The sequence below is a fragment of the Erpetoichthys calabaricus genome, chromosome 16, assembly GCF_900747795.2.
Source record: "Erpetoichthys calabaricus chromosome 16, fErpCal1.3, whole genome shotgun sequence".
Classification (NCBI taxonomy): domain Eukaryota; kingdom Metazoa; phylum Chordata; class Cladistia; order Polypteriformes; family Polypteridae; genus Erpetoichthys; species Erpetoichthys calabaricus.
The window spans coordinates 52,735,938-52,808,026 of NC_041409.2; the positions used below are offsets into that span (position 1 = coordinate 52,735,938).

At 38.2% G+C, this 72,089-nt stretch overlaps 2 protein-coding genes across 5 annotated transcripts in view; one reads left to right on the forward strand and one right to left on the reverse strand.

The window, feature by feature from the left end:
• The window catches only part of pcnx1 (pecanex 1), a 217,382-nt gene extending 214,623 nt beyond the window's left edge, over window positions 1-2,759 (reverse strand). For all 4 annotated transcript variants that reach the window (XM_028822344.2, XM_028822343.2, XM_028822342.2 and 1 more), the window contains exon 1: window positions 2,460-2,759. In XM_028822344.2, coding sequence (XP_028678177.1) covers window positions 2,460-2,612 — 153 coding nt within the window. In that variant the 5' untranslated portion in view covers window positions 2,613-2,759. The remainder of the gene's footprint in view (window positions 1-2,459) is intronic.
• Window positions 2,760-18,584: 15,825 nt separating this feature from the next.
• On the forward strand, window positions 18,585-58,552 carry wdr21 (WD repeat domain 21). The gene is made up of 14 exons (XM_028822345.2): window positions 18,585-18,642; window positions 22,064-22,184; window positions 31,603-31,694; window positions 44,403-44,560; window positions 48,282-48,364; window positions 48,479-48,581; window positions 49,425-49,568; window positions 49,654-49,703; window positions 51,659-51,738; window positions 52,538-52,630; window positions 52,725-52,822; window positions 53,581-53,757; window positions 54,762-54,876; window positions 57,950-58,552. Exons 2-14 carry the CDS (start codon window positions 22,066-22,068, stop codon window positions 58,156-58,158), a joined length of 1,521 nt encoding a protein of 506 aa, XP_028678178.1. The 5' UTR covers window positions 18,585-18,642; window positions 22,064-22,065; the 3' UTR covers window positions 58,159-58,552.
• Window positions 58,553-72,089: the final 13,537 nt, after the last annotated feature.

A 72,089-nucleotide genomic window follows, 5' to 3' on the forward strand; every position in this document is an offset into this window, starting at 1 on the left:
TTTTTCAAGTATACAGGAACAAGGCAAAAAGCAATCAAGGATGGGACAGGAGTCAAACATTGTGACAGTGACTACCTGGGAAAACCTAAACAAATAGAAAGACCCTGAGCACTTTATCACCAGAAAGTGCAAGACCAAGTAAATACTGTTGAGACACCAATCTCTTTCTGCTAAAACTGTGGTCAACACTGGTTGGCTTTTTCAAGAATCTCCATCAAGTCAGAAGTTATTGCCCCGTTTCTTAATGCTACCAAGCCATAAAATGTGGAGTATGTTATTATGCCTATGTAAAGGTTTAGCTTTACATGCTAGCTAATGCTTCTATTCAAGGTGAGCAACGCAAAACTAACACAAAGATCTCTATAAATAAAAATAAATATTCATGACGGCTGTGCACACAATTGTTTAATCATTATCATGATCATCACTGATTTGATGATCATTTTCGGGGGTTTACCCAGGTTCTCTCTCCATGGTCTTGAGCATCTTTTGAAGGGAGACCTTTATTTTCAAATCATCCAACCCCACCTCCATCTACATCGTGTTTGAACACATCTCCTGTATCTCTTCACACAATCCTCCTCAGCCTTTCGATCTACGTGCTTAAACCACCTCCGTCTATTCCCACCACCTCTACACAACTGCAGGTTGGTAGAGAACAGACTCCAGAAGTCATGTTATTAAAGCAGTGGTTTATAAGCCGGCAACATCCAAGTTTGACTGATTATGACCTTATGACTGCATATGTTTAGTTTTCTTCTAGTTTTGACAATGTTTATTTTTCTTAACTTACAGTTCATCTTTTAATCTGTTCTCACTTTTTCCTTGTGCCCTGCTGTTTTCCACTTCTTGAAAGAACACCTTCTCACCCTGGCTAGTAATGCTGTGCCTGCACCTCCATTTGCACTCAGAATGTCATCTAAATAGGAGAACTTCACAACTTTTTCCAAAACAACTCTATTGCTGATTTCTCACTTTCAAAGTACTACAATAGTATTCTGTGGCCCTTTCTATACACAATGCTGACACTCACTGCGTGCAGATTGTCCTTCACACCATTTCATCTTTATTGCACCCACTTCTGACAACTATTGGACTGAGTTTCTCCCAAAACCTTTAACGCACTTAAAACCTTTAACACGCTTAAAACCATGTAGCCACCTCTTCCATGCATCTCCTTTGTCTCTTCAAAATTTACATGAACACTTTTTAGCTAGCTTTCCATCCCCTTTACACTTTTTTGCCATCACGTACATTAGCTCCCATGCCAAACCTTCATGTCCTTCCCAGATGACCACCTCCATTGCAATCACAAAAGACGAACAGCACTTAACAAACACCTAATACGGCCTCACCATCACCTTGAAACTTTTGCTGTCCCCTTCTGCTTGTTCTTATTGTCATTTGTGCTTCCTCATACACTGACATCACTGTAGACACTAACATTCATCCATCTGTTCTCCAAATCCCACTGTATCTTGAGCATGGTTGCAGGGAGGCTGCATTCTATCCCTTGAAGCACAGGGTGCAAGATAGGAACAATAGCTAAAGCTGCCCCACAACCCAGCCTTGGATAAGTGGGTTTGGAAAATGGTTGAATGGACTAATCATTCATTCATTCACACATAACTTTCCTAATTTATTTATTTTTTATTATTTTACACTTGTAATATAATGCATACTAATACTGTCATAACATAATTTTTATTGACAGTTATAAACTAATGTATTATTGTTATCATTTTATATTCTACTAATTACACAGTCATAAATAGAGTTTAGCAGCAATGTACTATACATTGTACTTCGTGCATAATTGTATGTGACAAAGTTTGATTTTTCTGGACTTAACTGCTAAAGATGACTTTGGGGCTTTCCAGCACTGCACTCATCTTCTTCATCACAGATCACTATTAATTGTTTTGTTACACTGTAACTCACAATGGAAGGACAACTAAGCAACCTCTTGAAATATGAGTCATGTATGGTAATGACTTACCAGAAGTAGGAGGGAATATCGAAGTTCTTATTAAAAAAAGAAAAAATCAGTTAACTAAAATCAAACCTTCTTTATGCACACAACGCAGTGGACAAGCATTTCTGTGACGTTCCCAGTCCTGGACAGTGCCAGGAAATCGCAGGCGACCCCGGGGAGTCTCCAGGACTTGCATGTCATTGCCCGGCCGGGGTGCCCATTGTCTCCAAACACACTCGCGCGCACAGGGTGATCGCTCCACTGCCAAAGTGAACCCAAATCATTCGCAACAATATTTTAAGCGCGGATGCGTCCCTGTCGCCGTCAGGTTTCTGCCAGCACGTATAAGGGACACACGGATGGATGGACGAGAGGACAGACAGCGCCCGGAAGCGGGGTGCCTGCAACGGAACACTGGGGATGTCAACGAAGCGGGCAACAGGAACGAACGGGAGAGTCGAGGCAAAAAGCAACAAGCACTCACCATGAAGAGCGTGAACGGGAAACAAAGCAAGAACAGCCACAGGTACAGGTGTAAGGCGTTGACGAATTTGTTTTGGTGTGGGTCATAGTACCAGCCTCCCGTGACAGACGCCCACACGCCCTGCCTCAGGATCTGCAGAGTTTGAGAACCCATGCTCGACAAGCTCGCACGGGAGAACGGGTGCTACAATTCCTCGTCGTTATGCGCGAACAGAGCTGGCTTCGCGCAGACTGGCCTGCGTATCCCAGGCGCTGCCATCTTGTCTGCCAGGCGCAGCTCCCGAATCCACCGCTAGGGAGGGAGGCGGGGGGGTTGGAGACAGCTGGAGGAATTGCTATCCCGTCACACCTTTCGCGTCGAGGACACAGATGCTCTGTTGGGCCAATAAGAGGATAGCTGGAGAGCCTGCGGGTTAGTTAACGGGTGGACTTGAGATAGCAACTGGAAAGGTTCGCCGTTTAAATTGACGATTTTAAAAACAGCTTTACAATCTGGACACCTCGTTTGTTGCTGAATTTGTCGTAGCCATTGTTGGTGATTATTATTTCAATATGCTTTTAGGTCACAACATGGAGTACTGATTAAAACCTAAACTTGTTTGGGCATCTGACAGCTTATTAAAAACAGAATTTAGCCGTTATGGATAGGGCGAACGACTTAGTCCCCTTATTATTGCCCGTGTCCCCGTTTTATGCCTAGTGTGCCTGGATAGAACAAAATGTTTCATTTTTAGCCAGGATTAACTGTTCCAAACCCAATTAGCACACTCGCTGGATTAACGAGTTCTGTCCCGTTTTGGAACCCTGAATATCCGGTCGACTCAGTAATGGATATTATTCTAACCTTACTGAGGAATGCGCTAAATCACAACGACTCCCCCCAATGATTGAAATGACCATTTTAAGGTGTTTTAAACTTTATTTACGCATAATTTAGCGTTAAAACTTTGTAATTGTCATACAAAGGGAGACCATCTTTTTGCATGGAATCACAGATACTTGGAAGTCATATTGTGGGCATAAGTACGAGAATCACTGTGTCTTTAATGAAGCTTAAACCATTTTAAAACGTGTTTCCTGATATCCTTTTCACTCACACTCTTAAAAAAAACAAACTGACCAATTGACTGTGTTCATTAATTGTAGAACAAATTACATACATTCATCTCATCTTGATGTCTAGCTATGGAAGACGTCGATCTGTTTGATGTTTCCCTCAAGACCAGAAAACAAATTTTTAGGACGTTTTTCGACCTTTAGTTTAGGAAAATACACTCTTGTGATAAACATTATACCAATAGGTGCCTTTAGCAAAAATGATAAGCATGACTTGAAATTGTGTCTGCCCCATCAACCGACCTCAGCGGTTCACCCCCAATGGGATACAAGGGATGAAAGTTACCCATTTTTTTAACTTTTGTGAAACGTTGTATCAGTAGGGTTACCATACACCTGCCAACACAAAGAACGACACCAAAGGTCATAAAGTAGAACAACGCCGTGATAAAGTAGGACAAAGGAGAACACGTCCCGTTCTGTTCACAAAACACAGTGTGAGCTGTGTGTTACAATGAAAACTTTAAAAACAACTAATTTGACAGGTCAAAAAACGACTCATCAGCATTAAAAGTTATAGTATAACTAGTAGGGATATGCGATACCACTGTTTTTGAAATTGATACTGATACAAGATTTTATGTGTCAGATGTTCGATACTGATACCGATACTGAGTATTTTTTAAAAAAGCTAAGGAATTTGTTTTCAAATGATGATAGTGTTTAGAATGGCTAATATTAATGGGCCAGTCTGAATTAAAATGAACTAATATCACAACACAGTATTAAGGTCACCATAACAAATTTATTACAAAATTTATATTGATAGAATGAACATGGCATGTCATTTTCTAACCTGTTTACTCCAGACAAGGGTTATGGGAGGGTGCCGGAGCCTATCCCTTTTGCCATAGGGTACAAAGCAGGAGCAAACTCTGGACAGGGCAAGAGCCCATCACACAGTGAACACACACACACACCAGGAAACTTACACAGCCACAGGGACAACATGCAAACTCCACACAGGAAGGATCTGGGTAGCAAAGAATGAACATACAAATGTAATAACAATAATATTAACTTTTACATTTTCATAAAGATTTGGATATTCACGAATGTACTTAAACTGATCTCCTTAGAACACTAACATTTACAAAAAAAATATATTCCCACATTTGCATTTTCTATTACATTCTGCCCTTCTGTTTTATTGAGAAAGATTTTGTCATATTAGCTTTACATTTAGTTAAGTTTCAAATTTGTATTTAGAAAATATAATGCTGACATTTTTACGCTTAATACTATTTTGCCTCTACGGGTGCAAGGCAGGAACAATCCCTGGACAGGGCAAGAGCCCATCACACAGTGAACACACACACACACCAGGGGCCGGTTTAACATCAGTCCACCTAGCCTGCTTGTCTTTAAACTGTGGGAGGAATCAGGAGCACAAAACAATTTTAACAATACAAAATTAAACAGAAACATTATATTTTATTACACTGGATGATGTTACTAATGCAATTAAAGTACTTTTAAATCCACTAAACTTGTAAAATAATTAATATATTTATTAACATTTACTCAGGCCCTTATTTTTTGGAAAGAAAGACTACTTTTAGAGAAAGTTTTTTTTTTTTTTTTTTTATATTTTTATTTTATTAATTTTCATTGTAATCATTCCATACAAACAGATCCATTTATAACCCAACAAATTTGAAAACAAATCAAACCCCATCCCTGAGAAGGAGAGCTTAGCTAAAGGAAAATTTCTTTAAGCTTTTTAATAAGGCAACATTAGGCAAAAGAAGGGGAGAAGTAAATATCTATATAAATAAGAGATGGAGAAGGGAGTTAAATACAATAATAGTTAATTCTCTTATTCTAAAATAATATTGATTAAATCCTGCCAAGTTTTGAAAAAGTTTTGTACAGATCCTCTAACTGAAAATTTGATTTTTTCCAATTTCAAATAATATAAAACATCAGTTTCCCACTGACTTATAAGAGGAGAATTAGGATTCTTCCAATTTAACAAAATAAGTCTGCGTGCCAAGAGTGTAGTGAATGCAATCACCGTTTGTTTGTCCTTCTCCAATTCAAGTCCATCTGGAAGGACACCAAACACAGCTGTTAGTGGGTTAGGAGGGATTGTGATACTAAGGCTGTCTGAGAGGCACTTAAAAATCTTTGTCCAAAATGATGTTAGTTTGGTGCAGGCCCAGAACATGTGACCCAGTGAGGCAGGAGCTTGGTTGCAGCGCTCGCAGGTCGGATCCTGGCCTGGAAACATTTTGGACAGTTTTAAGCGAGACAGATGAGCTCGATATATAATTTTTAGTTGAATAATTCTATGCTTTGCGCATATAGAACTCGAGTGAATTCTCTGCTTTGCTACCTTCCACTCCTTTTCTGATATATTGATTAAGAGATCTTCTTCCCAATGTCCTCTTGGATCTTTGAAAGGTAGGGACTCTAATAAGATTTTATATATTGCGGAAATAGTGTTTGTTTCCTCGGAATTGAGCAGTATTTTTTCCAGCATTGTGGAGGGTGCAAGGTGGGGGAAATCGGGCAATTTCTGTTTAACAAAATTTCTAATTTGAAGATAGTAAAAGAAATGTGTAGCTGGGAGGTTAAATTTTGAACGTAATTGTTCAAAAGATGTAAATATGTTGTCTATATAAAGATCTCTGAGCATTTTAATCCCAAAACTTTTCCAGGTATTAAAAACTGGATATACTTGCGAAGGTTGAAAGAGGTGGTTCCCTTGCAAAGGTGCCACTGATAAAAGATTTTCCATCTTAAAATGCTTCCTAATTTGGTTCCATATTCTGAGTGAGTAAAGCACAATTGGGTTATTAGTATATTTGCGATAACTTTCATTTATTGGAGAGCAAAGCAGGGAATATAAAGAAGTACTACAGGATTTTACTTCTATTGCAGACCAAGCCTGTGTATGTGCATTTATTTGTGTCCAGGTTTTTATGGCTTGTATGTTTGCTGCCCAGTAATAAAACTGAAAATTAGGTAAAGCCATGCCACCTTCTGCCTGAGGTCTTTGTAGGGTCGCTCTTCGGATACGTGGGTGTTTTGAGTTCCAAATGAATGAGGTTATTATTGAATCTAACTGTTTAAAAAACGATTTATTGATATATATTGAAATGTTTTGAAATAAAAAGAGAAGTTTAGGAAGGATATTCATCTTAACAATGTTAATTCTTCCGGCTAGAGTGAGATGAAGGGTTGACCATCTATGCAAGTCTTGCTTAATTTTTTCCATACAGACGCCAAAATTTTGTTGATAAAGAGCTTTATGTTTACTTGTGATATTTACCCCTAGGTATTTAAACTGATCTGCTATGGTAAAAGGTAGGGTGTCTAATTTAATATTATATGCTTGTGAGTTCACTGGAAAGAGTATACTTTTATTCAGATTAATTCTAAGACCAGATATCTTTTGAAATTCTGTTAGTGCTGTTAAAACAGCAGGGACAGTGTTTTCTGGGTCCGATATATATAAGACCATATCATCTGCATATAGAGAAATTTTCTGTTCCAGTCCTTCTCTGACAATCCCCTTTATCTGATGAGAATTTCGGCAGTGAACCGCCAGTGGTTCAATAGCGATTGCAAACAACAGTGGCGACAAGGGACATCCTTGTCTGGTACCACGTTCTAGTTTAAAGTAGTCTGAGCAAATTTTATTAATACAAACTGAAGCTTCTGGACTGGTATACAGTAGTTTAATCCAAGCACAAATATTCGGGCCAAACCCAAATTTCTCCAATGCAGTGAAAAGGTAATTCCATTCGATCATGTCAAATGCCTTTTCTGCGTCTAATGATAGTAATATCTCTGGGGTGTTTGATTTTGCTGGTGAATATATAACATTAAACAAGCGTCGGAGATTTGAAGATAGATGTCGGCCTTTAATAAATCCAGTTTGATCTTGTGATATTACCGAGGGCAGCACTTTCTCCATCCTTCTAGCTAGGATTTTTGAGAGTATCTTAACATCATTATTCAGGAGTGAAATTGGTCTATATGATGCACATTGTAACAAGTCCTTATTTTGTTTAGGAAAGACGGTGATTAATGCTTGTCGAAATGTTTGAGGTAGTATTTGGTGGTCTTTAGCTTCTGTAAATGTTACCAATAAGAGTGGAGCTAGCTGAGTGGAGAATTTCTTATAAAACTCTACGGGGTAACCATCAGGGCCTGATGATTTCCCGCTTTGTAGTGACTTTATAGCGTCTAGTAATTCTGTTAGCGTTAGAGGTTTATCTAGTTCCTCAGCACTTAAAGCATCTATTTGTGGTATTTGTGAATTATCCAGAAATGCATTAGATTGCGTGTTGTCTTCTTTGGGCTCAGTGGAATATAAAGACTTATAGTAATCTCTAAATGTGTGCATTATTTTATTATGGTCGATGATTTCTTCTCCATTCTTGTTGGTGATTACTGGTATTGCATTGTGAACTTCTTGTTTATGAATTTGTTGAGCTAAAAGCTTATTAGCTTTTTCTCCGTGTTCATAGTAATGCTGTCTAGACTTATAAATAAGTTGTTCAGTTTCTTTAGTTGTTAAGATGTTAAGTTCTGTATGCAAGGCCTGCCTTTTCCTGTGAAGAGCTTCACTTGGACGCCTGGCTTGTTCTTCATCTATTCTAGTAATTTCATTTCTTAGCTCTGACACTTTCTTGGTTTCTAATTTATTTCTATGGGAAAGATATGAAATAATCTGGCCTCTTAGGAAGGCCTTTAGAGTTTCCCAGAGTGTTCCTGCAGAAACCTCTGTAGACATGTTTGTCTCTAGGAAGAAGCTGATTTGTTTGGATATAAATTCTGTGCAGTTCTCGTCTGCCAATAAAAGAGGGTTAAGACGCCATCTGCGAGGTGAGTACGAGGGGCTTATTGATTTTAGCTCCAAGACTAGAGGGGCATGGTCAGAGATAACAATTGTGTCATATTTGCATAATTTAATTGTAGGCAGGAAATTATTATCTATAAAAAAATAATCAATTCTTGAGTAGCTATAATGCACTGGTGAGTAGAACGAATATGTTCTTGAGTTTGGGTTAAGAAACCTCCAGGGGTCTGATAAGTTGTGATCCTTTAAAAACTGTGTAATTATCTTTGCAGTATTAGATGTCGTCCCCCCTGTCACAGGAGTCCTATCTAAGAGTGGATTTAAAACACAATTAAAGTCCCCAGCCATTATAATTTTATGAGTGTTCACACTGGGAATGGATGCAAATAGATTTTGCATGAATTCCTTATCATCAACATTGGGTGCATAAACATTTATCAAAATCATTTTACTGTTGGGAGTTGGTTTGGTCCGTTTATAGGAGATGGACGTCTGAAGCAGAGCTCCGCTAGCAGCGGCTTTATTTTCCCACGTATTTCATATTATTTAGAGGTATCCTGTATTTAACCCGACCAAGGAACTTCCACTACAATATACAAGCATGAGTAACAAGAAGAAAAGTCAGAAAGAACCAGAAAAGAAACTTAAAGCTGCATCGAAGTCCGGACAGACTTCCGGCCTGAGTGCAGGTGTAAGGTATGGCATCACGGAGACTGACCTGGAACAGGCAGAAGAGTGCGCAGAATTCCTGGGGCCCCGCTCCATTGTATCGTCTCCAGTCGAGAGTGAAAATGGGAGCGAAGGCGCAAGTGATACAGGTCGCGAGGGATCGCCGATTACTGAGGATCATTCGAGACTAGAAAGGGCTCTGCAGGACGTGCTCTCATCTACTCATCGCGAGCCTGTAACAGGAGCTGCATTTTCACTTGCGGAGCACGAAAGCAGAAGCGAACTGTCCGAACTGAAAGAGATGATCGCTACACAGATAGCTACACAGATAGCTACACAGAAAGAGATGAACACTACACTGGCCACTGCCATGGTTACGGCCATGAATGAGCTTAAGAAAGATAACACAAATGATCTTAAGAAGGTGGCCACTGAGCTCAAGAAGGATAACAAAGATAAGGAAACGCGTCTATTTGAACGTTTCGACGTGAACTTTAAAGGCATGTTGGAGAAATTAGTGGAACACATTGAAGAAACTAACTCCAAACTGAAAAGGCTTGATGATCATATTAATGACGTTTCAGACCAGCTGGAAGACGTTAAGCAGGGACTCACGGCTCGAGTGGAAACAGCGGAACAAATGGCATCTAACGCCGATGAAAAAGCCACAGCTGCGAACTCGGAATACAAAAAACTTGGAGACAGACTTGCAGCCCTGGAGGATGGGTGCAGAAGAAATAATATAAGAATTGAGGGTATACCTGAGAAACGAGAAAGCTCAAGCCCAGTGAAATTTGCAGTAGAATTACTGTCTAAAATAATTGGAGATGACTTTAAACTCGACAATGAGATAGCCACGGCTTATCGCACAAAGATACCAAGCGCCTTTAAATCTAGGTCTTTTATTGTCCGCTTCGAACGACTAAGATGTAAGCTTGATGTGATGGCACTTCTCAGACACAAGCAAGAGATTATATTCGAAAATAATCTTATTCGTATTTTTCCCGACTTCTCACCATCAACAGCTGCAAAACGCAGATCCTACAACGACATTAAAAGGATGCTACGGGAAGCCGATATCAAATACAGCCTCTTGTATCCTGCCAAACTGAAAGTGGAAGTTCAAGACGGACATTATATTTTCTTCAGCAAAGAAGAAGCTGAAAAAGAATTAAAGAAGCTGTTTCCGACACTTTTTTTGAAAGTTAATTAAAATTAAAGAGCCGTATTCTATCAAGGCACGGGAAAGACCGATGATCTGATCGCTGGATCCATGTTTAAAGAGACTGGTATTATAATTATACATCTCTTATTCTCTTTTTTTTAAATTTTTTTTATATCTGGACTTTATATGTTATATGTTTATGTTTTAATCAGAGTTATTGAGCTATAGACGTGAGTGTGAAAATGTGGAAGTGATTAAAGTAGGATTCGTTTTATTTATTTATTTTTTTATTTCTTTTCCTTTTTTTTTTTTTTTTTTTTATTTTATTTTATTTTTTTTTTAATTTATTTATTTATTTATTTTTTTTATTTTACTATACCTTAAAGTAGACTGTTTAACTTCATACCCTTGGTTTAATGCTTGTTCTACTATTTATACAATTACCATTATACTATTACAGTATGAATTACCAGGTTTATCCTGGACTAGTTTTTAAAATCACTCCCAGGGTTGTTTTTTTTTTTTTTTTTTTTTTTTTTTTTTTTTTTTTTAACCTTAATATCTTAACTTAAAAGCGCTGAAGATTATTTCAAGATTAAATATTGTTAATGAGAACATTTTCGGCAGATAGTATTAAGGATTTAACTGTAAAAGATATCTCTGTTTTAATTCTGTAACGCCGCTGCAGGGTGGGGTTTGTTTTGTTTTGGACGTGCTCTGTCTCTTCGTATGTCAGAGGACTGGAACATCGCGAAGTGGGGTCTAGCCTCATGTGGGGAGGCAAAATGGGGGGGGTGGGGGGATAAAGGGGGGAGAGAAGGAGAGCAGGTTATATCTAATCTATTCTTATAATCCTTATAATTATAAATATCAATGCAGCAACAGGCTAACATGCAACAACTCCTGGGGAATCTTGAAACTAAGATTAAAACTGCCATATTACCAATTAAAACTATAAAATGACATTAAAAACTCCGAATCAATGTCTCCATGATGGGACAGTTAACTTTGTGAGCTGGAATGTTAAAGGCCTGAATCACGAATTAAAGAGAAAGAAAGTATGCTCTCACCTAACAGGCTTAAACGCTAAAATAGTATTTTTACAGGAGACCCACTTACTAACCAAGGATCAGTTCAGATTACAAAAAGACTGGACTGGCCAAATGTTCCATTCTAGCTTTATAAAGAAAACTAGAGGGGTGGGAATTCTCATACATAGAACAGTTCCTTTTGTAGCATCAGAGGTAGTGTCGGACCCTGAAGGGAGATATGTGATGGTCATGGGCAACTTATATAACAGTAAAATGATTTTGATAAATGTTTATGCACCCAATGTTGATGATAAGGAATTCATGCAAAATCTATTTGCATCCATTCCCAGTGTGAACACTCATAAAATTATAATGGCTGGGGACTTTAATTGTGTTTTAAATCTACTTTTAGAGAAAGTTTTAATCTTCAAATTAGGCACAGTACGTAATTTTCCATAGTGTTAACACTATTTAACATTCTTATTTATGTATATTCGTTGAACTGTACTCTTCGTTTTAGTTAGCAGAAAAACAAAACGGACACAACTCGTGGCAACATGCTCCGACAGTTATGCTTCACTATTATGAGTCCTCCATTATGTTAACAACATGCTTTATGTTTCATAAGTATTAATGAGTGATAAACGGTAAAATATTTTACTCAACTATACTTCAGTAAATTCCCTTCTACATAATCCTGCTAGCAGTAGAGTTACCTGAATAACGTCTCGTGCATCTTTGAAAACTTCCTGCACCCTTCCATATCTGGCATTGATTGCAGCTAAATCGCCAGGCTTCAGACTTGCATCGCTTTGATGTTTTACAAACGTCTTTCTGCTGAACAGCATGTGTGCGTTTTAACTGTTTAAATGGGTTGATTGTTTTGCCACTATACTGTTTTTTCTTCTCACAAATATTGCATCAGGGTGCTGTATTCTTTTTCTATCTCTAAAAAGTAGCAGCATACAACTAAGCTCTCGGTCTGCCATTGGCGTACAGTCTGCGCTTGAGCAAGGGCCGTGGGTTTAGGGCGCTACGTGACAACGTGTCTGCTCATTTCAGTACGTGAGCACGGAATGTGTGTTAATACAGTAATAATCGATATTTTTGAATGGTACTCGATACCAAATGAGTACAGCTTAAATACCGATTACTGTGCTATCGATATTCCCATCCCTAATAACTAGGCAGTTTCATATTTTTCAGACGAGGCGACTTTTCGCAGCAGTCTGTTCCTGGCAACACGGGCGTTCTTAAAATTGTACTTTGTAAAAAGAATTTCTCTGACAGAGTCAACAGACAGTCTATTCCGAGTCAACAGACAGTCTATTCCTTTCTTTTGTCCACTGTGCGTTGATCAAGGAAAATGTTCTTTCAATGTTGACATTGTGCCCAGGAATGCAAAAGAAAAAATCACGGATTTTAAGTATCTCGGAGTAACTGGCTTCATTTACACAACTCTCAAAGTATGCCATGTTTCTGTGTTTTTCGCTGGTAACATGTGGTTCTAAATCAGTGGTACCCTTGTTTGCGACGAACACGTAAGAATCACAAACCAAACACTTTGCTTCGTTATCGGTGCGTCCTTCACCAATCGCGGATATTTCGTTTTCATGTGGTCGAGAATTTGCTTTTCCTCAAGTTAATTTTACTGCTGGACGACATTTATAAATAAAAAGACTACTGCATATTCGTATAACAAATATGGACAGCGCAAAATGGTGAAGTAGGCGTAGCCGTGTTTTGTTTTCGATAAAATACAGATAATTGATGTAAAATATCGAGATAAGCCAGACGTCCAAGTGAAGCGCTTCATAGAAAAAGGCAGGCTCTGCATACAGAACTCAACATCTTGACAGCTAAAGAAACTGAACAACTTATTTATAAGTCAAGACATCATTACTGTCCTGCGGTGGGTTGGCACCCTGCCCAGGATTGGTTCCTGCCTTGTACCCTGTGTTGGCTGGGATTGGCTCCAGCAGACCCCCGTGAACCTGTGTTCGGATTCAGCGGGTTGGAAAATGGATGGATGGATGGACATCATTACTATGAACACGGAGAGAAAGCTAATAAGCTTTTAGCTCAACAAATTCACAAACAAGAAGTTCACAATGCAATCCCAGTAATCACCAACACGAATACAGAAGAAATCATTGACCATAAAAATATGCACACATTTAGAGATTATTATAAATCCTTATATTCTACTGAGTTCAAAGAAGACAACACACAATCTAATACATTTCTGGATACATTACAGACACCACAAATAGATGTTTTAAGTGCTGAGGAACTGGATAAACCTCTGACCCTATCAGAATTACTAGATGCTATAAAGTCACTTCAAAGCGGGAAATCAGCAGGCCCTGATGGTTACTCTGTAGAATTTTATAAGAAATTCTCCACTCAGCTAGCTCCCCTCTTATTGGCAACATTTACAGAACCTAGAGACAATCAAATTCTACCTCAAACTTTTCGTCAAGCATTAATCACCGTCTTTCCTAAACAAAATAATGGTGTTAAGATACTCTCAAAAATTATAGCTAGAAGGATGGAGAAAGTGCTGGATCAAACTGGATTTATTAAAGGCCGGCACTTATCTTCCAATCTCCGACGCCTGTTTAATGTAATATTTTCACCAGCAAAGTCAAACACCCCAGAGATATTACTATCATTAGATGCAGAAAAAGCATTTGATATGATTGAATGAAACTACCTTTTCACTGCATTGGAGAAATTTGGGTTTGGCCCGAATATTTGTGCATGGATCAAACTACTGTACAGGTATACCAATCCAGAAGCTTCAGTTTGTATTAACAACATTTGTTCAGACTACTTTAAGCTAGAACATGGCACCAGACAAGAATGCCCCTTGTCACCACTGCTGTTTGCAATCGCCATTGAACCACTGGCGGTTCACTGTCGAAATTCTTATCAGATAAAGGGTATTATCAGAGAAGGACTGGAACAGAAAATTTCTCTATATGCAGATGATATGGTTTTATATATATATCAGACCCAGAAAACACTGTGCCTGCAGTTTTAACAGCACTTACAGAATTTCAAAAGATATCTGGTCTCAGAATTAATCTGAATCAAAGTATACTCTTTCCAGTGAATTCACAAGCTATAATATTAGATGGGACAGCCTACCTTTTAACATAGCAGATCAGTTTAAATACCTAGGGGTAAATATCATAAGTAAACATAAAGCTCTTTATCAACAAAATTTTGCCGTCTGTATGGAAAAAATTAAGCAAGACTTGCATAGATGGTCAACCCTTCATCTCACTCTAGCCGTAAGAATTAAGATTGTTAAGATGAATATCCTTCCTAAACTTCTTTTTTATTCAAAACATTCCAATATATATCAATAAATCGTTTTTTAAGCAATTAGATTCAACTATAACCTAATTTATTTGGAACTCAAAACACTCACGTATCCAAAGAGCGACCCTACAAAGACCTCAGGCAGAAGGTGACATGGCTTTACCTAATTTTCAGTTTTATTACTGGGCAGCAAACATACAAGCCATAAAAACCTGGACACAAAAAAATAAACATACACAGGCTTGGCCCGCAATAGAAGTAAAATCCTGTAGTACTTCTTTATACTCCCTGCTCTGCGCTCCAATAAATGCAAGTTATCGCAAATATACTAATAACCCAATTGTGCTTTACTCACTCAGAATATGGAACCAACTTAGAAAGCACTTTAAGAATGAAAATCATTTATCTGTGGCACCTCTGCAAGAGAACCACCTCTTTCAACCCTTGCAAACATATCCAGTTTTTAATACCTGGAAAAGATTTGGGATTAAATTGCTCAGAGATCTTTATATAGACAATATCTTTGCATCCTTTGAACAATTACGTTCCAAATTCAACCTCCCAGCTACACATTTCTTTCACTATCTTCAAATTAGAAACTTTGTTAAACAGAAACTGCCCGATTTTCCTCATCTCGTACCCTTCACCATGCTGGAAAAAATATTGCTCAATTTCGAGGAATTAGACGCAATTTCCGCATTATATAAAATCTTATTAGAGTCCTTTCCTTTCAAAGATCCAAGAGGACATTGGGAAAAAGATCTCTTAATCAATATATCAGAAAAGGAGTGGAAGGTAGCATTGCAGAGAATTCACTCGAGCTCCATATGCGCAAAGCATAGAATTATTCAACTAAAAATTATATATCGAGCTCATCTGTCTCGCTTAAAACTGTCCAAAATGTTTCCAGGGCAAGATCCAACCTGCGAACGCTGCAACCAAGCTCCTGCCTCACTGGGTCATATGCTTTGGGCCTGCACCAAATTAACATCATTTTGGACAAAATTTTTAAGTGCCTTTCAGACAGCCTTGGTGTCACAATCCCTCCTAACCCTTTAACAGCTGTGTTCGGTGTTCTTCCAGACGGACTTGAAGTGGAGAAGGACAAGCAAATGGTGATTGCATTCACTACACTTTTGGCACGCAGACTTATTTTGTTAAATTGGAAGAATCCTAACTCTCCTCTGATAGGTCAGTGGGAAACCGATGTTTTATATTATTTGAAATTGGAAAAAATCAAATTCTCAGTTAGAGGATCTGTACAGAATGTTTTCAAAACCTGGCAGGGTCTAATCAATAATATTTTAGAATAAGAAGAATTAATTATTTCCGCATTTCTTTCTATTCTCCATTTTTTATTTACATATATATATTTTTTCCTTTCTTTTGTTTATTTTTGCCCTATTAAAAAGCCCTAAGCAGTTCTCCTTTGGCCATGCTCTCCTTCTCAAGGGTGGGGTTTGATTTGTCTTCAATTCTTTTTTGTATAAATTGATCTATTTGTATGGAATGATTACAATAAAATTAATAAATAAAATTATAAAAAAAAAAAAATCGAGATAATAGCGTGCGATTTCAGCCAATGACACGTTCAAGTCAGTGATTGATGAAAGTCTGACATTTTCACCTTTTTAGTCAATGCCTGCCGGTAGGAGGACTCAACGTCACCTTTTGCCGGACGTCTGGTAAACCTAGGCCAGTAATATTGGCATGTGCTGTGTCGTATTATACTATTTAGAAGTTGTTGATCACGAATATGATATTTTTGATATTTGATTCTTTACAAGTGGCCCTAGCCCTCCAAGAAGGTTCAAAATGGCAAATTTCAAACATAAGCATGTGGGGCTTTTTATATTTATAGTCCAGTGTTTACATTTCTGCTACCTGTTGTCCAAAGTGAAAGGGTCATAAGTCTGTACAGTTTTTTTGTGTCTGCTTTTGGCACACCGTTTGAAATTTAAGTGGTAACAATACACAGCCATCTGCCAGTTACTCCTTTTAATAATTCGACAGGTAATGTTGCAGCTTGACCGTCTTTATCATAGAAATATGAACTTCACATTCAACCTACAGTCCTATTTTTAGTGCTCGGTATTGTGCCAAGGCCATATTCTGACAACAAATGGCTGTACGTCGTTTTAAACAGATAAGATCTGAAACTTGAAAGTAAACCTTATTAAAAGGACCTAGGAGTCTTAATGGACTCATCACTAACTGCATCCAGACAGTGTACAGAAGTGATAAAGTGATGAGTAGGAGTACAAGTCAAGGGAGGATGTACTTAAGTTATATAATGCACTAGTGAGGCCTAACCAAGAGTACTTTTTGGTTTTGATCTCCATATCAAAAAAAAAAAATAAAGCAGCACTAGTGAAAGTCCAGAGAAGAACTACTAGACCAATTCTGAGAGTAAGAGGTACAATATAATAACAACATTACTAACAATATCCCATGGCTATGGTTAGATAAAAGAAGATATCCCAGGTGGAGTTTATCATTATGACTGGAAGCAAAGTGTCATTAGCTTTAGTGGAATAGCCGTGTTCTCTGGACATCAGACTCTGTCAAGGCAAAAAAAGCAACAGTATAAATTTCCTTTGACAAATGCTGAGGTTACTGCATTATTTCTTCTCAAAGTTGAAATAATATATTTCAATATTTCAGGAATCTCTAAATTTATGCTAATGAGCTGAATGTACAGCGCTAAGCTTAGCAGCACAATTTTGGGAGCAGTGTTTGGGGTGACACTTTAAAAGTAACATGCGTTACGTAAACTGATTAATTTTTAAAGTAACAACCTAACCTAATACTTATTTTATTTAAGTCAAATTACCTGTGTTATTATTATCTCAGCAACACTAGGTGTAACCTAAAGCAATACTTATTTTATTGAGGTACTAGGTGGTTTTGCCCCCTGCTCGCTTCGCTCACCAACCCCCCAGCCTGTGCTACGTGCCAGCCACTTCACGTCTCTGCCGCTCACATATGTGGATTTCACTTTCACCAAACAACAAATCTTTTAATTCTGGTGGATAGGCCTCGTCATTGGGAAGAAACACTACTTTTCCCTGATGGCAACACAAATTAGACAATCTACAAGTCTCCGACTTAAAGGTTAAAGCCAACAAATATCTACATACTTCTGTCAAATCACCTATGTCCATATATTCAATCTCTTTTTGTTGTTCAGTTATTTCACAGAGTAATAATTTCCATTAGTTAGCACTACTGCGATCTTTACTGTCAGTTTTTTGAGACTTTCGAATTTTAATACTTTCGTAATATCTAACCTGCTCTGCATGTGCATCGCTCCAACGTTTTTGAACCTCTTTACGAAGTTCTATTTTGTCTTCTACTGTTTGTCTTTTTTTCTTATACTCTTTGTCTTTTACTTACGACCACCCCCCTTCACCCCCCAAGACCTGTTAGGTTTTCAGTTCATCTCGTGGCACAAAGTGTCCTCTCGCGGGACATGAAATTATCTCTCAAAATGTTTCCAGCATGTGTCCCTACTATACATTTAAATTCACATGTGACTAAAGTCTGTTTCTGTTCTGTACAAAGTTTGTTTATCCAACTTATCTGCTTTTTAATTTCCATACACTCCTCTATGTGCAGAAATCAACTAAAAAAAATAACAGTTAAAAATACAGGTCAGCTATGGCATGTTTTCCCCAATAAAAGATTATTTCGATTTTATGTTTTTCCAGGGATGATGAGTCTGTTAAGATAACAGCTTTTTTAGGTTTAACCTCGTTTATACATTCTAAAGCAAGAAAAGTCGGCATCATTTCTTCTGAAAACACTGGTATCTCTTTTGATATTTAAATGTCCTTTTCTATAGTCACTTTTTTTTTTTTACATAAAATGCGGAGGCTACTTTACTTAGGCCATCTGTTTAGCCGGCCGGCTTGTTTATATGATGACGTCAATAAGATCGATAGTCCATTTACCCAATCAAGTGCAGTAAAGCTATTTCTTGTTCTCTCATTTGGTGGGCGGGGCTAAGGGGGAAACGCGTGTTGATCACGTGGATCCGGCGGTGCTGCAGCTAGGGAAAGTAAGTTGGTTCATCTCGTATTTTAAAAAAAAATTTCTTATACACCCTTACTTTAATTTATGTATTAATTGAGACGTACTGTCCGTATATTAAATACGACCCTTTGCTGGATGGCGTTTTGTGTGTGTCATTGTTGACGTGTCTGCTTAGTGTTTGTGCGCTGCGCTTTTGTTTTGTTCATGTCCAAGTCGGCCCACTCGTTTCTGGCGTTCTATCATAAGAGGACTATAAGTAAACTTGTTTAAGATCGTTATCGAAGTACTCTTTGTGCGGGCAAAGGTGTGGCGGTGTGTATTTTCCCGTGCCAATGTAGTAATCAGCCTGCATGCGAGGTGATTGATTAATCGCAGCACAAGGCAAGGCGGAGGGATCGCAGTAATTGTTAAGATCTGAGTTAATCGTCAAAATAAAAGCAGTTGATGGCCCATTGTCTTTCGAGTATCTGGCTCTTAAACTAGTAACGGAATCTGTATCTTATTTGTTGTTGTCTATCGTCCCCCAAATTACATTGGATCATTCTTATGTGATCTGAATTAATTGTTAATCATTTAGGTTCCCTTTCGCTGAGAGTCTTACTTGTTGGCGATTTCTACATTCATATCGACATTCCTACTGAAAAATGAGTTCCTGTCCTTGCTGGTCAGTTTTGAGTTGGTGGAACATGTACAGTATATTGGCCCTGATCGGCACATCTCGCTTATCTGTCTGTAACACACCAGAGATTTAGGACTCTGATAAAAAACAGTACTTTTCACTGTCTAATTACTCTGCCTCCTCTTAGATGTAAACGTCAAATTTCTTTCAGAAACCTTACAATATCTGTAACCGCTATCCTTGTTGAATCAATTTCTGGTCTTTATCTGCCTTCCCCTATTCCATCCGCATTAGATATATTGTCTTGTTGACTATAAGTCGGGCATGCATTCAGCACTAGTTAAAAGAGTTCAGCTCCATGGTATAACTCAGAATTACAGTCTATAAAAGCAGCTGGCTGACTCCTTGAGAGAATGTCACATACAGTAAGACTGGCCTCACTGTGCACATCCAAGCTTTCTCTGACCATCAAAGGGCTTACAGTGGCTGCACTAACTGCAGCTAAGAACTTGGATTGTGGCAGAATACTAGAAACTGGCCATGATAACCCATTGTTTTTGCTCTTTGTAGTTAATTAACTTATTCAACCTGCATCTGACCCAATTACCTTTTCTACTAAAGTCTGTGAAAACTTTCTCCACTTTTTCTGTAATAAAATAAAAAATCTAAATATTTCAACTAACATAAATCCATTATTCATTTATGTGTTTCCCTGTCTTCCCGCTCCTTTCCTAAATTTTTACCAGTCACATTTGTATTTACTGATGACCTGCTTGGTAAGATGAGGCAGACTACTTGTGTACTGGACCCCATCCCCACCACACTTCTTAAGTACTGTCTTCATGCTGACTGTTACAATAATAACAAATTCATCCCTCAACACTGGCTTTGTGCCAGCCACTTTTAAAAAATCGCTTCTGTAACACAGTGTTTAGTAAAGTTTGGTCTTGATGCTGACAGTCTTAACAATGTTCGGCCGATTTCTCACTTATCTTTTTTGTCCACAGTTCTTGAGTCTGTTGTAGCCTCTCAACTCACCAATTACTTAACTTCTAATAATCTGATGGATCCCTTTCAGTCTGGTTTCAGGGTGCAGCACAGCTGTGAACTGCTCTGCTTCGGGTAACTAATGATTTGCTTATGGTTGTAGACTCTGGGCAAACCAGCATATTAATTCTATTAGACCTCAGTGCAGCAAATGACATTCTCCTGTCCAGAATGGAGAACATTCCAGGTATCTCTGGCACTGACCTCCAGTGGTTTAAGTCCTGTCTGACTGATAGGCAGGAGTTAGTCCTGGCAACAGCAGATCCAGCTCGGCACCAGTCACACAGGGAGTTCCTCAGGGCTCTGTCCTCGTCCCTCTGCTCATCTGTGTTTATGTACATCCCCTTGGCCATATTATTCATAGCTATGGACAGGGTTATCATTTTTATGCAGATGACAATCAACTCTGTTTCAGTGTTAAAAGTTTTACTTCATCACAGCTTCCTCAGCTCACAACTTGCCTCAGTAAAATTAAAACCTGGATGGAGCACAGTTCTTTAAAATTAAATTGCAACAAAACTGAACTCCTGCAAATTGGCATTGAAGCACAACTTAAGAAAACAAGGTCTTTCTCAGTCACTCTTGACAATTACCATATCAGACCTTCTGATGCAAGAAATCTTGGTGTCATTTTTGATTTCTCCCTTTCTTATCCCACCCAAATAAACCATATTAAGAAACTTTCTTACTTCCACCTCCATAACATATTTGCTCATCCCTCTCCTTTTCTAATGCTGAGAAACTTGTCCATGCTTTTATCACATCCCGCATCAATTATTGTAACTACCTGTTGGCAGATGCCTTATATCGCAGCTCCAGCTGATTCAAAACACTGCTGCAAGAATCCTTAAATGAACCAGTAGCATGAGCACATAACTGCCATCCTGCTACACCTTCACTGGCTCCCTGTGTCTTACAGGATTGAATATAAAATTCTATTATTAACCTACAAAGTTTTAAGTGACCTTGCACCCGACTACATCAGTGACCTTTTCCATCACTCTGCGCCTGTTTGCCCACTGAGATCCTCTGATTCTGGTCATCTTGTTGTACCCCACACTAACCTGTACTCTATGGTTGACAGGGCCTTCAGCTGTAAAGCGCCCAGACTTTGGAATGACCTCCCTAAATTAATTAAATACCTGACTCAATTCATTCTTTTAAAAAAAACAATTTCAAAGTCGTCTGTTCAGGAAGGCTTTTAACTTATCCTAACTCTCTGTCCCTTCTCAGGATAATTTGTGTGTGTGTTATATCACAAATCATGTTATTTGTTCAGGCTTTTCTTTTAGTATTTTACTGTGGTTTATTGTCTTTTATTCTATTTAATGCTTTGTATATCCTGTATTTAGTGTTCTATGCAGAAAATATTTGTTTTCTCTCCCCTCTTTTACTCCATGTGTCTTTATTCATTTATTAATTTATCTGTTTACTTATTTTTTACTAGCTTTAAGTTTTACTCTGCTGGCCTAGCTCTCTTTCTCAGGGGTGGGGGTTGATTTGTTTCAAACCTTTTTTTGTTAAACTTGTGTTATTTGTATGGAATGCTCTTTGATTTTAATAAAATCAAAAAGAAGAAATATTTGTATCCAATGTTACATACAGTATACCCTGTATGTGAAGCACCTTGAGCATGGGAAAGTTGCTATATAAATAAAATGTATTATTATTATAATGATGAGCAGCAGGAGGGCTTGTCATTCATTGCTAGCTAGATGCTCATGCACTTTTTTTTTTTTTTTTTTTTGTAAAACTTTTTTTTTTTTTTTTTTATACTCAGAAATGCAGAGGAATACCTGGTGCTACAGCAGAGACTGGCGACGAGATGGGCGACGGCGACGACATGCCAGTCCGGACAGGCAGAGACCTCGTCCTAATCGCTCTACACCTTCCAATTTCAGGTATGGAAGCATTCAAATCCATGAAATTCAAACACCCAGGCTGGAAATACAAATTAAAAAAAAAAAAAAGCTACTCGCGATTAGGATGAGTGTTATAATGTGCGTGCAAAGCATGCTAAAGAAAGAGGAGAGATGCTGGAAGCCTTCCCACATCATTAAGTGAAATACAGAGCCAGAAATCTAAGAAACAGTTGTGCTGTTTAGTCTGTTATAATAAGTAGGAGGTATTCTTGTACTATCATAAGTATGAAATGGAAGTGTATGGCATACAAAAGCTCTAATAAACTAAAATGTAAGAAGTTAAACTTGCACAACTTTCTGTAAATCTGCATAAGGTTGCACCCTGTACTCTGGTCCACCATGAATTACAGCATTGGAGACATTAGTGAACCTCCTTCCACCTGAAGTAGAAATGTGAGATGTTCTTAAAAAGGTGGAGCTTAATGGTTCCTTTCTTGATTAAATGTTTTGTTATTGTGATCATAAGAGTTACTCTTAAGTGCTTTGAAATCACTTTTTTTTTTTGTACGGTGCCTCCTGGCTCTACTGAATCATACCTCATACCCCAGGGGTAGGCAACATGGGTCCTGGATGGCCGCAGTGGCTGCAGGTTTTCGTTCCAACCCATTTGCTTAATTAGAAACCAATGATTACCAATCTCAGACCTTTCCACATTAGTCTGGAATGTTAGGTTCTTATATTGTTGATTTTTTTTTCCCTTTCCATTGAAATCATCCAAATGATTTGAAGCCTAAAATTGATCATTTTCAGTCTACACATTTTTCTCAAGTGTTTTATTAAACCAAACAGCGCATGATTAATCCACACAAATGTAAATGGAAGTAAGTCAGTGTTTCCCAAACTCGGTCCTGTGGCCCCCCTGTGGCTGCAGGTTTTTGTTCCGACCTCATTCCTAATAAGTGACAACACTGGAAAACACTGAGCTCATTTAATCAGCTGTTTTTTTTTTTTTTCTTTTATTCGACATTCAGAAAAGCATAGCAGCATGATTTTTACATTTATAAATATTTATGCTTTTGCTATAGATTTAAATGCTTAACTCTCTTTTGTTTATTTCATTATACTTTACTGTTTCTCTGTGCAGTTTTTCCCCCTTCGTTGTATCTTAATAATGACAATTTAAAACGAGCTGATCAGACACCCAGGCAAACAACACTAAATAATCAAAGCCTGCAACTACTTTAGAGTCAGACCCACTAATTAGTAAATAGAGGATTAATTAAACAATTAGAACATCTTGAAAAGTTGAATGAAAATCAAGATGAAAATACTGTTAAAAAGAAAAAAAATACATTATTCCTATATAACACTTGGTACATTTTAATATATATATATATATATATATATATATATATATATATATATATATATATATATATATATATATATATATATTAGCAAACTTAGTTTTCTGATTTCTATATTGTTCCCTAAACACAGAACTTGGGAAATATCAGTTCACTTAATTAGCCCAGGAGTTCAATTAAAAACCAAAGCAGGTTGGAACAAAAACCTGCAGCCACAGGGGGTCCTCAGGACCGAGTTTGGGAAACACTGCCTTAGATGCTGTCTCCTTTGTCATTTGCATCTTATTGTTAATAAGGAGCAATTAAAAACTGTGAATGCAGCTGTTTAAGACTGAAATAAGCAGTTAAGGGTGGGAAACCTTAACAAGCAAGATCACTAAAATTAAGCAGAAGAATATCCCTTGAACAATAAGTGCTTCATTAGCAACAATTGACTTCTCATTAAGAATTTGGGTTGGAAGAAAAACCTGCAGCCACTGCAGCCCTCCAGGATTGACATTGCCTATACCTGCCATACCCCATGATATACCATTTTGCTCGTCTTGATGTCTAGTCATGCAAGACATCAAGCTTTTTGGGATTCTCCCAGTTTTTTTTATTTTTTTTTTTTTGCTCTCTGAACCAGAAAAACTCTTCATTACTTTTCCCCTGGAGATGAAAAGTAAATCAAATCAAAGTTTTTATGCCTTGTTCAGACCATGTTGTACACAGGAAATAACACCCTGATGATAAAGAGTAAACCAATAGCTGTCAGCAGCACCCTGCATTCCGCAAAAATGATCAGAAGGACTTAAAGTTGTGCCATGTCAGCTGACCCCAGTGGTTCTTTCTCTAATGGGACACAAGGGTCAAAGTTAATCCTTTTCACAAAACTACGACAAACTAGGGAGTAGTAGTATGGTATGTGGAGTTACATTTTATATTATTTTGTGGTTGCTGATTATGAATATGATCTTTCACCGTAATAAATGGTTTCTGTGTGTCTGTCCAGTTGTTATGTCTGTTATATGCCATTTGGTATAGGATCCGTAAAAGCAGTGTCAATGTTTGATGTGTCATTTGTTAAAAAGAAACCCATCCATCCATCCATTTTCCAACCCGCTGAATCCGAACACAGGGTCACGGGGGTCTGCTGGAGCCAATCCCAGCCAACACAGGGCACAAGGCAGGGAACCAATCCTGGGCAGGGTGCCAACCCACCGCAGGACACACACAAACACGCCCACACACACTAGGGCCAATTTAGAATCACCAATCCACCTAACCTGCATGTCTTTGGACTGTGGGAGGAAACCGGAGCGCCCGGGGGAAACCCACGCAGACACGGGGAGAACATGCAAACTCCACGCAGGGAGGACCCGGGAAGCGAACCCGGGTCTCCTAACTGCGAGGCAGCAGCGCTACCACTGCGCCACCGTGCCGCCCTTAAAAAGAAACATACAACACATTTTAATTATACTGCATACATTCCAGTAGGTGGTACTTTGCAAAGGTCTATGTTGATTACTTAAATTTTGACCCTCCTTTGATGTTCAGTGCTTGTGTGGACTGGGTGTTGGGCAAGGTCATGGGGTCCAGCGGCTGTGGGGCATCTGTTGGTGAAGAAAGATTCACAGATCTTGACTTTGCTGATGATGCTGTGACTTCGCAGAGTCAATGGATGCTCTGATCGGGGTGCTAGAGAGACTGAGCGAGGAGTCTGAGTGTCTGGACTTGCGAGTCTCCTGGATAAAAACCAAGATCCCGGCCTTTAATGACCTCTTGGGCACAGCCATCAGCAGTGTGTCTGTCTGCGAAGAGAGTGTCGACCTTGTCGAGAGGTTTACTTACCTTGGCAGTGACATTCATGTCTCTGGTGACTCTTCCTATGAAGTCGGTAGACAGATTGAGAGAGCATGGGGGATCGTGAGGTCGCTGGAAAGGGGTGTGTGTGGTGCTCCCAAGTCTTTAAGTCCTGGTGCTTCCTGTCTTGCTATATGGTTGTGAGACATGGACGCTATCTGAGATGAAGACTGGATTCCTTTGGTACTGTGTCTCTCCAGTAAAATCCTTGGGTATCATTAGTTTGACTTTGTGTAGAATGAGCGGTTGCTCATGGAGTCCCAAATAATGCACACTACCTGCATTGTGAGGGAGCATCAGTTACGGCACTACAGCCATGTGTACGCTTCCCCGAGGGTGATCCAGCTCGTAAGATCCTCATTGTTGTGGACCCGAGGGGCTGGACCAGGCCAAGTGGTCGCCCACGTCACACCTGGCTGCGGCAGATAGAGGGTCATTTCCGGAGGGTGGGGTTGCCAACTGGAACCCTGAGTTGTTTCATTGTGTAGTGGGTGTGGCAACGCACTATACCAGTGCATGCTCCCCAACTTGACTTGACTTTGATGGGCAGCACAGGTAGTATTCTTGTTATTCGATTCTTTAGCAGTGATCCTAGCCCAATAAGAAGCCCTGCAAGTAGGTTCAAAAAATGACAAATTTAAAGGAGAAGCACATAGTGTATTATTTTACTAGGGTTTTAGCCATCAGTGCACCTCTACTAGGTGAAAAATGAAATATTTCTATTAGAGTCAAGTAGTACTAGGGTGCTGTACCGTGTTAGCCATTATGAATGCAGAGAAACAAAAGGTGTCATTTTGCTTGGCTTTTCTCTATATTAGAGTCAAGCATATTTAGACGTAATATATGTGGTTCAGTTTTAATATTTAAATATTTTAAGCATTTGATGAAACTATTCCTGTTTATTATGTACTAATGCCTCAAAAAGTAAATAGTGACATTTCTTTGGAACACCCTGAATTAGGGCAGCCTACACTGATTCAGATCTTTAAGTAATACAACACACTGTTAATATTACTTATTATATTTGGCTGATGCCTGTATCCAAGACAACTGGTTCCATTTATTTTGTTTGTCCTGTTGAAGTACAGGCAGCTGATGTGACTTGCTCATTGTCATACAGTGCCAGTAGTGGGATTGTAACCCATTACCTCAGGTTTTCAGTGCTAAAACCTTAACCCTTACACCACACTATTGCATTTCTCACCTACAAATTCAGAGCTGTTCAGTTTCATTATTTTTAAACAAGCTACCCATGCACAACAATCAAGTTGATTCTGATTCCAGAACATGGTCTAGTCAGGAAATGTAAAACATATTGATTAATATGTTGCAACCATCATTCCTATTCCTTGTTTTCAGTCATTTACTAAGTTCCAAGATTATTCTACGTATATAGTTGTGTGTTTGGTAATAGATGCTCATCATAACCATAGTTATACAGGTGAATATTCACTAGTGGACTTAATCTTTATGTCAGTGCAGTGTGAGCGAAGGGCTTACACAGCTATGAGAATAGTGTGTGGCTCACTAATGGTGATGACTGGGCAGGAATGCAGACTAGTGTGAAAGGTGCTATATAAACTGGTGTAATATTAAATGGTAATGATTTATTATAGTATTAACTATACATGTTGATTTGTGAGTTTTTTGTGTTGCATAATATTAATTTCTCTATTTTAAACATTATTGTTTAATATGGTGTCATTTGAGTGATGACATGCTGCATGTTGGTTGGACATGCAGGTAAGAATTTCACTGTGTGTTGTGCCTGGGACAATATTACCATTGCTACGAAGAAACCTTGATTAGTTTAAGGACATGGCCATATGTTATGCTCATATCTACTAGTGAGAGAGGCTTTGTGAGATGATAATCAGGCAGACCAAAATCACGGTTATTTTAAGATGCTTGCTACAGCACTCTTTTTAAGAATTCTTTAACTTGGTACCATCTGCCATACCAATTGTTGTGTTTAGTAATGGGAAAAAATATCTTTTTGGATTCTTGAGGTCAGTCTAATATATTGCAAGATAAGTTGGTCATGTGTATGTGATATCAGCAATGATTATACTCTTGTATCATTTAAAGTATATAACAACAAGGAGAATAGTAAATTGTGTGCCAGGCAAGTGCATAACTATAGCAAAGCCTTCAGTTTTATACAAATATGCGGTGCTCTCTGTGGAACTTGAGGATGCTTTTAAGACCCCTGGGCTGTAACTGCCAAAGTGAAGTACAATTTATGGACTGTCAGGCATTGGAATTTTGTCAGGTTAGCAGTAACTCTTACTTCTCCTTTAGGTCTGGTTACTACAACTTTTATGCATGGATATAGCATTTATATCACTACACTTGAGCAAGATTATAAAATGCATGCATCCTCAACGTGGGATGTCAGAGTGTAAAACCATCACTAACCATAGTCATCACTCATGCTATGTGTTTGCATGCAAACAGTATAACAAGTATTGGTTAGTTCTAATGTTTTCCATAAACGTTAACTCAAAGTTTAGATGGAACACCATCAGTTAAACTTTATACATCCTAATGTGAGTTTTTTTTTTTTTTTAATAATAATAATTCTTTATATAGTGCTTTTCTCACTACTCAAAGCGCTCCCCATGCAGGAAGGACCTAGGATGCAAACCCATTTTTCCAGTGCTTATGTGCATCAAATGTGTGATCGTGCTTCTCTTATTTTGTTATAAATAACGTCTGATTTGTTTTAACTTGTTTCAAATTAATGGGTAATGTGTAGCAGATCTAAAGTGAAATTTATAAGATTTTGTTTTTCTTAGTTAAGCCAATGTTGTTCAATAAAGTTAGTTTTGTGGTAGTTAGTTGCTACAGGTCTCTTACTCTCTTATTATTGGTACGTACAGAGCCATTAGGGTCAAACACAGGAAAACAACTCATATGTTGTGTCATTTCATTGCAGAGTATACTCCTGCACACATGTATACAGCAAGGCTGGTGTCAGGAAATGAATGAATGGATTATTTACTTGGTGCTTTGTTCCATGATTCTGAAATTGTTTTTTATGATATATGATTAGTAAAGATAACAGAAATGCTATTTTGTTTGTTTTTGTGTAATATGAAGATTTAGTGGTTAGCAGTGATGTCTCAAAGATCCAGGGACTAGGTTTGGTTTTTGACACTTACAGTATGGATTTTATCAATATTTCTTGAGTTACTATGGCTGCTTTTCCCATGTCCAAAAGACATGCATGTTGAATGAATTTGATGCACTAAAACTGGCATGGCGTGAATGCGTGTGTGTCTCTGGAATGGACTGATATCCTATCCAATGATGAATCTGCTGTCTTGGTGCTTTGTGCACTTGTTTCTGTGATTGAAATCTGTAAGGATGTTTAATAAATTGATCTCTGTAAGCCTCCAGTGCCTGATCATTAGGGCTATAGAGCCAATCTATGAGTTGGATTTAAAAACCTATTAAATACTGAGTATTGGGTACAAGTTTGTCACACAGTTGGAACAGCCATTTATTCAGTCACGTTACTGGCATTTTTTCTCTCTTGTCTGATGGTTGCCAGCTGCTCTTCATGGTGCCATTCCAGCACTCAGGCTTGTTAGTGGAGATTTCCCATTCTTTCTCTGACATTTTTCTCGTTTCTCATTCCAGCACATTGCAAGGCACAAACTCCCAAATAACATCTTTATATATAATATGCTACCATGGCTGTCCGTTTGTCTGTCCAGGATTTTAAATCACCTGTAGCTCGCAAACCGTTTGACCTATTGACCTGAAATTTGGTACACATATACTATGTGATGTCTGCTATCTGCTGATGGTTGACCTCCAAGGTTATTCCTTTTTTTTAATTTTTATTTTATTTTATTGTAGAATCAACTCTTAGCAGTGGCCAGCAGGGCAGCCGTGCAGCGCATGCGTACTGGCGCCATTCTCATTCCTACCACCTTTGCCGTCACTTCCTCTACCTCTTCCTATCTTAAATCATTCTTGAGGCAGATTGAAGACTTAAGTACCAGCTTAAGTGAAAATTCAAATAAAATGTACTAAGTAATTGCAACACGAACACTGACAATCAGTTTTAACGCGAAAAGATGCCAACGAAAGAAGAGAAGAAGCAGGCCGCTAGAGTGGAGAAAAGAACAGCTGCTCAGGAAGCAGCAAGCGCATCAACCTCTGAGCAAATGAATGGTAAATGTACAGAGAAAGAGGATGAAAACTAGGAATGCTCAAGTCAAGTGTATTCACTGCACATTATCATGCAGTGCGCCGTTACTGGTAATTGATAATGCAAAGCACATCTTTCTTTATGAAACATTTGAACAGAACACCCCATCTTAAACATCCATTCCTAGAATTTTTTTTTTTTTAACTCTGATAAAAATAATCAGAATAATACGATCAGAGTTGGTGGCAAGTCACTCAAAAGAAGATGTGCTCTGTTATGGAATATTGCAGTCAGCAATATTTCATGCCCCAGATTATTTAACAATACCCAGCTAACATTAAAAAGTCTAAAGCTTCTAAGGAGCTGCTGTTACATTTTGTTCCAGATTTGTAAGTACAGTTTGAGTATCCCTAATCTTAAATGCTCCAAAATCCAAATATTTTGAACTATGACATGATGCTGCCTATGTTCCCTCATTTTTTTTTTTAAACTGCTGTGCAGATGAAAATAGCATATGGAAAGATTTTAGACAGTTTTATTTTTTCTCAGTGGGGCAGTGAGTGATGATCCCTGTAAAGCCTCAAGTGCTCCTAAGCTACGATTCACAATTAGTGACCAGGGATAGGAAGGTGGGTGCAGATGTCCTTCATGAAGCTGGGACACAAAAACTGAAAGATTAGTGGAAAGTGGCACACACACATTTTGGCTCTTCATTGCAAATACACATCATTGGCTCTCTTTAAATGGACCCAAAATAAAGTTTATATATCATATTCCATCATTTTTGGGGTATATGTTTGTCACGTCAGCTCACATTATAGTAACAGTTCGGTGATATGCATTATTAGAAACGTCATTTAGCTGGTTTGGCTGCATTTTCATACTTATTCAAGCGTGTCCCCAATATATCTTACTATGTATATGCAGATATTCCAACATCAAATATCCTAAAGCAGTAACGGCCCACTGCATGATAACGTGCAGTGAATACACTTGACTTGAGCACTCCTAGTTTTCATCCTCTTTCACTGTACATTTAGTATTTGTTTGTTCAGAGGTTGATGTGCTTGCTGCTTCCTGAGCAGCTCTTCTTTTCTTCACCCTAGCGGCCTGCTTCTTCTCTTCTTCTGTCGGCATCTTTTTGCGTTAAAACTGATTAAGTCAGTGTTTGTGTTGCAATTACTTAGTACGTTTTCTTAGATTTTTCGCTTAAGCTGTCACTTAAGTCTTCAATATGCCTCAAGAATGATTTAAGATATGAAGAGGTAGGGGAAGTGATGGCGATGGTGGTTAGGGATGAGAACGGTGCCCATACGTATGCACTGCCCAGCTGGCTGCTGCCAAGAGTTGATTCTACAATAAAATAAAAAGAGGAATACACTTGGAGGTCAATCATCACCGTGAAAGTGGATAGTAGACGTCAAATAGTATATGCGTACCAAATTTTAGGTCAGTAAGTCTAACGGTTTGCATGCTACAGGTGATTTAAAATCCTGGACAGACAAACGAACAGCCACAGTAGCGTATTATATATAAAGATATTCCTGGTCCCAGGCATTTCAGGTTAGGAATACTCAACCTGTACTTATGTTGTAGCATTGAGTACTAGTTTATTTATTCCTGATCTAATTTGATTTAAGAGCAATAAAGGTATCATATATTAAGTACCATGTAACATTTAATAAGTTAATAGTTAATTATACAGATGTTATTTGAAAGATTTACTAGGCGTAAAACATTTTTGCAGTTAGGATCATTATAATGTCCCCTAGTTCTCTCAGAGGTTTAAAGCAATTAAGGACATTTGTAGATTTGAGCATTGATAAGACTGCCTAAATATCCATGTCAGACATGATTGGTTGTGATTAAATTTCTCAGTATATTTTTTAGCAAAACTGAAAAAATTTGTTCACCCTTGCAGGAATAATGGGTATGCCGCTAATCAAGCCATAACACTTCCTTTTGCAATTTAAGATTTCTTACATTAAAGTAATTTGTTTTAAAATATGTTTCCTTTCAATTTAGGTTTCTTGTATAATTTCTGGTCTTGTTTTTCTTACAAAATTATTTAATTTCTGCTCCAAAGTCAACAGCATACATCTGCTGGAACTTCTCAAACTGAACAACTTTCGCTGCCATTGGTTTCCACAAATCCATCCCAAAGTTCAGCTGTGCCAGGTAGGTCGCCTCATTTTCATTACTAATTTTGTGTCTGTATTATATTACAATAGATTTAACATTTTAGGGAAATAGCATATTTTATTTAAATATAATTTCAATTCAGTTATGGAAGGTCTTTTGTTTTTTTATCTTTACTTTTTTGCAATCATAGTTTTGTTTACTTAATCCATGTCTTCACTGCCTTTCTATATTCATCTAAAATACATAAGCATATTCACTTTTTACTCCTGTTCTTGTACATTCTGAAAAATGGTTAGTGATGGTAAAATGTATTAAAAGCACCTTATAAAATAAATATTCATTATTCCTTTGGATATGATTCACAGTTAACAAGCTTGCACACAGTCTTTTGCAAATGGGGTTACTTGCTGTGATCCTATTCCCACCCAACAGAAATATCCTGAAATTAATCCACTTACGACCAGAACATATGGACTCAAATGTTAATGACCAGCCATATTATAAATTTGGTTTTAATCTAGTCACACTGTTAGCTAATAATCAAGTCAATCCTAAAACCCAAAGCAGACTACTAAATAGTACACTTTCATCTATGTATTACTTTTTCAGTTCATACACCCTGCTTGTATGTATGTATTATCGTAGAAGGTTTATAATCAGGAAATGTTCAAATATTTTGTCCTCAGTTTAGTGCACTGATATAGAGTAGCCTATTATAAAACTAGCTCACATTATTGATGTTGTAAAATAATAAGACAGGCCAGCTTGAGACCACTTTAATATATAAACTAAGGGGCCCTGCCCCCTGCTCGCTTTGCTCGCCAACCTCCGTGTGGGCCCTACGCACTAGTCATTTCCTGGATCTGCCACTTGCAATGAATTGTGCTGTGCTTTTGGATAAACACGAATATCAACTCCATCTTTGATATCTCCGTCTTTCGAAACTATTATCGCTGACAGTTCGTCACATGTTGGTTTATTATATAGGTGCTGGTCATAAAATTAGAATATCATGACAAAGTTGATTTATTTCAGTAATTCCATTCAAAAATTGAAACTTGTATATTAGATTCATTCATTACACACAGACTGATGTATTTCAAATGTTTATTTCTTTTAATGTTGATGATTATAACTGACAACTAATGAAAGTCCCAAATTCAGTATCTCGGAAAATTAGAATATCAATTAAGACCAATGCAAAAAAAGGATTTTTAGAAATGTTGGCCAACTGAAAGTTATGAACATGAAAAGTATTAGCATGTACAGCACTCAATATTTAGTTGGGGCTCCTTTGGCCTGGATTACTGCAGCAATGCGGCGTGGCATGGAGTCGATCAGTCTGTGGCACTGCTCAGGTGTTATGAGAGCCCATGTTGCTCTGATAGTGGCCTTCATCTCTTCTGAATTGTTGGGTCTGGCGTATTGCATCTTCCTCTTCACAATACCCCATAGATTTTCTATGGGGTTAAGGTCAGGCGAGTTTGCTGGCCAATCAAGAACAGGGATACCATGGTCCTTAAACCAGGTACTGGTAGCTTTGGCACTGTGTGCAGGTGCCAGGTCCTGTTGGAAAATGAAATCTGCATCTCCATGAAGTTCGTCAGCATCAGGAAGCATGAAGTGCTCTAAAACTTCCTGGTAGATGGCTGCGTTGACCTTGGACCTCAGAAAACACAATGGACCAACATCAGCAGATGACATGGCACCCCAAACCATCACTGACTGTGGAAACTTTACACTGGACCTCACGCAACATGGATTCTGTGCCTCTCTTCTCTTCCTCCAGACTCTGGGACCTTGATTTCCAAAGGAAATGCAAAATTTACTTTCATCAGAGAACATAACTTTGAACCACTCAGCAGCAGTCCAGTCCTTTTTGTCTTTAGCCTAGGCGAGACGCTTCTGACGCTGTCTCTTGTTCAAGAGTGGCTTGTCACATGGAATGCGAGAGCTGAAACCCATGTCTTGCATACGTCTGTGCGTGGTGGTTCATGAAGCACTGACTCCAGCTGCAGTCCACTCTTTGTGAACCCCCCCACATTTTTGAATGGGTTTTGTTTCACAATCCTCTCCAGGGTGCGGTTATCCCTATTGCTTGTACACTTTTTTTCTACCACATCTTGTCCTTCCCTTCGCCTCTCTATTAATGTGCTTGGACACAGAGCTCTGTGAACAGCCAGCCTCTTTAGCAATGACCTTTTGTGTCTTGCCCTCCTTGTGCAAGGTGTCAATGGTCGTCTTTTGGACAACTGTCAAGTCAGTAGTCTTCCCCATGATTGTGTAGCCTACAGAACTCGACTGAGAGACCATTTAAAGGCTTTTGCAGGTGTTTTGAGTTAATTAGCTGATTAGAGTGTGGCATCAGGTGTCTTCAATATTGAACCTTTCCACAATATTCTAATTTTCCGAGATACTGAATTTGGGACTTTCATTAGTTGTCAGTTATAATCATCAACATTAAAAGAAATAAACATTTGAAATACATCAGTCTGTGTGTAATGAATGAATCTAATATACAAGTTTCACTTTTTGAATGGAATTACTGAAATAAATCAACTTTGTCATGATATTGTAATTTTATGACCAGCACCTGTATATGCGAGCATGATCTTTCAGATTCACATAGAAATCCAAGAAAACTTCTTTGTCCATGTTTTTCAGATAAATTTCATGTAAAGTGCGATACTTTTGGACATATGGATTTGTATCCATTATTGGATATAGAATTTCTAATACATTCGATCGTTGAAGTCTTACGATTCTATGTTGCATCGCTTCTCTGTGATCATAAATATAAACCTGACCGAATTGTGGCTTCTTTGAAATTAAACTTGTAGTAGCTTTAATTGTTGCGGGACCACAGATTCTCATAGCATATGGTCCTGAATTTTGTAAATCTGTGTTTTGAGCATTGAATGATGTGAACGCGAACATATTATTGTAGATTCAGATATTTTGCTTGTAGTGTTTGTGGATTTCACTTTCACCAAATAACAAATCTTTTATTTCTCGCGGACACGCCTCCTCATTGGGAAGAAACGCTACTTATCCCTAATGGCAACACGAATTAGACGATCTATAAGTCTCCGACTTAAATTTTAAAGCTGACCAATATCTACATACTTCTGTCATATCACCTATGTCCATATATTTGAACTCTTTTCGCTGTTCCATTATTTCACAGAGTAATAATTTCTATTTGTTTGCGCCAGTGCAATCTTTTCTATCAGTTTTTTGAGACTTTCGAATTTTAGTACTTTCATAATCTCTAACCTGCTCTGCATGTGTATCGCGCCAACGTTTTTGAACCTGTTTACGATGTTCTACTTTGTCTTTTCTTCTTCTACTGTTTCTCTTTTATTTCCGCCCCAGCTTGGACCTCTTAGATTATCAATTCATCTCTCGTCTCTATGAAAAAGTCTCGTCCCAAGATTTTTTTATATAATAGAGAGGAATGTTAACAGTGCTTTAGTTTTTTCCCAATTTTGACTTTAGCATTCCAAAACAGCAGACTCAAATATTCAGTTTTGCTTTTGAATAAGGCCTTGAGGTACATGTTCACTTGGCATATCACAGAAATATATTGAACTACTTTGATTTATACACTATTAATAGCCACACAATAACATTTATTAGCAGCCAAGGTTATAGTCCGTGTTAAGCGCTTGGCATGTTGTGTGGCTTGTTGGCTAAGTTATTTGACTTTAAACCATGTCCTTAAATTCTTTTGTCCCTTCTGAGTCCCTTAATGTATCTGTGTTCTAACAGTATATAATATACACAAACAACTATGTTTTTATGTATTTAAAATATGAATGGTTGTCTTTTTTAATTTATTTTTCTTCCAAACAACTCTTTCCAATGTAAAGTCATGGAGACAGGGCTTATCACAGCATCATCAAGGATAACACAAAAAGCAACCACAGCCGCCTCTACAGTCCATCACAGAGTACAATAAGTTACTTATATCAGCCCAGTTAAGAGCTGACAGTCAGCATAACCTGCATGTCTTTGTATATGACAGAAAATGGGAGTACCGAGAAAAAAAAATTCTTATAAACCGAAAGAAGATGCAAACTGCACAATAACAACTGTTGCTGAGACCTGAATTGTCAAAAGAGATCCTACTTTGCTGGGCCCTTGAGCAAGACCCTTAACCTGCACTTGCTCCTGGGGTGCTGTACAATGGCTGACCCCCCACTCTGACCCCAAGGGGTATGTGAAAACTAACATATCCATAATACAAGAAATTGTATAAGGCAAAATAAAGAACAAAAAAAAATTAATGTAGCTGTTTTCCTCTAGGGAGCGCCAGCTCCCTGGTTGGAATAAGTTCTTTTGCAATTGCGGCGTCTTAACACTAGAATTACCACAGCCTACGAAAAAACACATAGATCCGGCCCACCTTAAATCCCATTGCACCTCTCCGTCAGCGTCTTTTGTCCTGTAAATGTGCCGATAAAGACAAGCAGCAAGCAGCCTGCTATTCCATCCCCCCACCGTCGCAGAATGTGCACAAAGTTCTCCCAGCTCATGCCTTGATTATCTGGGAGTGAAGTGCTGGAGTTTTAGAGTGGAAATAACATCGTTATTTTGAACACATGCATTTCATGTGTGTTCCGTTTCTATAATAATCTGTGTAAACACATTGTTAAAACAGAAACATTTTTCATATTTTAGTATTAAATGACAAAATGTTGGCATAAATTATATAATGTGTGAAGCCTGAAGTCCAAAGATCAAATAAACACTTTCACAAAAGGTTCAAGGATAAGACAACAGCTTCCGTGGCATAGCGGTAAGATTTGCTGACTTGTAATCAAGAGTCCCCGGTTCGATCCTGACTGACTCCTATGTTTTCCGTTTTCAGTAGTGAGCTGCTCTTATTGTTAATACTAGCAAAATACCTGCACTTCGCAGCACAGAAGTAGTGTGTTAAAGAGGTTATGAAAAAGTAAAGGAAACATTTTAAAAATAACGTAACATGATTGTCAATGTAATTGTGTTGTCATTGTTATGAGTGTTGCTGTCATATATATATATATATATATATATATATATATATATATATATATATATATATATATATATATATATATACACACACACACACATACACATATATTATATATATATATATATATATATATATATATATATATATATATACACACACATATACACATACACATATTTTATATATATATATATATATATATATATATATACACACACACATATACACACACATATACACATATATATAAAATATATGTGTATATGTATATATAATATATATATATACAGTAATCCCTCCTCCATCGCGGGGGTTGCGTTCCAGAGCCACCCGCGAAATAAGAAAATCCGCGAAGTAGAAACCATATGTTTATATGGTTATTTTTATATTGTCATGCTTGGGTCACAGATTTGCGCAGAAACACAGGAGGTTGTAGAGAGACAGGAACGTTATTCAAACACTGCAAACAAACATTTGTCTCTTTTTCAAAAGTTTAAACTGTGCTCCATGACAAGACAGAGATGACAGTTCCGTCTCACAATTAAAAGAATGCAAACATATCTTCCTCTTCAAAGGAGTGCGTGTCAGCAGCACAGAATGTCACATAGATAGAGAAAACAATCTCTAGCAAACAAATCAATAGGGCTGTTTGGCTTTTAAGTATGCGAAGCACCGCGGCACAAAGCTGTTGAAGGCGGCAGCTCACACCCCCTCCGTCAGGAGCAGGGTTAGAGAGAGAGAGAGAGATAGAGAGAGACAGAGTTTGTTTTTCAGTCAAAAATCAATACGTGCCCTTCGAGCTTTTAAGTATGCGAAGCACCGGTGCAGCATGTCATTTCAGGAAGCAGCTGCACAAAAGATAGCAACGTGAAGATAATCTTTCAGCATTTTTAGACGAGCGTCCGTATCGTCTAGGTGTGCGAACAGCCCCCCTGCTCAATCCCCATACGTCAGGATCAGAGAAAGTCAGCGCAAGAGAGAGAGAGAAGAGTAAGCAATCTAGCTTCTCAGCCATCTGCCAATAGCGTCCCTTGTATGAAATCAACTGGGCAAACCAACTGAGGAAGCATGTACCAGAAATTAAAAGACCCATTGTCCGCAGAAATCCACGAACCAGCAAAAAATCTGCGATATATATTTAAATATGCTTACATACTGTATAAAATCCACGATGGAGTGAAGCCGCGAAAGGCAAAGCGCGATATAGCGAGGGATCACTGTATATATATATATATATATATATATATATATATATATAATACATACATACATACATATACACACATACATGCACTTACAATAACATAGAAATCAATATAAACAACATTAACATCATTATCATATGAGAATATGAAGTAATATATAAGAAGCACATTTCATATAAATATAAATTATTGAACAGTAAAATCTTCTTCTATAATTTGCTACCGTGGCTATTCGTTTGTCTGTCCAGGATTTTAAATCACCTGTAGCTGGCAAACCGTTTCACCTATTGACTTGAAATCTGGTACACATATAGTACGTCACGTCTGCTATCCGCTTTATGGGTGATGATTGTACTACTCTTTTTATCTTTATTTTATTTTATTGTAGAATCAACTCCTATCTGCGCACACCAGGGCGGCTGTGGGCGGATGCGTATGGTGTATTCACTCTATGTTATCGTGCATTGCGCTGTCACTGGTATTTTGATAAAAGAATTTCAACAACATATAAGAAGCGTATAAATTATTAAACAGTAAAACATTAACATTTAAGAAGTAAAGTTACATTGAGTACTACTGCAGTGCCTTCGGGTATACCTCATTTTTTCTTTGCCCATTACATGCTTAAATGTATACATTGTTTGGTGTACCTACCCGAGAACACACGACATATAACCGACCGTGGGAGAAGCATGGATTTTAAACACGCGTTGAGTTCATTTGCTGGTCTCCCTCGTGGAATAACTGGTAATGTTTGACTAAAATCTACAGCGAGTAAAACGACATTACCTCCTTTTTTTTTTTTTTTTTTTTAACGATCTCTGAGATCTTGCTTTTTTCGGTTCAAGGCTTCATAAGCTCTTTTATGTTCTATGGTGTACTTATCCCAAGCCATCATCTTTGAATGTTGCAAGACTTTCACCTTGTATGTAGATCGGGGTAATTACATTCATTGCATTCCTAGTCTGAATCACAATCTGATTGTATGGGTGGTTACCTGGCAGGTAACGCTTATGCATGGTGATCAAGTTGTCTAACATCCGCTACGTGCCTTCTTTTAATTGCGAGAAGCAGATATATATAGCCAAATTCTCGCGCTTCATTGCGGCGAAGTACTGCTTTTAATTTTTTATTAAGAAGAAAAGAAAACCTTTTTAAATGGATCGAAAATATACCAACAACAATTTGTTAAGGATCTGTTTTTTTGTGAAGCTCCCTTTTCACAGCTGTCGCGCTACGGCGTGTGTTTCGTTTATTTGACAGTATGTAGATCGTGGTAATTACATTCATGGCATTCGTTTTCTGAATCACAATCTGATTGTATGGGTGGTTACCTGCCAGGTCACGCTTGTGATTTGTCAGCAAGTCGCCTTACGTCCGCCACGTGCCCTCTTTTTGTTCCCAGAAGCAGATCATAGAATGGTTTTAATAGTTTACTTTCAAATAATGCAAACAGTATGCGACATGTGTTTCTCCCTAATTCTGGGCTCATCAGGCGTACACACTCACTGCATCCCCTCTCCGGAATCGAATCTCTATCGTCAGCGCCAGAGGTGAAGCCCCTAACGTTGCGCTACGGCGTGTGGTTCGTTTATACCTCGTGTCTTCTCATTAAACTTTTATCTCACGAATATGTTATTGCAATCCGCAGCGGGAGCGTTTCTATAAACTTAATTTAAACTTACTTTTTACACCGTGCTTTTTTCCCTTATGAAGATGCTTGTATGCTTCACTCGCTCGCTTCTTATTGTTTCGCTCCCTTCTCAATTGTTTAATGAATTTTTTGTTCTTCGCTGTTTGCGGCGCCAGAGTTGAAGCCCCTAACGTTGCGGTCAGCAAGTCGGCTAACATCCGCCATGTGCCGTCTTTCAGTTGCGAGATTTGATCATAGAATGGTTTTAATAGTTTACTTTCAAATAATGCAAAGAGTATGCGACACGTGTTTCTCCCTAATTCTGGACTCATCAGGCGTACACACTCACTGCATCCGCTCTCGGGAATCGAATCTCGAACATCAGCGCCAGAGGTGAAGCCCCTAACGTTGCGCTACGGCGTGTGGTTCGTTTATACCTCGTGTCTTCTCATTAAACTTTTATCTCGCGAATATGTTATTGCAATCCGCAGCGGGAGCGTTTCTATAAACTTAATTTAAACTTACGTTTTACACCGTGCTTTTTTCCCTTATGAAGATGCTTGTATGCTTCACTTGCTCGCTTCTTATTGTTTCGCTCCCTTCTGAATTGTTTAATGAATTTTTTGTTCTTCGCTGTTTGCGGCTCCTCCTTCATTTCTCCCTACTGCGTTCACAGTCTTTTCACGTGATTACGTGGGAGGCGTGATGACGTGACACTCAACTCCACCTCCAACGGCCATCGAGCTGCCGTCCATTACAGTATATTGTGAAAAAAGAGGTTCCAGTTATGACCATTACGCGTTGAATTTCGAAATGAAACCTGCCTAACTTTTGTAAGTAAGCTGTAAGGAATCAGCCTGCCAAATTTCAGCCTTCCACCTACACGGGAAGTTGCAGAATTAGTGATGAGTCAGTCAGTCAGTCAGTCAGTCAGTGAGGGCTTTGCCTTTTATTAATTAGTATAGATTATACAGTAAACACATACATTTGGTTTGCGTCTGTAACAGACGGTATACATTTATAGTACTTGTAAAAGTTACCTTTTTTTCACTTTTATTCTCTCAGTCACGATCATGATACATACTACCGCCCCAGGGATCTGACTTGTTAGTTTTTATTTGAAACTGGGAATAACTGTAGATGTGAGTGGTGTTTTGAGGCAATGGAACTGGACATTCTCTGATCTGGAGGATAAAAGCTGACACACAAACGCTGGTGAATCTGCCTTCTTCATATCTCGCCGTCACTTGATTTTTTTTTATTCAGTTTTATTGAGTTGTTCCTGTTCACACTGAATTAGTATGCACCTTATGGTCTATGATGTCAAAGCCGTACTGACAAAAAACAGAGACATAGGTATATATGATATTTGGAGTTATTCATTTTATGACCTGTGTAGTACATTTCAGAAAACATTGTGGCACAGATGCAACATTATTCATATTATTCATATTCATTCACATAACATCTTGCGGTTGTAATCAGTGACCACGTGTTTTTTTTTTCCCCCCCTATCTTGCCAGTCCCCACATGTTGCTGTACCTCTCCGTCAGCGTCTTTTGTCCTGTAAATGTGCAGATAAAGACAAGTTGTTTGTTTTGTACTCCAGGACATGCAGAGGAAACAACAGTACAGAGAGGTCAGTTCAGTGCTATATGCAATCATCAAATTCAAATGTTAACAGTTCACACACACGCAAGGACCGCCCTTCCTACATTTACGACGTGTACCTGTTGCAATGCGCACACTTCTCTCTATGCTTTGGTTCCTATTATGTTGAAACGGCACCTGACGCTGACTCAGTTTACTTTCCTGGTGAAAGAGACTGTCTGGATCAGAAGCTTATCGATATTGTATCCTCCTTTTCTTTTTCCATCGCCTTTTCTAGTAAGATTCAACAACGAAGTTCCTCTGCAAGGTGAGCCATGAACACTCGTCTTTTCTCAGTGGCCCCCATACATGCCCTGCGCAGTACATGTGCGTTGATCGCCGCCAGGTCAAGCTTGTTATAGCACAAGCAACCGTCCACCTGTGTGCTCCTTCTCTCACTGAATAAACTCACGACTTCTGGTGCACAATGTCAACACAGCACGGAGAGAGAAAAAGAAAGAGACAAATATGTGGGACATTGGGTATAAATTTATGGTACTTGTAAAAGTTAGCTTTTTTCAGTTTTATTCTCTCAATCATTATCACACTGTACCCACTCCGCCCCTCCTGATCTGACTCTAAGTAACAGCGCCAGCATAAATTCACACCCAATCTGACACTGTTCATTTTCAAATAATATTGCGTTAGTGCGATGATGTTTTCTGATTGGTACTATTCAGGTCATAAAATTATTTCCTCAAAATGTCACATATATTGCCTCTTTCTTTCAGGTGTGTAATAGAAACCACAGCACAGAGAGAAGTGTGTACATTGCAACAGGTACACATATTGTAAATGTAGGAAGGACGGTCCTTGCGTGTGTATGAACTGTTATCATTTGAATCTGATGATTGCATATAGCGCTGAACTGACCACTCTGTACTATTCTTTCCTCTGCATGTCCTGGAGTACAAAAGAAACACCACCATACAGCAACATGTGGGGACTGGCAAGATTGGGGTAAAAAAAAAACACGCTGTCACTGATTACAACCGCAAGATGTTATGCAAATGATATGAATAATGTTGCATCCGTGCCACAATGTTCTCCGAAATATACTATACAGGTCATAAAATTAATAATTCCAAATATCTTATATACATATGTCTCTTTTTTTTTTTTTTTGATATCATAGACCATAAGGTGCATACTAATACAGCGTGAGCAGGAACACTCAATAAAACGGAATAAAAAAAAAAAAAATCAAGTGACGGTGAGATATGAAGAAGGCAGATTCACCACCGTTTGTGTGTCAGCTTTTATCCCTCCAGATCAGAGAATTTCCAGTTCCATTGCCTCAAAACAACACTCACATCTACAGTTATTCCCAGTTTCAAATAAAAACTTAACAGCGTCAGATCCCTGGGGCGGTAGTACGTATTGTGATCGTGACTGAGAGAATAAAAGTGAAAAAAAAAAAAAAACGGTAACTTTCACAAGTACTATAAATGTACACCGTCTGTTACTGACGCAAACCAAATGTATGTGTGTACTGTATAATATTAACAATAAGAGCAGCTCACTACTGAAAACGGCAAATATAGGAGTCAGTCAGGATCAAACCGGGGACTCTTGATTACATGTCAGCAAATCTTACCACTACACCATGGAAACTGTTGTCTTATCTTTGAACCTTTTGTGAAAGTTTTTATTTGATCTTTGGACTTCAGGCTTCACACATTATATAGTTTATGCCAACATTTTGTCATTTACTACTAAAATAAGAAAAACGTTTCTGGTTTAACAATGTGTTTACACAGATTATTGTAGAAACGGAACACACATGAAATGCATGTGTTCCAAATAACAATCTATTATTTCCACTCTAAAACTCTAGTACTTCACTCCCAGATAATCAAGGCATGAGCTGGGAGAACTTTGTGCACATTCTGCAGCGGTGGGGGGATGGAATAGTAGGCTGCTTGCTGCTTGTCTTGATTGGCACATTTACAAGACAAAAGACGGAGAGGTGCAATGGGATTTAAGGTGGGCCAGATTTACGAGTTTTTTCATAGGCTCCGGTCATTCTATTGTTATGTAGCCCGAAACTATATAGATATAATATTAAAAGATGATACCCCTCCCATAGTGATACAGCGGCAAGCAATCACATAAGAGAAAATAACTTAGCTTTCTTTAATGACGATTTTCGCGTTATTACAAACGAAGGAAGCCATAGCAAGACTCTTTTACCGAGGTGAGAGCTTGATGTATACAGTCTGCCATTTTCGTCACTGCGCTGGAAAGATTTTCAGGATTGGATGATGTAATCTTCCGTCCTTCCGCCGGCTTCAAAGGTGTTTCGGGCAACGTTCCAAGGCTTTATATTCTTTCTCCATGTGCAGGCCCTTACTTAGGTAAATCATGCCATTCCAGACAAGGCAAAGAGAGGATTCAATTTCATGCACACAGAAATAGTACAATGCCCATTTTCGTAGTTGTCCCTTTCGTGTCTTCTAATGCTTGCCTAGCAGTTCTAAATGATGACCCCTTGTGTGCTAAATCTGGCCTTTAGCTGTACATGTGAGAAAGAAGCAGATTTATAAAATGTTTTTTGTACAGAGCACAGTAACATATTAAACATATAAACTTATGTTCTGATTACAGTAGCACAATTGAAAAAATGTTTTATAAAATAAAGACACAGAGGAGAATTAGACTTCTTTATAAAGCAGCATTAAATGAACCCTGATCATCTTAACACGGCAAGAATGATTCAGGATAGTAAGAAAAATATAACTGAAGGCTGGAAGTAGAATTATTACCAAAGTACTAATGAAAGCTTTTCTGTGTCCTTAGTACCAGTGCCCCTTTCACTCTGTCACCTCATCTCAGAATAATCACAATAGCACGTTGACAACAGTGGGTCAACCCACATCATACAAACCATTTACTCCATTATTGTTTTGGGACTGGAAAACAAGATAATTTTCAAATCTGATAAATCTGAGGAAGTGTAAATTGGAAAACAGACCAGATACACACAGCCTTCTTCAGCCCAGGCAAGTCAGCCTCAATCCAGCGTCACATGCAAGTGCTTTATAAAGATGAGAAAAAAACTGACTAAGACTGAAGAATCAAGGTATATGGTATAGCAGAGAAACTAGATTAACTAGAAATTGTTTGTATTGTAATTTTAATCACATTTTAAAGCACAATCATTTGTTAGACTTTATATCGTAACAGTGTTTAAACTAGAAAATAAAAGTCATTCACTTTTGTAATTTTTCCTTCAGATCTGCCAGGATTTTACTTTGACCCAGAGAAAAATCGTTATTTTCGGCTTCTTCCAGGCCACAACAACTGCAATCCTCTGACTCGAGAGAAGATTTTACAGAAAGAGCAGGAGAGTCAGAGGGTTTTACTTTTGCGTCAGGAAGATAACCTTAGAAAGGTAGAAAAAATAATGTTTATGTGAAAGAGACTTGATTGTATTCTTTATGTTTAATGTACTGCACAAACAGGAGCATCCACTTTACAGCTTGTGATTTTTCTGTTTGTTTCAAACTTTTGAATGCCTTTCTAGCAACAGAAGACATTTGTATGTTTAAATAACTTGAATGTGCCTAAGCAAAATTTTATCATTGTGCAAAACACATTTGTGCACATGTGAGATGCATGTCTGTCTTATTACAGGCAGAGCTAGAGGTAGGACAGCATCTTTTTGGTCGGAACTTTTTTAATGTACAGTGTATGCCATACAATATAGACAAACCTGGTTGCTATTGAATTATAGAAGGTATTTTTAAGTTGTTTAAGCAGTATATACGGTATTGTAGATTTTTAATTCATTGAGGATTTTCTTTTTATTTCCAGTAGAACAAAGATACTACTACATATTAGTACTGTAGTTTGGTTTGATTACTGGGTCCTACTTAGGGGTTTTAAATATGAGGAGGATATGGAATTACTTATCTAGTTGCACATAATATTTAATTGCAAACTAGAGACTCCTTTTCTGATTTTTAACATCAACATGGTCTCGTCATTTTGAATTAGATAATGTGAGATTAGATCTTTAAAATAAACAAAGTTGATATTTAGTTGAGTTTTACTAGCAGATTACAAGTTCTTTTGAATTGTGTTCCTGTTCATTTATAAAAGCACCTTCTTTCTGTCCCCATCTGTAGAACCACTGCTTTACTCCAAGTGTTCTGGCAGAATCCTTCTTTATTTCACAAATAAAAAATAGGCAAAATTAATTTTTGAATCTGTTTTGTAATTTGTACTACATTTGAATGTAACAAATTTGAGCAAAGTTAAAATGTATTTGTTTTAATAAAACAATTTGTTTATTTAAAAAAGTGAACATAAATAAAAAAATCTTTCTTCTACCAATTATTTTAATGTTAAGTAAGAAAGGATTTAGCTAGGGTACACAATAGCATTCAAACAAGACTGATGTGTGTCCATACTGTACATTTTAAAATCACAAGGAGCATTAATGTGTTTTACTCTTTCCATCATACACTGCAACAAGCATACCTTTGATAGTTCTAATTAAGACAGTGTGTAAATGAATTACAGTTTTGCAATATGTTAAACAATGATACATAGATACAGTATTAAATTCCAAAATGGTTATTTTAGTTGGTGTAATAGCCAGAATTTAGTGTTCGCTGCATTCTTCACAAATTAGTTTTAGTTACAGTTGGTTTTTTTTAAACATAAATTAAGAATTTCAACCATTTGTTCAATGCAAAATATTTATGTGCAAAATGTAAAATATTTCTTCTCCTGGGGCCTCATGTATAACGGCGTGCGTAGAATTTGCACAATAACATGGCGTACGGTCAAAAGCTGAAATGTTCGTACACACAAAAAAATCCAGATGCATAAATCTGTGCATTCGCCAACTTCCACGTTCTTCCGCTACATAAATCCCAGTCCGCGTGAAAAGTAACGCACGTGCACGCACCTGCTGTCCCGCCCCAACTCCTCCCAGAATTATGCCTCTTTGAATATGCAAATCAATATAAATAGCCCTTAAGCTCAGCCTTCTGTGAAAAGACAATGGGAAAAGCACGGGGGAAAATAGAAGAATTTCAGCGAATACCAATTGGAGGCAAGGAAAAACATACTATTTATTGGTTTAAACAGTATATAATCAACAAAAGGAAGTTGATCGAGTGACATAGAGTGTCGAAGAAACTTGAAAGCTCAAGTTCACAAAGTTGCACAGTGCCTGAAATAAAAAAGAAGTGGTCAGTTATCAAAGTCGCTGTGAAAAGGCGAGTCGTTGCCCACCGTCTGAGTGTCATATCAAAGCTTATTAGGGTACAGAGAAAAAAAATAGGCACACAGTGGGATAAAAGCACGAAATGTCAACTTTAATCTCGAAATTTCCACTTTAATCACATAGTTTATTTTGTCATTAAAGTAGAACATCATAAACTTTAATCTTAAAATTGTTTAATTTACTAGTTTCTCAAATCCCATCTTAACTAAAGTAGCACATTACATGCTTTGCTTTGTATTTGATCTTCTATGTGCTCTATGTATGTGAATCACAATGTGTTTCTTAAACGGGCTTTCTCTTCCTCCGACAGGACACAGAATCCATTACATTCGTGATATTACAGCTCTCTGAATAATTAAAAAACTGAGATGTATACTTGATATCATTTTCATGATGACAGGAGTTAAAGCATGTTATTAAACATAGGAACACAGTAGCGCAGTGATTGTTCATGCCTCACGCAAGATGCTTGCTGCTCCGTGCGCGACCTTCAATGAAATAATTTATTACAGCAGTACTGTCTCTGTCAAACGTACTAACCCTCAATTCCTGTCCTTACTTTTCTTTCTCCAAATACCCAATCGCCACACAATCAGCTCTGTAATAGACATTAAGATATTAAGATATCTGTAAGCTTAGATCACAGATTCTTCAAAACTTTTAAGGAACATCGAAATATCTTCATAGTACATGTTTAATTACTCTATCCATCTATCCTTCCAGTGTCGCCCCAGCAAGAATACAGCGCGAGGCAGGAACAATCCGTGAACGGAGCGCTGGCTCCTCGCTAGCGCTGCGGCACCGTGTCCTCACGTGTTTAATTATTAACACTGTAGATTATTTAAATGATGTTAACATTTTATCTGTATAATATAATAAACATATTTTCCTGCATTTCATCTTAAAAATTATATTGTCATTATATGTAAATACGCACTTTATAAAGTGGCTCAGGTTGTGCAATATTATAACTGTATCGCAAGTTTACAGTGAGGTAATTGTACTTATCAGTACAAAGCATTCTACAAGGAGCACTTGATGGACTGATTGAGTGCGTTTGTAGTTCTTGGGATGAAACTGTTTCTGAACCGCGAGGAAAGACTCTGAAGCGTTTGTCGTATGAGAGCAGTTCAATAGACAGCATGGCTGAGGCAGCGTGTGCTTGATGTTGTATACCAATAATCTCTTTCCAATCATCTGCTGTAGAGCGGTGATTCCACAGTCAGATACAGTGATATAAATACGAGTGGTGCAGTGAAATTAATATGGAAAAACATGATCCGCTGTGGCAACCCCTAATGGGAGCAGCTGAAAAAAGAAGAAGAAGATGGTGCAGTGAGAGCAACAACGCTAAAGCAGCTATGGTATTTAGAATAGTCTCACCATTCTGTGAACCATTATATTGTTACAGGTTAATTGCAATCCGATGCATTAAACTAATAAACAATATGCAGTTAATTTCAGTGTATTTATAAAGCCGCGTCAGGGATGTGGATCTTAAAAAGAAAGGGAAAACACACTGAAACAGTAGCACTGCTTTGACGCTGGGTGCCTCCAGTTTGCAAAACCGAGCAGAGAACTTGCATTTGCCAGGGTTGGAGCTACCTTGACAATGTGCGTGGCTTTACGCCAAGTTTAGGTTTTATAGATCGCGATTTGAGCGTGGAAACGGGCTTACACGACATTTTTGTGCATACGCACCGTTTATACATGAGGCCCCTGGTGTTTATACATAGGTTACTAATTCATCTTATTAGTGTTAAAGTAAAACACAGTGAATGGAGGGAAAAAAAAGAGTAAAACTGCATATTGCTTCAAGTTCTTGTTTAAAATAATATATTTATTTCAGTTTTATGTTTTTCTCATCTCTTCCTAGAATTCTGCCAGAACAGGACTAAACTGCACCTTACTTTTGCAGAAGAGGCAATTTGGTATCATTAGAGAGACAACATATTGTAGGTATGGAGCCTCTTGAGCTAAAGCAATACCATTAAATGTGTTTTATTTATGCTTCCTAAATTGTAGTGAAATGAATATTTACAGTATAGGAAAGGTGTTCATTTTTTTTTTAAGGCTGATCCATGAAGTGAAAGTTTGCGGTATGAGGAGGCACAAGCTAGATGTACAGAGTTCTGATTCTAACAACCCCAACACTGACAATTTTAAACTTATCGTGGTGAGTGTAACTAACTGAATTGTAATATGTGACTATTTTCAATAACATTGTTTGTCACTGTATTCAAAAACAATTATCCTTATGCTTTTTAATTATTGTTGATAATGCTTAAAAGTCCAATGTAATTTACTATGCCCACTGCACTTATTAAATAGTGATCTCCTATTAGCTCAAGTGACCTACTGTTTTCCAGACAAACATATGTCTTTTCTCAGTGCATCTCACAATGACTACCCACCTGAGTGCTGAAACAAAATTCCCATTTTACATTGCCCCACAACCAATATTTAAAAAAACTGACTTCTTCCATCTCAACATTGCTTGATTACCTCTAACATTAGATGTCAGTGAATTCAGGTTCATTTTGAGTACTTATGTGATATTTGTTTTAAAACTTAACATTTTCTTTTCCTTTCTCAACAATAACACGTCATGCTTTTATTCTTAGTTGTGTTTTTGAATTTCTGACAAAACACACATACATACTATGGTCAGTTGCAAGCTTTGGGCAGTAATCACACATTAATGTGCGATATAGTGAACTCTATGATATCTTCAAAATGCATTAAACTACAACTGTAGTTCCTTTCTTTATGAGTTAATAGCATGCATTCTGAGTGCCTTGTTAACAGTGTAGTGTACATGGCCTACAAGGAACACGTACGGAGCATGGAGGAAGTGGAGGATTATGTCACTAAGCTGGTCTGGGAAGAAGGTCTGTAGGTTAGAGTCTAGTCAGTGCTGTTCATCTAGTTTATCACTGTAACCCTCACCAGATAAATGTGGTGGCCTTTCAACTGCTAATAACAGACATTACCATTATGTGTTTTGCTCTCGTTACAGGCTGATTCTGCTTGTGAACGTGTGTTTACTGTGAATGACGTGGAACACAGTGGATGCAAGTATGGCATTATGAATTTTAGAGGCTGCTCGGGAGGCTCTCTGTCTGTAGAAATGTGTGATAACCTCTATTTTACTAATCGAAAGGTAATATATTTTGAGTTTTAGTATTCATTTCTGCTTTCTGTGCTGGATATGAAAATCTCTTTTTAAGTTCTTGTCAATGTTTTAGGTGAACTCCATTTGTTGGGCTTCGGTCACTCATCCAGATTCCCACGTTTTGTATCCTTTGTGTTTAATTCTATAAACCTTTGTGTTCTTTTTCAGGCTTTTTCACTGTTCAGACACTGTTAAGTTATTTAACTAGATACAAATTACCCAAATATCATGCTAGCAAAATAACTGCCAAAACAAATACAATTGAAGGTAATATTTGATCATTACATTTGTGGTTAAAGTATAAGTGTAAAATTACTCCATATTGCTAGAAATAATTACATGAAAATTATCACTTATTTGGAAATATAATCTCAGTTGCTGCACATGTATCTAATTTAAGACATGCTACATTTGCTTATCATTTTATTTTCCTATGAAGACTGTAATTTGACATTTTTGTAGTAGTGACTCTTGTCCTAGCCCACACTGAATTAATTGGGTGACTGCTGGTTTACAGTACTTTTAGTAAGGGAGCGTGTCTAACAGGAAGTGCTAGATGGACCAGGTTTTATGGTTGGGAAGTGCATCATGGAAAGATCATTAAGCTTACAGTGCCACCTCAAAGCTTAATGGTAGCAAAATAATCAAATCAACCACACAAATCAATAACAATACGAATATTTTTTCATTTACTTTTTTAATGAAAGAATATCAGTATTCAAATCCTAAAACAAGTTCTGATGGGATACCTGAGATAAGTCAACAGAGATGAATGACTTTCTGTGGCCTGGCAGTTATGTTCTCCAGATGCTGTAGGAGCGGTTTGGAGGTAGATGTTTACAGACGGTAGCTATTCAGAAGTTCAAATGTTGTGCAGATAAGCAACTGTGGTCCTCCGGAGTGTTCAAGGTCCAGCCTGCTTGGGTGTTTTTTGTAACACTTTTTTGTAACTTTAGAATGCAATTCTTTTGATACAATAAACCAGTTGGTGTCTCACTTGTTTTGATTTTCCTTTTCTGGTCTTTATTTAAAACTAAAGCTGTCCCTGCCTTTCTCTGAATATGGTTGCAGTTCATTAAAAAGCATGCTTGTCCTTGTAATCTTTTTATGTGTATGTCAATCATATGTAAAGTGCCTAAATTTGTACACTTTTCATGTTCATATATGAAGTACAGTAATGGTTAAAATCATCCATCCATCCATCTGCCAACCCGCTGAATCTAACCACAGGGTCACGGGGGTCCGCTAGAGCCAATCCCAGTCAACACAGGGCGCAAGGCAGGGACCAATCCTGGGCAGGGTGCCAACCCACCGCAGGACACACACACACATACCCACACACCCCAAGCACACACTAGGGACAATTTAGAATCGCCATTCCACCTAACCTGCATGTCTTTGGACCGTGGGAGGAAACCGGCGGACACGGGGAGAACATGCAAACTCCACGCAGGGAGGACCCAGGAAGCGAACCCGGGTCTCCTTACTGCGAGGCACTTTAACTGTGCCACCCTGGTTAAAATCAAATATTCCTTTTTTATCCTTCCAGTAAGTTTTTTCTATTTTGGTCATAGTATTTTGTTTGTCATGAGTACTAATCTCCTTGAATGCTGATTTTTGTGTAACGTTGGTTAAGCTCATTGTCACAGGAAACACCTTTCAGAACAGTTTGCCACCTCTGTATCCATTTTTTGATCGTAAATTATTGGAAGCTTTCAAATATTCACAGGCTAATCACCACGTAGCTGTCTGGGTATTAACCAGAATGTGCTGCAGCCTCTTGGAATGTTTGAGACCATATGGTTACATATATGATGTGACCTTACCAGCCCCTGTACACTAACCAAATAAACTTATTTGTATAATTATTAAGTTAGCCATTAGGCCTGATCTTTCTGTTTCTGCTTTTTTACATTATAAAATTTAGATTTGTTTTCAGTGATTATCCAGGCAAGCTTAACTTAAACACATGTCAGAACTGTGACCTCTACTTGTCTGTTGCATTTGGTCTGCTTTACAAAAACATCTATGTAAACTGTATTCTGCTCTACAGCTTTATTTCTTAACTGACTACTAAGACTTTGTCTTGTTGGGATTGCAGACACCCCTGGCTGTGTCAGTCTTCTTCCAGCATCCTTATTTAGCAACTCAAACCCAGGTAATAGTTTTTAACTACAGTAAATTTTATTATTAAGTATGTAGTCCTTGAAATGTGATTATGACTTGCTGGTCTAATGCTTTTTAAAAAGATTTCTTAAATGGCATGCAAGAAAAAAAGCAGATTTTACGCTTTGGTTGAGATTATTAGTTTCAGTGCCCCAGACAAATTATTTTTTATTGAGGTACATTTCCATGTAATGTTATTCTAGCTGCAGGTGAGCATTTCATGTCCAGACAAACTCATTCCACTGATTATTGCATAAAGTCAGGCAGAACTGAAGAACTGCAGTTTTTCAAATTTTCAAGCCTGTTTTCAAAATGATGATCTGCAAATGCTAATGTTTTATTAAGCACTGAAATGGACTCAAGATTTACAATTACTGGCATACAAAACTTGATATATGATAACCTATATTCCTTCAACAAACAAACCTGTAATGTATAGTGTATGCCATAGGTAATTTTAGTGTTCAGCATAATGTACATGTATTTAAACAAATGCAGCTAGTTTTCTTTTTATCTTATTTTGCGTGCTGCAGCTATCAAAGCAAAATTGTATGCAGTAAGTACTGCTTTAAAATCCAAAACCTTTATTCTAAGTGCCAAAACTAGAAGTCTTATGCCAATCAAAAGCTTGATTTTAGTCCGCATGGAAACACATACTGTAGACCTGGTTTATTATAAAAAAGCACTTTTCTACTTTTTTTTGTCCTTTATTTATTGAGCAATAGATTCTTCATTAACGTGTGGACCAATACAACAGCCGTTTCTCTTTTTGTCTTCTCTGTTTGTCACAGACCAGCCAGGTATGCTTTGCAGTTTTAAAATTTCTACTGCTTGGTCTTGTGCCTGGTGCCTGAATCCTCAAGCTGACAAAAATTTTAGTACCGGTGAGTCATTTCTGCCTTACTATATAAAGCAGTTTAAGCTTTTTGGATTTGGCCAATTTTTAAGTTTTTATTGGTTAATGGGTTGCTTTTTCAGGCTTATCACGACGTGTTATTGTGACGGATGCTGTCACAGGACGGAGACAGACTTATGGTATTAGCAGTGATGTGCTGGCACAGCAGTTCACTTTGCGGGTAAGCATAAACAAAAGGCAAATAGAAAGGACAGGATTCACTGAGTACTTAAACTGATGGGATGTTGCATACAGATGCTTGTTTAAGAACTGATATTGTCCAAAGCAACTTTTCCTGCATTACTGATTGACTAAACGATGGGTTTCGATTTATGCCACATTTACAATATGGGCCTGTACTTTATACGAGTACCTCCATCAAGGTGGTGACACGGATGCTTGTGTGGCTGTTCCCCGTTTGTTACATGTAAAGATATTTGAGCAATTTGTTTCTTTCCCTCTCCATCTGCTCAATGCTACATTCTTTCTTAATCTCCTCCAGTATTTTCCAACCCATTCAAAATTCACATTTTCTACTTTTAACATAACTAGATGGAATAAATGATACTTGCAGATTTCAAAATGTTCTCAAAACTATGGTCTTGAATTACTAATGCAGTGTTGCCTTTTCGTTGCAACTCTAGGAAGAAGCTTTAATTCTGGGCTTCCTATGTTGACAGCCAACTCCATAATTGTGTTGTGGTGCCTTTGCAAAAGTGCCTGATCTCTGAACTCTGTCACTGTTTAGCAATTGAGACATAATTTATAAGCATTGCTGTATTAAAGATCTTCACTTGGTTACTAGTCATCTTCTGAATCTGTATTCATATTTGGATGTAAATTTAACATGACTAAAGGACTAAGTTGTAACAATTGCCGGCTTTTTGTTACATTTTTGAAGTACTTGGATGTGAATTTCTTTTAATTTCTGTTTTCTAGGCTCCAGTTTTGTACAATGGTTGTCGCTCTGGAGAGATATTCAGCATTGACCTTCGGCAGAGGACACGGCGAGGTCAAAGTTGGAAAGGAGTGCGGTTCTACCAGGACTCAGCCATCACATCTGTCCGTATTCTTCAAGATGAGAATTACCTTGTTGCAGCTGACATGCTTGGAAAGGTAACATGCCATCATTATTATCTTGCAAAATTTGAACAAGCCATCCTACACACAGTAACTTAACTACACGTTTTGTGACTAATTCCTTTAGACTTTTATGAGTTAATAACAAAAGTTCAAGAACGTAATATTTGCCATTTTTGTATTTTAGGGAAGATGGCAGAAAGCTCTTAATGTACTTTTCTTGTGTAAGTTAAGGGAAAAAACGCACAGCTTAGTAACGTTTTTTTGGTTTTTTTTTTTTCCCTTTTCAGGACACTTACAAATGTTTCATTCCTCACACTACAGCTTAAGTTGCTTTTACAGTAATGTTCACCTGCAAAGTCCTCTGCTTCCCTCAGTGTGTCAGTTTTCCTGTTGCAATCTTATCATTTAAAACAATTATTAAAAATAAGCAGTTTAATAACCCTTGTAGTTAAGAGCTATAATATTTTCTTGTGTTAAATTGGGTAATGAAAAATGTGGAAGACTCTATTATATTACACATCGAAAGATAAAGCAGTTATTAAAGAGATTTGCAAATCTGTTCAAATTTATAAATTTCGGCCAGCTATTGCAACAACCTTTCAGTTCTCAATATTTGACTCAACACATTTACATGCAAAATAATTCTATGAATAAAAGATGGAAATGAAACTTGAAAAGAGCTGTTAGCTTGTTTAGAGCACCAATGAAACAAGACTGTCTCTAGGCAGCAAAACTGAACTTAAAAAAGAAAGGAACTGACTTGAAGGGACTCATTGACAAGAGTGAAGGATGACTGTATGGAGAGTGTGTGATTCGAGTGTAATTTGAAAATAATTTATAAAACATATTTCCTTCCACATGTGTAAAGTTTTACTAGGTAACAAATTCATCCCAGAGTCTGCACATGAGCAGACAGCATGAAGAGACTGATGTTCAATTCAGGGTTTGTTGTTGTCTTGCACCACTGCTTCTGGGATAGATTTCGGGTTTGGAATAAATAAGCAGGTTTGAGGATGATACTTGACTTTTTTTTATAGATTAGATTATGGGACATCAGGATGGCTAAATCAGTGCGGCAGTATGTGGGACATCATAATGAACACGCTTACCTTCCTCTGCATCTAAATGAACAAGAGGGACTGCTGCTAGCTGGTGAGTCTAAAAATGTGGCATTACGTACTTTGCTTTACTAAAGCTCAAAATTAATTGTTTTCTGAAGACAGAATGTTATCAGCCATTTGTAGCTGATATGTATATTCAACATTAAGTAATGTATCAAACTTTCATTTTGAATCCCATAGCCTTCTTCAGAAATATCTCGTTTTTCTAGGGATGCTCCGATCAGGTTTTTTTTAACAACGATACAGAATGCCAATTTCTCTTTATGCCTTTAAAAACATTTTACACCAAGCTCCTGTATAACCAGATGCTTAGAAACCTTTAGTGTTATCTTTGGTATTTTTATAATTAATTTATAGGCCACAAGTGTTAGCTGTTAATTTTTTATAAACAAAATGAAATTGTGTAGACTTGTTGTTTAGTAACCATAAAAATACTACAGTAAATCAAATTGCATTAAAAAACATACTATATCTAATAAAATATGTATAAAAATATTTATTCATTATTCCAATCTTCTCTTGTTCTTTGGTAAAGCATGCCTTGACTAACTTCTCATTGTTTACACTACAGGAAGTGCTGGCTCAACTACCATAATACCTCGCGTAAAGGAGCACTGCAACTAAACTACCATAGAGCTTAGAAAAGCAGGGTCTGAAAAAAAGTCATTTTTTGTGATCAGCCAATTTACTGATTGAGTCCTTTGTAGTGAAAATCAGCAGATTTAGATTGGAGCATCGCTAAGTTTTAGTTTAGCTAAACCCCTAATGAGAAATAACGATCCATGTTTGTCAGCAGTATGCTCTGACTTAGATTTCTTAAATAATTTATAATTATTGTCATTCTCTCGGGCAGTTTGTTTGTCCACTTCCTCTGGTGAGCTATTACTACTTTGCTTAATGATGCCATGCTTTTGTAAAGGTTAACATCATTGCTTGTGGTTGTTCCCTTGGTAGAGCAGTCTCTTTTCCTCTTAGTATGTGCCCAAGTTATTTCACTGTAGAATGAATTGTGTTTAAAAGGTTTCAATCAGTGCCTATATATTCTGAATCCACTATATATACCAGAGACAACAAATGTTTTAATATTGTATAATGCTTTTATAAGCCATGTTGTGCTGTTGTGTTTATTTAAATATAAATCTTATCTTGCTTGGCCAGAATTTAATTTTGTCAGGCATATTTCTTTAAATACTGCTGTGAAAAACTACATTTTCCTTATAGAAAAAGTGTATTTTCAGTTTAAAATCTAAAACCATTTTAATTTTAAAGGTAAAACATATTTCATTCCCAATAATCTGGTAAACTCTCTTGCATTGTCAGAATCCACTTTTTGGTGAGTCAAAGGCCTTGTATTCATATTAGTGGACACAAGCTACTTTCATTGCAAGTCAAGTTGGGGAGCATGCACTGGTACAGTGTGTTGCTGCACCCACTACACAATGAAACAACTCGGATCCCGGTTTGCAACCCCCCAGGCAGACACGCGGTCCAATCCCACCCTCCGGAAATGACCCTCTATCTGCCGCAGCCAGGTGTTGCGTGGGCAACCCCATGGTCTGGTCCAGCCACTCAGGTTTCCAACAATGAGGCTCTTACGAGCCGGATCACCCACAGGGAAACACGCCACATGGCCGTAGTGCCGTAGCTGACGCTCCCTCACAATGCAGGTAATATGCCTCATTCGGGACTCCTTGAGCAACCACTCATTTGACACAAAGTCAAACCAACGGTACCCAAGGATTTTCCGGAGAGACACAGTACCAAAGGAGTCCACTTTTCGTCTCGGGTCATTGGATAGCGTCCAAGTCTCGCAACCATATAGCAAGACATGAAGCACCAGAACTCTAAAGACTTGGACCTTCGTCCTTTTCCATAGATATCAGGAGCGCCCCACACTCCTTTCCAGCGACCTCATGACCCCCCATGCTCTCCCAATCCGTCTACTAACTTCATAGAAAGAGTCACCAGAGACATAAATCTCACTGCCAAGGTAAGTAAACCTCTCGACGAAGGTTATCATTCTCTCCGCAAACAGACACACTGCTGATGGCTGTGCCTAAGAGGTCATTAAAGGCCTGGATCTTGGTTTTCATCCAGGACACTTGCACGCCCATACACTCAGACTCCTTGGTCAGTCTCTCGAGCGCCCCGATCAGAGTCTCTGTTGACTCCTCGAAGATCACAGCATCATCGGCAAAGTCAAGATCCATGAACCTTTCTTCACCAACAGATGCCCCACAGCCGCTGGACCCCACAACCTTCCCCAACACCCAGTCCATACAAGCATTGAACAGAGTAGGAGTAAGAACACACCCCTGACAAACCCCAGAATCAACTGGGGAAAAATGCAGAGGTTCTGCCCCCACTCTGCACAACGCTCACAGTACCAGTGTACAGGCCAGCCATGATATCCAGCAACCTCGAGGGGATCCCGCGAATCCTCAGGATGTCCCACAGGGCAGCTCGATCAACTAAGTCGAATGCTTTGCGAAAATCGACAAAGGCTCCAAAGAAGTTCTGCCGATATTCGCGTTTGAGCTCCATGAGAACCCTCAGTGCCAGGATGCGGTTGATGGTAGACTTCTTAGGCATAACACCAGACTGTTCCAGTCGCTGGTAGGTGAGCAAGTGATCACGGATCCTGTTGAGGACGACCTTAGCAAGGACCTTCCAGGATACATTTAAACAAACCTAGTTAATTTAGTATTGCCAAAGCACTTCACGGTTTTCTCATGGTTTGAATAAAAAAAACATGAGCAAAAGGAAGTAAATTTTAAATTGAATTCATTCATGCCCAGACTCAGAGTTCAATTTATTCATGAACTTAGTAACGATTATTATTTATAAACTCAAATAATGTTTTTTTTCTTTTTCTTTTATGTGTTAGCCAAACTGTGGGGATGAAGTACTTGGGAGATTTTTTTTTTTTTTTTTTTTAGCTGGGGAATTTGAGAAAAAAAAAAAAAAAGAACATTCAATGAGGGTTCTGGGACATAAGAAAGTCCATGGCCACAAATGACGTTTTTCTCCACTATGCATCTAACTTATCTGTGTGGAGTTTGAATATTGTATGTCACGCGCTCCCTATCTTCTTAATTTTTCAGTTGGTCAGGACTGCTACACACGACTGTGGAGTCTGGCAGATGGACATTTACTACGGACCATACCCTCCCCTCATCCAGCAAGTAAAGACTCATTGCCTAGTGTGGTGTTTTCTTCAAAACTTGGTGGAAAAAGTGGTCTTCCTGGTCTTTTAATGGCTGTCAGCCAGGACTTGTACTATTATTCATACAACTCAGATTATCAGGAATAGTTCTGGGTTAATGAATAGTAACGGTATCTGCTGGGTGCAGATTCTGTTTTTATTTATCTTTTTTTAAACTATGTCATAAGTAAGAGAAACAAAACTGTAAAATACTTGTAGTGAGTATAGAAAATAGTAAACGATAAATACTCTGTACTTGCTTTGACAGCCATGTTGTAGACAAGTAGACACAAGTGTCAGCCAGCCCTTGGTGTGATTTTACTGGATTAAAGAGATGAGTGAGGTTGCTTTTTTATTTGTAAAGTTTTGATCACTGATAATGTACAGTCTAAAAATGTACTTTTCATATTTTTGAAATTGTAATAAGTATGTATTTATTTTTTACAATAAATTTAAAATCTATTTATGTAAGTACACATTAAAATCTGTGTTTTGCAATTCATAGATTCTTCCCTAAGAGTGTATTTTATTTAATAAATACTATGCCTGATATTTAAATAATGAATAATATTAAACTAGTAGCTGCTAATGTAAAACTTGGCTTTGAATGAGAATTAATCGCATTTGTGTTTGGCATATGGCAGTTATACGTACACCTCAACATAAGAAAGATGACCCTTTGAAAGGTCCATGTACAATTGCACACTGTAGGTCACATTTCTGATTGTATCACAAAGCTGTACAACCGTTTTCTATACCCGTTATCCTAAGGGCCAGTTAATAGTTCACACTCCGTACTCACATGCATCATGGCTGCCACACGATCCCAGTGTTCATTTGATGCCTCCTCTGAGCAGGTCCTCAAAAATTAATGCGACGCATGCGCATGTTGCAACACCAGCAAAAAATCGTGGGACACAGTATGTTCAAGTGGGAATGTGACATCAGAGTCTCTGTTTACTATCAGCATGTGATAGCAAGCCGCTTTGGAGATCCTACAGGGGCAATGTGCGCACTTTGGTGTTTGATGAATGGTTCGATGCGGTGAAGCAAATCATCAAACTTAAATGCTGACATACAGATGTATTTGTGGTGCTTTTCTTCATCTATTTCTCGCATAGGCAATACAGGCGTCAAATATTCCCCATCATAAGGATGCAATACATTTTAAAGGTCTCACATACCATCTTCTGTGCTATATTTTTTGTGTTTACACCTTTGCAACAACCTCAGAATGTATTTTAGCCACAGAGAAAAAAAAATAGGGATACAAGTGAAGAAAAAAGGTCTTGTGATTAAAGTGGAAAATTTGACTTTAATCTTAGTTTATTTTGTCCTTAAAGTAGAACGTCATAAATGTCATCTTAAAACCAACCCAGAAGTTAATCACAACGTGTTTCTGTGGGCTTCCTCCTGTACTGACAGCAGCGGCAGGCAGCGATTGCCACACAGAACACTTTAAATATATGACATTCCAATTCTCTGCACATTTAGAATCCTTAGATTTATACTTGATATCACTTTCATTATGAAATGTGTTAAAGCATGTATGTTACATTTTACAGATAAATCATTAAGTTCATTTAAATAAAGAATACTGTTAATAATTACATGTGGCACAGTGGCGGAGCAGTAGCGCTGCTGCCTTGCACTAGGGAGTCATGTCGCTGGTGTTCCTTGCTTGGAGTTTGCGTGTTTCCCTGGTGGGTTTCCACAATGTGCTCCGGTTTCCTTCCAAGGACATGCAGGTTTGGGGATTTGCTGATGCTAAAATGACGCCAGTATATGTGTGTGCTTGTGTTCACCTTGCAGTGAGCTGATGCCCGGTCCAGGGATTGTTTCTGCCTCATGCCCAATGCTAGCTGGAATGGGTGCTTCCCTGGATTGATGGATGTAATCATTGAACATCCATCCTTTTCAGAGATATTTTGGCAAGTTGTTCTGGGAATTTAATGGATGCTTCCGGCAATTCACAACACAGCGTAGCTGAACGTTGTTTTCTAACCATGTACTCAAGTTTTATTTGTGTATCAAACTTTCCATTTAGGATAAGTTCTTGAAGTGCTACGATCTGAGACTAAACCTTTCTTGATGAAGTAATTATTTCAGGTCTTGTCCATAATATTTATACCACTGATTAAAGATAGTGGACTGTAATTAGACAAAAGTGCCATAACTCAGGTGGGCTTTAAACAACACTCAATCTAGCAGAAATTTCTCTTTGTCACTGTTGAATAATCTTTGCCCCTATCAAAACTACAAAATCATCAAAAGTGTAAAGATCTTCTTGATCATTAAGAAGGTAAGAAACAAAAAGATTGTCTTGATTACCCAACTCCTTGATAAATAAAGATTTGTTGTCTCACAATATGTTTTCATTGTTCCAAATTGTGCAAGAGGGTTCTTGTGTAAATGCAATCTTCCATGAATCAGGAGCTTGTTTGTGAAAACTGGAAAGTATGATTGGGAGTTTACTAGATTTGAAATTACTGGATGGCAAGAGGTTAAAGCCACCAGAATGATCAAATACCAAACTTGGGATCCAATACCAGGGAGTGTCTGCACTGGATATAAATTTCATAATCCAATTTTTTGAACACATGATTGTCTGTAAATGTTTTGCATTAAGACCACCATCATCATAACATTTCAACAAGGTAATTCTTTTAAAGTATTCAGTTTTGTTCTTCCAGATAAACTTAAACAATAGTGAATCCATAGAATTAAACATTCTCTTATCAATACATAGTGACAGTGCTCAGTGCACTGGACATGACATGCCCTCAGCCTTTGTCAGAATCAGAATAAAGCGTCATTGACCATAAACACTTACATATCAAACCACTTTGTAAGTCCACTTAATCCTTGTCAGGACATGGGGAGCTGAAGCCTATCCCAGCAAACATAAGAGATGCAGTCCATCAAATAATAATATATACTTACAAGTATGAGGAATTTGACTTGGTGCACATGGTGCAAGATACATAAAAAAGTAAAAAAAAAAAAAAAAACCGCCCTAAGACACCACGAATGAATAAACAGATCAAGAGGACTTGTTCATATTCATAGGAAGTCCTGCAGTTGGGGGAAAAGTTGTTCTTGTAACATGAGGTTTTTGTCACAGTAGACCTCATTCTTTGGCCAGAAGGAAGTGTCCTAAACAGTCCATGTCCAAGATGGTTATTGTGACACTTGTATGCCTGACAATCCTGGTAGTATGTGACTGGCAGTCGGTTGACTTCACTGCATTTTGAATGATACACAGGCTTGGTCCGCAATAGAAGTAAAATCCTGTAGTACCTCTTTATATTCCCTGCTCTGCTCTCCAATAAATGCAAGTTATCGCAAATATACTAATAACCCAATTGTGCTTTTCTCACTCAGAATATGGAACCAACTTAGAAAGCATTTTAAGATGGAAAATCTTTTATCAGTGGCACCTCTGCAAGAGAACCACCTCTTTCAACCCTCGCAAACATATCCAGTTTTTAATACCTGGAAAAGTTTTGGGATTAAAATGCTCAGAGATCTTTATATAGACAACATATTTGCATCTTTTGAACAATTACGTTCAAAATTCAACCTCCCAGCTACACATTTCTTTCACTATCTTCAAATTAGAAATTTTGTTAAACAGAAATTGCCCGATTTCCCCCACCTTGCACCCTCCACAATGCTGGAAAAAATACTGCTCAATTTCGAGGAATTAAACACCATTTCCGCATTATGTAAAATCCTATTAGAGTCCCTACCTTTCAAAGACCCAAGAGGACATTGGGAAGAAGATCTCTTAATCAATATATCAGAAAAGGAGTGGAAGGTAGCAAAGCAGAGAATTCACTCGAGTTCTATATGCGCAAAGCATAGAATTATTCAACTAAAAATGATATATCGAGCTCATCTGTCTCGCTTAAAACTGTCCAAAATGTTTCCAGGGCAAGATCCAACCTGCAAACGCTGCAACCAAGCTCCTGCCTCACTGGGTCACATGTTTGGGGCCTGCACCAAACTAACATCATTTTGGACCAAAATTTTGAAGTGCCTTTCAGACAGCCTTGGGGTCACAATCCCTCCTAACCCATTAACAGCTGTGTTCGGTGTTCTTCCAGACGGACTTGAAGTGGAGAAGGACAAGCAAACAGTGATTGCATTCACTACACTTTTGGCACGCAGACTTATTTTGTTAAATTGGAAGAATCCTAATTCTCCTCTGATAAGTCAGTGGGAAACCGATGTTTTATATTATTTGAAACTGGAAAAAATAAAATTCTCAGTTAGAGGATCTGTACAAAATTTTTTCAAAACCTGGCAGGATCTAATCAATATTATTTTAGAATAAGAGAAATAACTATTACCGCATTTAATTCCCTTCTCCATTTCTTATTTACCTATATATATTTCTACGTTTCTTTTGTTTATTGTTGCCTTATTAAAAAGCCTTAAGCAATTCTCCTTTGGCAAAGCGCTCCTTCTCAGGGGTGGGGTTTGATTTGTCTTCAGTTTTGTTTGGTTATAAATTGATCTATTTGTATGGAATAATTACAATAAAAATTAATAAATATTAAAAAAAATTGCAGTCTGATCTAATCTTTGGCAGCAGCATAGCAGACTGTGATAGAGAAAGTGAGAATGGACTCAATGGTGGCAATATAAAAATGCACCATTATGGTCTCTGACAGGTTGAAGTTAACTAAGAAATTAATTTTAGCATTTGCAGTAAATAATTGGCAAAAACGTTGCCAATAAGATACTATGAAATTGTTAATAACAGTTAAACAATTACAGTATATTCCTGGATTGCTTCTTCTTGCAAGTAAAATACAGATCTTGATTGTTTTTGATTTTGTTTTAAAGTAACACTGTATTGTGCTTGTAATCCCATTTACAGCAGTTTTTTTTAGAATCTTCTTGATTTACGGTATTTACCTGGTAACTTGAGTTGCCAATAAATGGTTGTAAATGCCCTAAATTATATTGAAATGATACATTTATTTATTTAACGCCAAGTCAATATGCGGACAGTGTAAATGATCCACTGTGGCAACCCCTAACAGAAGCAGCCAAAAGAAGAAGAAGATCCAAGGCAGCTTAAAACATTTGAGATAAAGTTGGTTGTAGTTTTTCAAATTGGCAGGTGAAATGAAATGAAAGGAGTTGGTTGACCAGGTCACACTGTAGCACTGACAGAAGTCCAACACCTTAACCACTATACCACAATGCCTGCCTCTATCACATCTACTGTAGAGTTTACAGTAACTGGCAAAAATGTTAATACACTGTACAATTGTTAAATACTGTAAAAAGGAACCTTCTTGCTTGTAGGTGTGCTCATTGTTTGTTGGGAAATATGCTGCTAGTTACTTTATTTGTATACGTAACCCATGGTTTACTACAATCTACTGTTATGGTTTGTAAACTGGCATGTTTCTGTTGAGTTTTACTATAGAAACTACAGCAATTTGTAACAGTGTTCTTCAGCTGCTGCAGAAAATGTATCCTCTGCTGAGCTTTCTTAGTGAGCGAACTGATGTTCACCTGAGCAACAGCAGTGCTAAGAAATGGAAAGACTCCTGTGTACCTTGTGGTGAGTCGCACAGTGCAGGGCCGTCTTAACAGCATTATAGGCCCCCGGGCAAAGCAGTGCACTGGGACCCCTACCTTAACAACCACCCACAGGAATAAAAATGTAAATGGTCAATAAAATGAAACATATATTTATTGTATTGGTACTTCCAACAAAATTAGTGTTTAAACATTAAAAAACATGCTGTACAGCAAAGATTAGTCAACACAGATGTTTGAACAATATAACATGAGCCTTGAAAAACACAAACATTTCAACATATATCCATCCATCCATCCATTATCCACCGCTTATCCGAGGTCGGGTCGCGGGGGCAGCAGTCTAAGCAGGGAAGTCCACACCTCCCTCTCCCCAGCCACCTCCTCCAGCTCTTCTGGGAGGACCCCGAGGTGTTCCCAGGCCAGCAGGGAGATATAATACCTCCAGCGTGTCCTTGGTCTGCCCCGTGGCCTTCTCCCAGTGGGACATGCCCAGAACACCCCCCTAGGGAAGAGTCCGGGGGGCATCCTGACCAGATGCCCGAACCACCTCAACTGACTCCTCTCAATGCGGAGGAACAGAGACTCTACTCTGAGTCTTTCCCAGATAACTGAACTCCTCACCCTATCTCTAAGGGAAAGTCCAGCCACCCTGCGGAGAAAACTCTTTTCGACCGCTTGTATCTTGCTCTTTTGGTCACTACCCAAAGCTTGTGGCCATAGTTGAGGGTATGAACGTAGATCGACTGGTAAATCGACAGCCTCACCTTTTCGCTCAGCTCTCTCTTCACCACGACGGACCGTTGCAGAGCCCGCATTACTGTGGATGCTGCACCGATCCATTTTTCCGTCACTCATGATAAGACCCCGAGATACTTAAACTCCTCCACTTGAGGCAGTAATGTGTTCCCAACCCGGAGAGAGCATTCCACCCTTTTCCAGCAGAGAACCATGGCCTCAGATTTAGAGGTGCTGGCTCTCATTTCACACTCGGCTGCGAACCGCCCCAGTGAGAGCTGGAGGTCACTGTCCGATGAAGCCAACAGAACCACGTCATCCGCAAATAGCAGAGACGAGATTCCGAGGTCACTGATCCAGACCCCTTCCGCTCCTTGGCTGCGCCTAGAAATTCTGTCCATAAAACTTATTTTCAGACCAATTTCATTAATTATAAGATCTCTTTGTAACCAACCACTGAATACTGTTTTTTATTTGTACTAATTTGGGTTCACTGATTTTAGATCATCTCTCAGAGTTTATTTAGCATATGTCAACCTAACAAGGCGTTTGATCGTGGCATGGAAAAACAAATAGTTGCCAGATTACATTGTGCCTGATTGCAATGCGACTTCCCTCCATTGAAAAGTAACTAAAATTAAAACAGGTGGTGTGAGTGTAAAGTAAGTGTTACAGAGGCGTTAGTAGGGTGGGGACGAAGTTCCTTAAAGCTCAGACGGCCCGTTTAAATGGTAAATTATGTCCGACTTTTTTTCAGTGAGAGTTACGTAATGCCCCTACTCTCTGGTGCCCATTCTATGAGGAGCCTGTCCCAAACGCGATGGGAGCTGCTCTAGCAGGTCCGTCCTTTCATTCGCTGCTTCTTCCTTTCTGGCTGACAATCTGACTGATTTCGGTACCCTCGACGTTTCAGTTAGCTGATACAGTATTTCCGCACATGTGCCTGCGCGCTCTCTTTCGATTGGCTGGACTCCGTGTTTTTTTCCTTTCAATTTACCGCCCAATCGTGCGTCCTCACTGCACATCCTGCCAAAAGACTTCGAGAGGAAATCCTGGTAAATAATCAAATCTTCGTCGAAAAATACCTATTCTTAAAACGTTTTGAAAACGTACTTGCAAGTAAATTAGATTAGAGAGGGACCTTTACTGTCGCATACACATACATATCCAAGAGCGGCGTTTGAGGGTGGCAAGTGGGGCGACTACCTCAGGCCCCGCGCCTAAGGGACCCCGCCTTTGAGGTCCGTGTGTCCCGTTCGAGCGGATTTGTCAAGTTATACTCTTCAGTATATATATATTTGAGATAATCCTAAGAGGAACCCTTTTAAAACCCCTCCTCAAGGTCTAATTCCGTATGCACTTTTCGAGTTTCTGTACAACATTAACACCATGCGACAACTGAATGATGAAGACTTATTAAAACACTGCATGGATCTTATAGCGTTGCACTCGGACACCTCCCGTGATTTGAATGGTGCAGATTTGTGTGCGGAAATTAAGATTTTTCGGGAAATTGTGCCTGAGAGTGTAAAAACTGCCCTACAGTACCTTCGTTACATTTGGAATATTAAGGATTTATTTCTAAACATCGTTGTGGCATACAGGATAATGCTAACCGTGCCAGTGACAGTCGAAAGCGCCGAAAGAAGCTTCTCCAAGCTAAAGCTGATAAAAAAAAAAAAATCTGAGATCAATGTCTCAAGACAGGCTTTGCGGTCTGGCGATCCTGTCTATAGAATAATATATATATATATATATATATATATATATATATATATATATATATATATATATATATATATATAAATTGTTTTTAAAAACCACACTTATATTAAGTTAAAAAGTGTACTAAAAAGTAAAAAATAAGTCTCTCATACATCACTCGTAAAATAAAAGGTGGGCTCTTTTGCTAAGATTTTAAGAAGTGTTTTTTGAATGTTGATTGATGAAAAGCGCCCACGCTTTTATTTTAAGAGTGATGTATGGAATTCAAAACATCCACGTATCCAAAGAGCGACCCTACAAAGACCTAAAGCGGAAGGCGGCATGGCTCTACCAACCTTTACATTTTATTACTGGGCAGCAAATATACACGCTATAAGAACCTGGACATGGACACAAATAGATGAACATACACAGGCTTGGTCCGCAATAGAAATAAAAACCTGCAGCACTTCTTTATATTCCTTGCTTTTTGTCCCAATAAATACAAGTTATTGCCAATATACTGACAATGCAATTGTGATTCACTCACTCAGAATATGGAACCAATGCAGGAAGCATTTTAAGATAGAGAAGCTTTTATCTGTGGCACCTGTGCATGAGAACCACCTTTTTCCACCCTCTCATGTGTATGCAGATTTTAATGCTAGGAAAACATTTGGGATTAAATCACTTAGAGATCTGTACATAGACAACGTCTTTGCATCTTACTAATGATTACACTCCAAATTTAACTTTCCAGCAACACATTTCTTTCACTATCTTCAAATTAGAAACTTTGTTAAACAGAACCTGCCCGATTTTCCTCTCCTCCCACCAACCTCTATGCCGGAAAAAAATAGTTGATCAGTCTTGAGGACTTGGACAGCATTTCTGCAATATATAAAATTATTTTACAGTCCCTCCCTTTCAAAGATCCAAGAGGACAATGGGAAAAAGATCTGTCACTCAACATATCAGAAAAGGAGTGGAAGGTAGCAATGCAGAGAATTCACTCGAGCTCCATATGTGCAAAGCATACACTTATTCAACTTAAAATTATATATCAAGCACATCTGTCTCGCTTAAAATTGTTCAAAATGTTTCCAGGGCAAGATCCAACCTGTGAATGCTGCAATCAAGTACCAGCCTCACTGGGTCACATGTTCTGGGCCTCCACCAAATTAACATCATTTTGGACTGAAATCTTTAAATGCCTGTCAGTCAACCCTGCTGTCACAATCTCTCCTAATCCACTAACAACTGTGTTTGGTGGGCTCACAGGGCTTAAAGTGGAGAAGGACAAACAAACTGTGATCGCCTTCACTACACTATTGGCACGTAGACTTATTGTGCTCAACTGGAAGAATCCTAACTCTCCTCTTTTAAGTCAGTGGGTAACTGATGTTTTATACTATTTGAAATTGGAAAAAATCAAACTCTCACTTAGACGATCTGTGCAGAACTTTTTCAAAACCTGGCAGGATCTAATCAATAAGAGTTTAGAATAAACTCTTAAAGCACTGAGGAAGCAGATTCTCTCCCCTTTTTTTTCTTCTCCATTTATCTTTATTCACTTATTAATTCATGTATTTACTTATTTTTATTAGCTTTAAGTTTTACTCTGCTGGCTTAGCTCTCTTTCTCAGAAGTGGGGGTTGATTTGTTTTCAATCTTATTTTTGTAAAAAATGATTTATTTGTATGGAATTTTGTGTGATTTCAATAAAATAATAAAAAAATAAATAAAAATGCAGATGGCAGTACAAATGTAACGAACAGTACAATTAGACATAAACCAGCAATAGATACAATACAGGGCAGGTACAATCTGGCACAGAGTGTTTAGTGGTTGTCTTTCTGACATGGTGTCCTTACCACAATATCCCCTTGGTGGTGGTGGGGTGGTTTGTTCTTTCGCCCGTTTTGTTCATGTTCTACACTAATGGTTGTTGCAGTAAATATGAACAAAGTTTCATCTTAAAATTTGCTGATGACTGTTACCTTGCTGAATGAGAACGAAACCAGTCCTGGCCCAGCTGAAGATGATTTTGTAAACTGATGTGACGAGTCAATGAGTCTGTTCTACACCTACGAATGGAACTTCTAATTGATTTTAGAAGAAACACCATTCACCCACAAGAAACAATCATGAAAGACCAAGTAGTTTCGATTGTTGACAGTTATAAATTATCTGCTAATGATTATAGGCTCAAAACTGACATGTAAGGAAAACACAGAAGCCATCTGCAAAAAGAGACAGCAGTGCCCCCTACTGTTTAAGGAAAATGAAAGGTTTTAGTGTGAGTCCTTCCTTTATGTCACTCTTCTATACATCTTGAGTTGAATTTTTCTTTACTTATGTTCTGCAGGCCTGGTTTGAAAATGTTAATGTCAGCAACAAAAAAACAGAATAAATCAAATTGTAAACTGGGGCAGTAAAATATCAAGGTCTTAACAATCCAAACTGACAGACCTGTTTACTAAGCGAGTGCTACAGGGAGCAAAGGGCATTCTGTCATAAAGGACTTGCCCACTACATTCTCAATTTCAGATGCCATCAGTTCACAGTTTCAACCAACTGTTATTACTCTTCTAAAGAAAATTCAGTTTTAATAAACATCCACAGGCTTAAATCATAGGATGACCAGTTAGTATTTACATTAAACATCAGTCAAGTTAAAATGTTGGTTTAATTTTTATGTTTAATATGTCCAATCTAATGTTTCAGGTATTATGCTAGCTGTTATATTTTATTTATCTTTACTAAGTTTATGTTTGAAATGTTGATTGGTTTTTAATGTTATGCTGTGGTTTCTCTGTAAACCTGCTGACAAACCCAATTTCCCTCATGGGACAATTAAATTGAATTGTGGGAATTTGCAGAAGAAGATGTCTCTGAAGCAGGTAGACTGGGTGGTGAGGCCTTGCTATCATTTACCACAAGGCAGAATTGAAAATGGGATGAGCTGAATGGCGTTCATCAGAGACAATGGATTTAGCTTGCTTTGTATGGAGTAGATGGTATGACACAATGGAAGATCAGCCTCATTGATTATAGAAGCTGTACAGACAGTCCTTTAGAGGAGTTTGCGATCCTGGCAAGTCAGATTACCAACCTGCACTGCGATGAATCTGGTCAAGAGCGCAGCCTTAATAGTGCAGCGATAGAAGTTCATTAGTATTTTGATTCCCACCTCAAAGCTATTTAGCCACCTCAGGAAAAAGACCCTTTGCTTAGTCCAGTCTGTCATTCCTTTGCATCTGCTTACTGGGCAGTCAAGTTCAGTTCCATATTAGTAACCATTTACTGCCACTAATGGAACAGGACAGACTATGTTGCCTGATTTTAACTGAATGATTTTGTTTCATTTTTTTCTTTAGCAAGCAGCCAAGCAAGAATGAGATACAAAGCGAGCCAACGGATGATCAGGTTAACTTAGGACGCATTTGAACCTTTGTCTTTAATATGTTACCTTTCTCAAGAAAACATTTGAAAAGAAAAAAAAAGTGACGATCTTAGAAGTAATAACTTACATTGGTCTAAGCACTCATATTTTTCTTGTTTGTGCTTGATTGGATAGGTTTATAATCATGAGGCTCAAAGTAGAGTAGTGATGGTCTGAAAGTGTGGCCTTCTCATGTTTTTTTAAAGGCCCCTTTGTTGAACAGAGCCCCAGTGTCCTGAATTCTCTTGCGTCAACTGGACTCCTGCTGCTTTACTGGATGGCATCAAGTTGACCTGCTAGACTTCCTCACAACTTCAGCTATATCTCTCTTGGAAGTTTGGCTCTTAAGCTGCATCACACCTTTGTAGCTCATCGTGTTAGCCTGCCTATCACTTTCAATGGGGTCTCTGTTTTGTCACTTTGGGCCATAGTTCACCTGAATTTATCAGGCACTTTCTGATGCATGACAAGTAAAATCTGTTCAAGGTTGTTATGCTGTCTCCGTGGAGTGTACCTGTTCTGTCTACTACTATTCTGAGAAACTAATTCATGCATTTATCTCTAGTAGGATTGACTACTGCAATGCGGTGTTCACTGGATGTTCAAACTGTTCTCTATACAGCCTCCAGTTAATCCAAAATGCGGCTGCAAGAATTATTACAAGAACAAGAAAATACGAACACATAACTCCAGTTCTAAAATCCTTACACTGGCTCCCGGTTAAGTTTAGGGCAGATTTCAAAATCCTCCTTTTAACATATAAAGCATTAAATGGCCAAGGTCCAGCTTACTTGTCTGAACTTATTATGACTTACAAACCAGAGCGCACATTAAGATCTCAAGATGCCGGTCTGCTTATGATTCCAAGGATTAATAAAATAACAGTGGGAGGTCGAGCTTTTAGTTACAGGGCCCCTAAACTGTGGAATGGTCTGCCTGCTACTATAAGAGATGCCCCTTCGGTCTCAGCTTTTAAATCCCGGCTGAAGACTCACTACTTCAGTTTAGCATATCCTGACTAGAGCTGCTGATTAACTGTACAGACTGCATCTCTGTTGTTAGTCATTAGCACTTAAACATAAGTAACATGACAGTTATAATTGTATACTAAACCTCACTTATTCTGTTTTTCTTTTCGGTACTCAAATGTGGCACTTGGTGCCATGGCCCACCTGCCAAGTTGTTTTGCCCGCCTAAGGTAAAGTCATCCCTGATGGAGGATCGCGGGAATTGTGGGAAAGAAGGGTCCTTTCATCGGATTGGCTGGCCCAGCACTGTTTCAGCCGTGGAATGGCCAAATGGGGGAGGCAGCTTGAAGGATGAGGTCTCCAGGACTCTATACAAATCCAAATCTTATTATGGGATATATCATCTACTGTTAAATTCTGCTCTGTACTTCTAAAATTTATATTTTTTATTTCTTACTATATTGAGAAATTGTTCTGTTCTGTGTACTGCATTGTATTGTATTGACCCCTTCTTTTGACACCCACTGCACGCCCAACCTACCTGGAAAGGTGTCTCTCTTTGAACTGCCTTTCCCAAGGTTTCTTCCATTTTTTCTCTACAAGGTTTTTTTGGGAGTTTTTCCTTGTCTTCTTAGAGAGTCAAGGCTGGGGGGCTGTCAAGAGGCAGGGCCTGTTAAAGCCCATTGCGGCACTTCCTGTGTGATTTTGGGCTATACAAAAATAAACTGTATTGTATTGTATTGTATTGTACTATGTGTGTGTCATATAGTGGATTCAGAAAGTAATTACACTCTCTTAATTTCTCCACACTTTCTTCTGTTGCACATTACTTTTAAATGGTAAATGTGACATTTTTGGCCATTAATCTGCAGGTTTTAAAATGTTTTAAAAATCAGAAACTGTAATCTCTCATTCACAGAAGTGTTCAGTACTGCTGAGATGGTCATCCTTCCTACAGGTTCTCCCATCTCAGCAAAGGACTTCTGAAGCTCTGTTAGAATGACCATTGGATTCTTGATCATCTCCCTGACCAAGGCCCTTCTTGCCTGGTTACACATTTTTCCAGTTGGCCAATTCTAGGAAGTGTCCTGGAGGTTCCATCTTCTTCCATTTCACAGTTCTTGAGGCCACTGTACCCCAGGGGACACTCAAACCTTTACAAATGGTTTGATCCCTTTGATCTGATCTATGCCTTACAACAGTTTAATAACAAAGATCTACAGCAAGTTCCTTGGACTTCATGGCTTGGTTTTTGTCCTGACATGCAGTGTTAATTGTGGGGCCTTCTACACACAGGTGGATTTAAGCCTTTCTAGGTGATATCCAATCAGTGTAGTTTGCCACAGGTGGACTCCAATCAGGTTCTGTGCACATCTGAAGGAGAATTCAAGCAAACACGATGAACATGAGCACAATTTGGAGTGTCACGGTCAAGCATCTGAATACTTTTAAGATTGAGAGATTTCAGTTTTTTATTTCTAATAAATTTTACAAAATGTTTGGTAAACAACTTGTCATTATTGGTTACTTAGTGTAGATTGATGGGCAAAAATGGCAAATGTGTCCATTTCAAATTAAACCTACAACACAGAAAAGTCTGCATAAAGTGAAAGGGACTGAAT

Bases quoted from the DNA above. Each gene is read 5' to 3' on its own strand.
- wdr21 (XM_028822345.2), top strand. From the start codon at position 22,066: ATGCAGAGGAATACCTGGTGCTACAGCAGAGACTGGCGACGAGATGGG. The intron at 48,582-49,424 runs GTGAGTGTAACT...CTCTCGTTACAG, and splicing joins ACAATTTTAAACTTATCGTG to GCTGATTCTGCTTGTGAACG. The intron at 52,823-53,580 runs GTAAGCATAAAC...TCTGTTTTCTAG, and splicing joins CACAGCAGTTCACTTTGCGG to GCTCCAGTTTTGTACAATGG.